At 39.0% G+C, this 72,089-nt stretch overlaps 2 protein-coding genes and 1 long non-coding RNA gene across 5 annotated transcripts; 1 reads left to right on the forward strand and 2 right to left on the reverse strand.

Moving 5' to 3' along the window:
* Nucleotides 1-10,976: 10,976 nt before the first annotated feature.
* On the reverse strand, nucleotides 10,977-32,162 carry LOC126457796 (uncharacterized). 2 transcript variants are annotated; one of them, XR_007585528.1, is made up of 2 exons: nucleotides 32,020-32,162; nucleotides 10,977-11,358 (listed from the first exon to the last, which is right to left on the reverse strand). It is a non-coding gene; the product is annotated as an uncharacterized LOC126457796 (long non-coding RNA). The 2 variants fall into 2 exon arrangements; XR_007585529.1 differs by having other exon boundaries at nucleotides 10,977-12,417.
* Nucleotides 32,163-32,247: 85 nt separating this feature from the next.
* On the forward strand, nucleotides 32,248-36,197 carry LOC126457795 (histone H3.3A). Of its 2 annotated transcripts, none has more exons than XM_050094392.1 (4): nucleotides 32,248-32,388; nucleotides 32,630-32,763; nucleotides 33,629-33,782; nucleotides 35,489-36,197. In XM_050094392.1, the coding sequence occupies exons 2-4, from the start codon at nucleotides 32,636-32,638 to the stop codon at nucleotides 35,615-35,617; spliced, it is 411 nt and encodes a 136-aa protein (XP_049950349.1). In that variant the 5' UTR covers nucleotides 32,248-32,388; nucleotides 32,630-32,635; the 3' UTR covers nucleotides 35,618-36,197. The 2 variants fall into 2 exon arrangements, with proteins under 2 accessions (XP_049950349.1, XP_049950350.1); XM_050094393.1 differs by having other exon boundaries at nucleotides 32,290-32,388; nucleotides 32,633-32,763.
* Nucleotides 36,198-42,950: 6,753 nt separating this feature from the next.
* On the reverse strand, nucleotides 42,951-56,470 carry LOC126457797 (uncharacterized). Its single transcript, XM_050094394.1, has 2 exons — nucleotides 56,275-56,470; nucleotides 42,951-44,266 (listed from the first exon to the last, which is right to left on the reverse strand). The coding sequence occupies exons 1-2, from the start codon at nucleotides 56,340-56,342 to the stop codon at nucleotides 43,876-43,878; spliced, it is 459 nt and encodes a 152-aa protein (XP_049950351.1). The 5' UTR covers nucleotides 56,343-56,470; the 3' UTR covers nucleotides 42,951-43,875.
* Between the last annotated feature and the right edge of the window lie 15,619 nt (nucleotides 56,471-72,089).

A 72,089-nucleotide genomic window follows, 5' to 3' on the forward strand; every position in this document is an offset into this window, starting at 1 on the left:
ATGCGGTCAGTTGTGTACTGCATTGCAAGCTACTGTGTGTTTCACAAGTTTATTTATTGTTTACAACTGAGCTATGCACAGTGTGAAGCATTGGGCTTGGAGTATCATTGTCTCTTGACATATAAAAGTAAAATTTTTCCTTGTTACAACCACTCATCTTATCGTTTACACATTTGACATATAAGAAAAAATACAAACAAAAATTGTCCTTATCAACTAATAACATAAATTCTGGAATGTGACTTTCCAGCATCCTAAATGTAATATTATTATACATATATACAAATTAGACAGTATACAGCCCTTCTTCAGTATATAAACTTTCTCAGGTCTTTGTGTGGCTAGCGGCCTTTATCTTTACCCTTGTTCTTGTGTGTCTATCTGTTTGCCAGTGGGTAGGGGATTTTGGTAATTATATATGGTCTGGTGTATAGTAATTGCCACTTACGGTTCAGTTTTCCAATTTTTGGGGATTTGGGATGTCTTCTAAGTAACACCTTTCGTCCTATATAAAATGGTGATGTATGTTTCAGCTTTCTGTCATAAATTCCTGTCCTATATTTAGCCCAGGTTTCAAGGTTGATTACTGCTTGTCATATTTTATCATCCAGTGATAATTCTGGTATCGGTATCTTGGGGAATGGTTTCTCCCACTTGTCTACTTGTTTGCAATTGAACATCAGCTCATTTGGTGTAAATCTAGTTGATGTATAGGAAAGGTTGTTAGAAACTTGCAAGAAGAAAGTAACATATTCAATCCGAACAGTAATACTTGAAATTCAAAGTTCCAGCCACCATATATAAAGGCAGTATACTTCTGACTTTCTTCATGTAGTTTTATTTGCCAATATGAAGACCTCAGGTCGATTGTAGTACGAAATTTAGCATCATGGAATTTCATATGCTGTTCCTCTAAATTGTCTGGATGTGTTCAGACTGGTACAATAATCATATTAATGTTACGTGTGTCAAGGACCAAGCACACCTTGCCATCTGGCTTTCTCATGGGCAAAATAGGACTACAATAAGGGGAAAAAGATGGTTGTATTATGCCCCATTCAATCATCCTGTTAAGCTCTTTTCTTACTGCTTCCCTCTTTGTCCATGGTACAGGGTATGAAGTAGAACAAAAAGCTTCAAGAGGATATAGTTCCATTTTGTACACAAAATCCTTAATGGTACCTGGTCTTTTATCAAATACATATATATAAGCAAGTATCAGTTCCCTAAGTTCCACTTGCTGTTCTTGAGACAAGCACTTTGATTCACTTACCTATGTGTGTTACTTTGCTGTCCGAATCCTGCTGTCAGTGGATTATTCGGCTGCCTGGTATTTTTTCGTGTTTGCCAAGCGATCAGCTGATTATTTCCGGTAGCTGGTGTCTGTACATATAGTACAGGCTGGCCATATGCTACATGCCCATTGTAGTTGCTTTTGTTAAATTTTTGCCCATTTCTTTTATATCTGCCCTTGAATTTACAACTTTCTCCATTGCCGTTGTGATTACCACTAACCAGTGAAAGTATTTAACTTCTCTAAAAGCATGCATTTGTTTTCTGTCAAATGTTGTTTTGGAATATCAGTAGTTTTAACAATACTGCCTTGTAACTTCTCCTATGCTTCCTTTAAACCTGAATCTCTTATAGAGCTTCTTCTACTGTATCTACATAAATTTTGCCCTCTGACACCCTTTTCAGCAAGGTGCTGCCTTTATCCAGCATCCCAGCTTCAGCTTTTTCAATTATTTCCTTGACATCTGCACATATCTTATCTCTCTGTTTTTTGGCAAATTTTGACTCTAAACTTAACTGTTCTACTCTTAGACTTAACTTTGTACTTCTGTAAGTAAGTTTTTGCATATGTCTTGCAGTTCACTGACTGCATTTGTCACATTTTTTACTGATGCATCCACTTGGGATTGCGTCTCCTGAATTTAAGAATATGCTTCACTAAGGTTTCATAGCTCACCTTATCATCTATGGATGATACTTTTTCTGTTAATGTATTTATATTGCGGGCTATGTTGGTAATTATTTCTTGTTTTAGTTGTTTACCTAGCTCTGTCAATTTCCTGGATAGTTCGTCGGGTAGTTCAATGCTTATTATCACCTTCTTAGTCACTCATAAAATGGTATTTGGTAAATATTAACTACAATACTTTTGTATCACAGTTCATGAGTATTTTCAGTGAGTGCTTATTCTTCACAATATGTAGAAAGTGTCTCATAGTCAGGAGATCATAAGATTGCCTAAGTATTAATATTTACTAGTTCATTTAATGTTGTGCAGAGTGCATGTGTAGACTTGTGCTACAGATGTGAATTACCTTTACACCTTGACAATAAACTTGCCAAAAGAAAACTCAACAGTCAGTTTGAAAACACTGCACTTGCTTGCAGTAAAAGACTGAAGTACCTGCGGGTAATACTTGATAGTCTTTCAGAGAGCATCTAACAAAAACAGCCACAAAACTGAGCAACAAACAGCATCATTCAAAAGAAATTTGGTGCAACATGGAGAGTATCCACACCCACCATATGTGGTTCTGCTCTGTGTCTTGTCTTCTCAGCTGTTAAATACTGTGCCCCAGTTGCGTTAAATAGACCATTAGCACTAAAGATAGATGCCTGACCAAAAGAAAGCCATTGAAATGATTATGGCATTATCAAATCAACACCTATGGAATGGCTGCCAGTACTATGCCACATTCCACCCCCTTAGCTATAAGGTATAAATGCTCTCTCGAATGAGTGCAAAAACATCATAGATAATAAAAAACTAAAATAAAAAATCTACCAATCTGGATTTGAATGTCTGTGTGGTTGTCTGTATGAAAGTATGTACTCTTACTAGAAAAAGACAGAGAGCTCAAAAGTTAGTGTTAACTGTTTTCTGTTATGTATTTCTGTGTGCCACACACCAGTCCTTTATATGTAGCTGATTGCCTTTCCCTTATTTTATGTATTTTATCAATCCATCAACATGTTGATAATGCAAACTGTTAGTGACTCTGCTCTAGATGAGCACCAACAATAACAGCAACGCTTGCTGGCGGAGATGAGTTCAATCTGTGAAGAATTCAACAGGTATTTTATAACTTCCAGTGAAATGGATGACTTCTCATATCACATAAATCCCATTATAATGCAACAAAGATCTGGAGAATTTAAATTTACTCATGTATAATACCCTGAAGTGGTTAGCATTATAAATTCCTTTATAAAATCTTAAATCTGAAGGCTGGGATGAAATTCTGTCAAAAATAATAAGAGCAGGTTGTCATAATATTGCACCCAAACTCGGCCTCATAATAAATCAGTCATTTGATGAGGGCTGCTTTTATAACAGGCAGGAATATGTGAGAGTCCACCCTATTCAGGAAAGGGGCAGACAAAACAAGACAGAAAATTTCTCCTGGTGTCAATATTATCAATTTTTTCTGAAATATTCGAGTGAACAATGAGTAATCAGTTAGAAAAGTATAACAAAAAACATAACATTATTCTAAATAATCAGTTTGTATTTAGGAAGGAGCAAAGTACTGTGCCTGTGCATGTGCATGCTATTAACAAAGCTATCACTGCAATTGGCAAATGCCTTGATATCAAGCTGTGTGTATCCAGTATATTTTGTGACCTCACTAATTTACTAAATATGGTAAACCACAAGCTGCTGCTTCACAGAATGGCTGTTCAGGTTTCCATGGAAAACCTTTAAGATGGTTCTCATTCTGTTTCAAAAATAGTGGATAGTTATACAACAAAAAGGCGAAAGACTGTGCTAGTTGGAAGGAGATACAAGTAGGTGCACCCCAAGGATCCATGCTAGGCCTGTTACTGTTCCTGTATTACGTAAAAAACATCTCATGCACTAGGTTGTTGCATGTCTACATCTACATGAATACTCTGCAAATCATATTTAAGTGCCTGGCAGAGGTTTCATTGAACCACCTTTACAATAATTCTCTATTATCCCACTCTTGAAGAGCACACAGAAAAAACGAACACCTGTGTCTTTCTGTGCAAGCTCTGGTTTCCCTTTTTTTATTATGACGATTGTTTCTCCCTGTGTAGATTAGATTAATACTTGTTCCATAGACCATGAATACCAACATTTCGTAATGATATGGAACGTGTCAGGTTAATAAAAGATGTCTGTACAAGGTATTACATTACACAAAATAGTGCATGACACTAATATTTAAGTTGTTCCCCCCCCCTTAATTTATATCTAAAAATTCAGCCAATGAGTAGAAGGAGTTGTCATCTAGAAATTCTTTTAATTTATTTTTAAATGTTAGTTGGCTATCTGTCAGGCTTTTGATGCTGTTTGGTAGATGACCAAAGACTTTTGTGGCAGCATAATTCACCCCTTTCTGTGCCAAAGTCAGATTTAACCCTGCATAGTGAATATCATCCTTTCTCCTGGTGTTATAGCTATGCACACTGCTATTACTTTTGAACTGGGTTGGATTATTAACAACAAATTTAATAAGTGAATATATATACTGTGAGGATCCCTAGATCCTTAAGTAGATGTCTGCAAGATGACCGTGGGTGGGCTCCAGCAATTATTCTGATTACACGTTTTTGAGCAATGAATACTTTACTACTCAATGATGAATTACCCCAGAATATGATGCCATATGAAAGCAGTGAATGAAAGTAGGCATAGTAAGCTAATTTACTGAGATTCTTATCACCAAAATTTGCAATAACCCTAATAGCGTACTAGCTGAACTGAGACGTTTCAGCAGACTATCAATGTGTTGCTTCCAGTTTAACCTGTCATCAATGGACACACCTAAAAAATTTTGAAAATTCTACCTTAGCTACAGACTTCTGTTCAAAGTCTTTATTTATTACTGGAGTTGTGCCATTTACTGTACGGAACTGTATATACTGTGTTTTATCAAAATTAAAGGGAGTCTGTTTGCTGAGAACCACTTAATAATTTTGTGAAAAACATCATTTACAATTACATCACTTAGTTCTTGGTTTTTGGATGTTATTACTATACTTGTATCATCAGCAAAAAGAATTCACTTTGCATCTTCATCAATGTGGAATGGTAAGTCATTAATGTACGAGGGTTATTCCAAAAGTAAGGTCCGGTTATAAAAAAAAAATCAAAACTAAAATGTTTTTTCAAAACAATTGTTTTATTTACATTCCTTACATCTTTATCTATTTTTCTACATAACTTCCATACTTATTTAAACATTTGTCACATCGTTCAACAAGCTTTTGAATGCCCATGTTATAGAAATCGGCCGCCTGTGACGATAACCAGTCCTTAACTGCTTCTTTCACTTCATCATCTGTGTCGAAGCGCTTGCCGCCGAGAAACTCCTTTAAGTAACGGAACAGGTGGAAATCACTTGGCGCCAGGTCCGGACTGTAAGGAGGATGGTCCATCTGTTCCCATCCAAATTTCTTGATCAGAGCTTGCGTTTCATTTGCAGTGTGGGGTCTGGCATTGTCATGCAACAACAAGATTCCAGACGACAAAAGACCACGTCGCTTATTCTGGATTGCACGTCGAAGTTTAGTCAGGGTAGCGCAGTAGGCGGCTTTATTAATCGTTGTTCCTCTCTCCATAAAGTCGACTAACAATACTCCACGTCTATCCCAGAACACAGTCGCCATAACCTTACGTGTTGAGATTGTCTGCTTTGCCTTGACCTTGACTGGCGATGACGTGTGACGCCATTGCATTGACTGACGTTTAGACTCTGGAGTGATGTGAGAAACCCATGTCTCATCCCCTGTGACAACATTGTCTAAAAGACTGTCACCTTCCTTATGATATCGCTCCAAAAAATCAAGAGCAAAAGCCATTCTTTTCATTCGTTGGGGCTCAGTAAGCAGCCTGGGAACCCAACGGGCACACAATTTGTGAAACTTCAAATGTTCAGACACAATTCTGTACAAAGTTGTTCTACTCACATTCGGAAAATGCATGTCTACGTCTGTAATAGTGAATCGGCGATCTTCACGAATTTTTTTGTCAACCGCATTGACCAAATCGTCTGAAATCACTGATGGTCGGCCACACCGTGGTTCATCGTGCACACTATCCCGTCCTTCATTAAAAGCTCGCACCCACTTGCGCACTTTACTGTCGCTCGTTATGTTAGGACCGTACACTTCAGTAATCTGCCGATGGATTTCCGCCGCTGAATTGTTTCTTGCAGACAAAAACCGTATCACTGCCCTTACTTCACAATCGGCGGGCTGATCAATTGTCTTAAACATTGTAAAGTGACACTGTGAACTACACTCAGCAACAGTAACAAAGCGAATGGCGGCGTTTGACGCGCAAGGCTTGCCGGGAGTCGGCGCGCATGCGTGTTTTGTCATTGGCGCCAAATTTCAATAGTTACGGCGAATCGGACCTTACTTTTGGAATAACCCTCGTATATCAAGAACAGTAAAGGACCTAAGACCGAACCCTGTGGGACCCCGTACTTGATAGCCCCCCAGTTTGAGGAATCAGCTGTTGTTTTAACATTACATGAACCACTTGTTTCAACTTTCTGCATTCTTCCAGTTAAATATGAATTAAACCATTTGTGCACTGCCCCACTCAAACCATAATGATTTAGCTTATCTAAAAGAATTCCATGATTTACACAATCAAAGGCCTTTGAGAGATCACAAAAAATACCAATGGGTGATGTCTGGTTATTCAGAGCATTTAATATTTGATCAGTGAAAGCGTATATAGCATTTTCTGTTGAAAAGCCTTTCTGAAAACCAAACTGACATTTTGTTAGTACTTTATTTTTACAAATATGTGGGGCTACTCTTGAATACATTACTTTCTCAAAAATTTTTGATAGAGCTGTCAGAAGAGAGATTGGGCGGTAGTTGTTGACATCCGACGAATCCCCCTTTTTATGCAATGCTTTTACAATGGCATATTTCAATCTATTGGGGAAAACACCCTGCTTCAAAGAGCTATTACATACGTGGCTGAGAATCCTACTTATCTGTGGGGAACAAGCTTTAAGTACCTTGCCGGAAATGCCATCAATTCCGTAAGAGCTTTTACTTTTCAGTGAGTTTATTATTTTACTGATTTCAGAAGGAGAGGTTGGTGGAATTACAGTTGTTTCAAATGGCACAGGTATGGCCTGTTCTATTAGTAGCCTTGCCTCTTCTAGTGAAGATCTAGATCCTATTTTCTCCACAACATTTAAAAAATGATTATTGAAAATATTTTCAATTTCTGATTGTTTGTTAGTACACTTGTCAGCATCAATAAAATATTTTAGCATTCAGAAATTTTGTGAAAAGATTCCGCCACAACAAAAAATGCCTTTATTTTAATGGAGTCCATCCCAAATTCTGTACCATGTCCATGACATTCTCTTCCTTATTTTGTCATAATACAAAATGTGCTGCTCTTTGAACTTTCTCAATGTACTCTGTTAATCCTATCTGATAAGGATCCCAGACAGTGCAGCAGCACTCCAAAAGAGGGTGGACAAGCAAAGTGTAGGCAGTCTCTTTAGTAGATCTGTTATATTTTCTATGTCTTCTGCCAGTAAAATGCTATCTTTTGTTTGTCTTCATAAACACAACAGGTACACATAATAGAGACTTTAGTCATCGATAATATATTCTCCTTCACAATTTACAACAGCCTGCCAATGCTGCAGTAACTTTTCAATTCCAGGACTGTAGAAATCATGTCATTTTGAGACGAAGAACTTGTTGAGCCATGTTTTGAGCACATTTTCATTCAAAAAGAAAGTTCCTTGAAGGTTGTTCAATAAAGAGCAGAGGCAGTGAAAATCTGAGGGTGCAAGTTCATGTGAACAAGGGGTTGCGGAGTGACATCCCAACACAGCTCTTGTATAGTGTCTTGTGTCAGTCTAGCAGAATCCTGGTGGGCATTCTTGTGGAGTAGCATCGCTTCACACAGTCTTCCTGGTTGTAGTTCTTGGATTGCATCTGCAAGACATCTCAGTTGTTGTCAATAAATGTCAGTAGGGATGGTTATACCACGGTGAACAACTCATAGTACACCACACCATTGCTGTTCCACCAGATGTGTAACATTACCTTTTGTGGATACATGCAGGTCTTTGTACGGGGAGTTGCTGCTTTGTTTGGTCTCAACCATTCCTTTGTTTTCCTCATGTGAGCATAAAGATAACATTTCTTGTCACCAGTAATAATGTAGGATAGGACTGGTTGGTGTTGTTTGCAAGCCAGTTGATGATGAGGAAGCGGACATGGCGATTTTTGTGATCTTGACTTGGAGCATACACCCAATTTTTGAACCTTCCCCACTGCATACAAATTTCACATGATAGTGCAGTGATTACATTTTGTCATATTTGCCAGTTTTTGAATACACGGATGTGAATCATTGTGGATTAATGCAATAAATGATCTTCCTCAAACCCTGAAGGTCTTTCTGAATATGGAGAATCTAAACAATCCTCCTTAAAATGAGAAAACCATATGCTTGGCATGCTCCATCTATACACGGTGCAAATGTTTCTGCTGCATTCGCTGGTTTCACGCCTCTACTGAACTGGAACAGAAGAATAGGTTAGACATGTTCCAATTTTTCACTTGGCACTCCATTTTCTAGCACCCTCAGCTCCACTCACTATCTCCAAATGACAAGATGTAAACTTAAACAGCAGCACTGAAATATGAATTAAACATGCTGTTGTTGTTGTGGTATTCAGTCCTGAGACTGGTTTGATGCAGCTCTCCATGCTACCCTATCCTGTGCAAGCTTCTTTATCTCCCAGTACTTGCTGCAACCCACATCCTTCTGAATCTGCTTAGTGTATTCATCTTTTGGTCTCCCTCTACGATTTTTACCCTCCACGCTGCCCTCCAATGCTAAATTTGTGATCCTTTGATGCCTCAGAACATGTCCTACTAACCGGTCCCTTCTTTTTGTCAAGTTGTGCCACATACTCCTCTTCTCCCCAATTCTATTCAATACTTCATCATTAGTTCTGTGATCTACCCATCTAATCTTCAGCATTCTTCTGTAGCACCACATTTCGAAAGCTTCTATTCTCTTCTTGTCCAAACTATTTATCGTCCATGTTTCACTTCCATACATGGCTACACTCCATACAAATACTTTCAGAAACAACTTCCTAACACTTAAATCTATACTCGATGTTAACAAATTTCTCTTCTTCAGAAATGCTTTCCTTGCCATTGCCAGTCTACATTTTATATCTTCTCTACTTCGACCATCATCAGTTATTTTGCTCCACCTTTACTACTTTAAGTGCCTCGTTTCCTAATCTAATTCCCTCAGCATCACCCGATTTAATTCGACTACATTCCATTATCCTCGTTTTGCTTTTGTTGATGTTCATCTTATATCCTCCTTTCATGACACTGTCCATTCCGTTCAACTGCTCTTCCAAGTCCTTTGCTGTTTCTGATAGAATTACTATGTCATCGGCGAACCTCAAAGTTTTTATTTCTTCTCCATGGATTTTAATACCTATTCCGAATTTTTCTTTTGTTTCCTTTACTGCTTGCTCAATATAGAGATTGAATAACATCGGAGAGAGGCTACAACCCTGTCTCACTCCCTTCCCAACCACTGCTTCCCTTTCATATCCCTCGACTCTTATAACTGCCATCTTGTTTCTGTACAAATTGTAAATAGCCTTTCGCTCCCTGTTTTTTGCACCTGCCACCTTTAGAATTTGAAAGAGAGTATTCCAGTCAACATTGTCAAAAGCTTTCTCTAAGTCTACAAATGCTAGAAATGTAGGTCTGCCTTTCCTTAATCTTTCTTCTAAGATAAGTCGTAAGGTCAGTATTGCCTCACGTGTTCCAATATTTCTATGGAATCCAAACTGATCTTCCCCAAGGTCGGCTTCTACTAGTTTTTCCATTCGTCTGTAAAGAGTTCGCGTTAGTATTTTGCAGCTGTGACTTATTAAACTGATAGTTCGGTAATTTTCACATCTGTCAACACCTGCTTTCTTTGGGATTGGAATTATTATATTCTTCTTGAAGTCTGAGGGTATTTCGCCTGTCTCATACATCTTGCTCACAAGATGGTAGAGTTTTGTCAGGACTGGCTCTCCCAAGGCCATCAGTGGTTCTAATGGAATGTTGTCTGCTCCCAGGGCCTTGTTTCGACTCAGGTCTTTCAGTGCTCTGTCAAACTCTTCACGCAGTATCATATCTCCCATTTCATCTTCATCTACATCCTTTTCCATTTCCGTAATATTGTCCTCAAGTACATCGCCCTTGTATAGACCCTCTATATACTCCTTCCACCTTTCTGCTTTCCCTTCTTTGCTTAGAACTGGGTTTCCATCCGAGCTCTCAATATTAATACAAACCTTTTTGAAACATGACAATTGATAAATAAACCCATAGGAAAAGGAGTAACAACATGCAAAACAGAAAGAATTAATGCATCAGTCTAATAAGATAACCTCAGAAACAGTTTTTATGCAAACAATTAAACAACAGTAGTTTGCAGTAAAAACAACAAAGAACTAGTACAGGATATAAAACAAACTCTTCACGCACTTGAAGCTTGAATAAGTAACGATGCTATGAAATTAGACCTTACAAAAGCACAAATTATACATTTCAGGTCCAAACAAACTGCTGAATATATGTTGCAGTTAAATTATGAGGCTAAAAACTGATCACTGCAAAAACTTGCTGTGGGCTCACAACATGGATTGCTTGGTGAAGCAATTACACTGTTTTGTTTATGCTGTTAGATGACCCTGGGATTGTCACCCATGGAGAGTGACATGGAATGCAAGAACGACAGTAAACTTCTTCTAATAATTTCCGGGTATGCAGCCGGATCCCGTCGACATTCTGCCACGATATTTCGGCCCAGAGACGTCCGGCCATCATCAGGTGTGTCGATGGGATCCAGCTGCATACCCGGAAATTATTAGAAGAAGAAATACGCCGGGAAAATTTCAGAAGTCACAACAGTAAACTTGTTTAATTAACCTCTTTATTCCAGCCCTTGGCCATAGTACAGCAGGAACAGCTTGGTGGAAGTGTACAGTTGCCTAATGCAAAACAATAGATGTCTGGCATTACTGATGGTGCAAAGGGCAGGGCTGAGCATGGTGTCACTTGAATGCAGCTATTAGTGATGTCTCTGGCTGCAACCATGATGACAGCATGGCAGCACAGCTGACAATTCCATGGAAGCAGCCTTGGCCTCCCTCCAGCAAGCGGGCGGCTCTCTTCTCCAGCGGCGGCTGCTTTCATGACTCAGGGCAGGCTGCCCTGTCCCGTGGTCGAACAGCGCACCCTGTACTTCATTCTAGGATGTTGATCTGGGCATCACAGACTTGTTTGTAGCCTGTGAAACTGAGAAGAGAATATTTTAGTACATAAATGGCTGAGTACTTATATGCTCCAGACTATGTTCATTTAAGGCTTAAGGCAAGTGAGGAAAGGCTTCTGTTGTTCCACTAGTGTGTTGTAGCATTGGCTGTTGTTATACCATGCTGGCTCTCTTCGTGATGCCTGTCAGCTGTGTTTTGCTTCGTAATGCATAACACTCCTGCCTGCCTGCAGCTAGCTCTGTTGCAAAAATCAAATGGCTCTGAGCACTATGGGACTTAACATCTATGGTCATCAGTCCCCTAGAGCTTAGAACTACTTAAACCTAACTAACCTAAGGACATCACACAACACCCAGTCATCACGAGGCAGAGAAAATCGCTGACCCCACTGGGAATTGAACCCAGGAACCCGGGCGCGGGAAGCGAGAACGCTACCGCATGACCACGAGCTGCTGACAGCTCTGTTGCAGCTCACTTCCAGTTTGGTGTTCTATTTGTGACTGAACATGGTTGATACTCTATATTGCCCTCTTGTTTATCAAGACCTGGCTCCTTGGATCGACCAAACTAGATTATCCTTTACACTATAGTTAGTGGCAACCACCCCTTCTGGCTCTGTTTTGCCTCTTAATTATTATTCGGGTTCTCCTTAAACCTGTCACTTAATCTTAGACATAGGACCGATGACCGTCGCAGTCTGGTCCCTTTAATCCCCCAAACCAACCAACCAATCTTAGACATATCTACAGGTCGCCTTGCTCTGCTCCTTAATTCAAAACACTGTGGAATTTATTTCATTTCTAGTCTTCTTATGCAATAACTTCTAATTCTCTATTCTAAACTTACAAGCTAAAATGAATCAATTGTCCTTAATACCACTCACCTGTGGGTTCATCTTCCTTCTGCTGTTTTTATGCTTAGAGTATCCAGTAGATTGGAATCTGAACCATGGCTGGGTACATACTCAGTCTTGTGGTTTGTCTTCTTCATACAAAACAAGGACTGTGCTTAGCAGAACAAGTGCTGCTGTGATGGTTGGTATGTCAATAGTCAGTGTTGTCTCTTTCCAGTACGGATTTTCCTGATATAAATTTACAAACTGCAATAAGGTTTCCAGGGAGACTCATCCCTCCTGCTAGCTCAGAATTGTGTTTATAGACTGCATTAATTCTGGCCATAGAGTTTGATTTAAGCTGGTTAGATTTGCAACAGGTAGCACTTCCATGGGCTCCTCTGGCCAATATAAGCAAGGCTGCCAAGTATTAAGGTGAGTTATCCCTGAAATTCCCCCCCATGAACCATGGACCTTGCCGTTGGTGGGGAGGCTTGCGTGCCTCAGCGATACAGATAGCCGTACCGTAGGTGCAACCACAACGGAGGGGTATCTGTTGAGAGGCCAGACAAACGTGTGGTTCCTGAAGAGGGGCAGCAGCCTTTTCAGTAGTTGCAAGGGCAACAGTCTGGATGATTGACTGATGTGGCCTTGTAACAATAACCAAAACGGCCTTGCTGTGCTGGTACTGCGAACGGCTGAAAGCAAGGGGAAACTACAGCCGTAATTTTTCCCAAGGGCATGCAGCTTTACTGTATGATTACATGATGATGGCGTCCTCTTGGGTAAAATATTCCGGAGGTAAAATAGTCCCCCATTCGGATCTCCGGGCGGGGACTACTCAAGAGGATGTCGTTATCAGGAGAAAGAAAACTGGCGTTCTACGGATTGGAGCGTGGAATGTCAGATCCCTTAATCGGGCAGGTAGGTTAGAAAATTTAAAAAGGGAAATGGATAGGTTGAAGTTAGATATAGTGGGAATTAGTGAAGTTTGGTGGCAGGAGGAACAAGACTTCTGGTCAGGTGACTACAGGGTTATAAACACAAAATCAAATAGGGGTAATGCAGGAGTAGGTTTAATAATGAATAGGAAAATAGGAATGCGGGTAAGCTACTACAAACAGCATAGTGAGCGCATTATTGTGGCCAAGATAGATACGAAGCCCACGCCTACTACGGTAGTACAAGTTTATATGCCAACTAGCTCTGCAGATGACGAAGAAATTGATGAAATGTATGATGAAATAAAAGAAATTACTCAGATTGTGAAGGGAGAAGAAAATTTAATAGTCATGGGTGACTGGAATTCGAGTGTAGGAAAAGGGAGAGAAGGAAACATAGTTGGTGAATATGGATTGGGGGACAGAAATGAAAGAGGAAGCCGCCTGGTCGAATTTTGCACAGAGCACAACATAATCATAACTAACACTTGGTTTAAGAATCATGAAAGAATGTTGTATACATGGAAGAACCCTGGAGATACTAAAAGGTATCAGATAGATTATATAATGGTAAGACAGAGATTTAGGAACCAGATTTTAAATTGTAAGACATTTCCAGGGGCAGATGTGGACTCTGACCACAATCCATTGGTTATGACCTGTAGATTAAAACTGAAGAAACTGCAAAAAGGTGGGAATTTAAGGAGATGGGACCTGGATAAACTAAAAGAACCAGAGGTTGTACAGAGATTCAGGGAGAGCATAAGGGAGCAATTGACAGGAATGGGGGAAATAAATACAGTAGAAGAAGAATGGGTAGGCTAGTAGAAATCCTTGGGTAACAGAAGGAATATTGAATTTAATTGATGAAAGGAGAAAATATAAAAATGCAGTAAATGAAGCAGGCAAAAAGGAATACAAACGTCTCAAAAATGAGATCGACAGGAAGTGCAAAATGGCTAAGCAGGGATGGCTAGAGGACAAATGTAAGGATGTAGAGGCCTATCTCACTAGGGGTAAGATAGATACTGCCTACAGGAAAATTAAAGAGACCTTTGGAGATAAGAGAACGACTTGTATGAATATCAAGAGCTCAGATGGAAACCCAGTTCTAAGCAAAGAAGGGAAAGCAGAAAGGTGGAAGGAGTATATAGAGGGTCTATACAAGGGCGATGTACTTGAGGACAATATTATGGAAATGGAAGAGGATGTAGATGAAGATGAAATGGGAGATATGATACTGCGTGAAGAGTTTGACAGAGCACTGAAAGACCTGAGTCGAAACAAGGCCCCCGGAGTAGACAATATTCCATTGGAACTACTGACGGCCGTGGGAGAGCCAGTCCTGACAAAACTCTACCATCTGGTGAGCAAGATGTATGAAACAGGCGAAATACCCTCAGACTTCAAGAAGAATATAATAATTCCAATCCCAAAGAAAGCAGGTGTTGACAGATGTGTAAATTACCGAACTATCAGCTTAATAAGTCACAGCTGCAAAATACTAACACGAATTCTTTACAGACGAATGGAAAAACTAGTAGAAGCCAACCTCGGGGAAGATCAGTTTGGATTCCGTAGAAACACTGGAACACGTGAGGCAATACTGACCCTACGACTTATCTTAGAAGAAAGATTAAGGAAAGGCAAACCTACGTTTCTAGCATTTGTAGACTTAGAGAAAGCTTTTGACAATGTTGACTGGAATACTCTCTTTCAAATTCTAAAGGTGGCAGGGGTAAAATACAGGGAGCGAAAGGCTATTTACAATTTGTACAGAAACCAGATGGCAGTTATAAGAGTCGAGGGACATGAAAGGGAAGCAGGGGTTGGGAAGGGAGTAAGACAGGGTTGTAGCCTCTCCCCGATGTTGTTCAATCTGTATATTGAGCAAGCAGTAAAGGAAACAAAAGAAAAATTCGGAGTAGGTATTAAAATTCATGGAGAAGAAATAAAAACTTCGAGGTTCGCCGATGACATTGTAATTCTGTCAGAGACAGCAAAGGACTTGGAAGAGCAGTTGAACGGAATGGATGGCGTTTTGAAGGGAGGATATAAGATGAACATTAACAAAGGCAAAACGAGGATAATGGAATGTAGTCTAATTAAGTCGGGTGATGCTGAGGGAATTAGATTAGGAAATGAGGCACTTAAAGTAGTAAAGGAGTTTTGCTATTTGGGGAGCAAAATAACTGATGATGGTCGAAGTAGAGAGGATATAAAATGTAGGCTGGCAATGGCAAGGAAAGCGTTTCTGAAGAAGAGAAATTTGTTAACATCCAGTATTGATTTAAGTGTCAGGAAGTCATTTCTGAAAGTATTCGTATGGAGTGTAGCCATGTATGGAAGTGAAACATGGACGATAAATAGTTTGGACAAGAAGAGAATAGAAGCTTTCGAAATGTGGTGCTACAGAAGAATGCTGAAGATTAGATGGGTAGATCACATAACTAATGAGGAAGTATTGAATAGGATTGGGGAGAAGAGAAGTTTGTGGCACAACTTGACCAGAAGAAGGGATCGGTTGGTAGGACATGTTCTGAGGCATCAAGGGATCACCAATTTAGTATTGGAGGGCAGCGTGGAGGGTAAAAATCGTAGAGGGAGACCAAGAGATGAATACACTAAGCAGATTCAGAAGGATGTAGGTTGCAGTAGGTACTGGGAGATGAAAAAGCTTGCACAGGATAGAGTAGCATGGAGAGCTGCATCAAACCAGTCTCAGGACTGAAGACAACAACAACAACAAGAAATTGTGGCGGGCACATGGAAAGTATGCCTGACTGCATTGCAGGCTGTTCCATTTAATAACAAACCATGCCCATTTAATTCTAGCATCTTTGCTGATGTAAGCTTCTCCTGCTCAGAAAAACTAACTATTGCTACCATCTTGTCAAAGGTAGAGTACAACAAATATGCCTTGACCTGCTGAAAGTGCAGTTCTGACTCGATCACTTATTTATTGCATTTTCTTACCTCGTCCTGTCTATTAGCAATTTCACTGTGCAGGAATCCTGCCCCTCTCGTATTACCATATTTGGACAGACTGTGATTTCCCCTAGGTAGCATTTTTGTAACTTTGTTTCCTGCATTTCTACATATCTTCCCTTATCTTTTGCAATTAATAATCACTGTGTTTTTGATTTTACAAATTACTTCAATATCCCTCACTTGACAGGATATGGATGAATTCTGTAGTGCTCGTGACATGTTTGTTTCCCTGCCACTGGTAGAGAAAGGGAAATGCAAACTTCCGCTCCATCAGTTCTCACAGGTACTGTGGCTACCTTGAAATGAAAAGGTAAGTTTTTGTACTCAGGTTCTAAAACCAACCCCAGCTCCCATGGTAGTTCCTTCTGTACTTTCCTTAGACCATTTAAATACTGCTCTGATGACATCACAACATCGCTACACTGGCAGTGGCTTCACCTAACAGAAACATTTTTTTTTTTTCATCACGTTGTCCTTTGTTGCCAAAAATCAATTATGGCACAATGCTGATAAAAGAAATCTAACCCTAAAATCATGTCATAGCCCTCACTCACATGTGGCACAATCTGTACACATTGTTTAAATTGAACCTGATCCAGGCAATAGTCTGTTTCCACCGATCCTAGTGCTGTGACATCTTTATCCCCCACTCCAGGCAGTTTGTATCATGGTGGATCCCATTGCTTATGTTTCCCACCACTACTGGCAACTGACACATGCACCCCTGTTTCCAATAATAACTTGCAATCCTTATTTCCTACTATTCCTTTTATGGCACAGTCCACCTCTGCATAGATGCATAGCATCTAATCTTACTGGGAATGATCGTAGGTGAACCTGGGGTTTCCATTGGTGTTTAACAGCTTATTCTTCCCCGATCCTCTCCCTCTAAGATTATTACTTCCTCTTACTTCATCCATATTACCCTGAGGCTGGTGACACTGCTGCCTCACATGCCCCATTTGTCCACACCTTAAACATTTTATATTTGCTACAAACACTGTCTGTTTACCCTGCATTCTAGTCAACAAATCGATCTCCTCATACTCTATAGCTAGCCAAACTGTTGCGCACAAATCCATCAGACACTCTGTCCACATGTGTCTTGACATTTCTGTTTGCAACCCTCTTAAAAAAGCATTAAGCGCCCTCTGCTTAACTTCTTGTAAAACAATTTCACTAACTGCAGCATCCTGTCCTCATTCATAAGTGTAGCTATTAATTTTCCTTATCCTATCTGCAAATTGTTCCACAGTTTCCATATTTCTCTTAATTATTACCTGTAATTGTTTCTTATAGTGTCTTGCACTATTTCATTTTGTGTACCTCTGAACTAATGCTTCTTTAAGTTTTTTCAATGTTGTGGCTCCGTTAAGAGCTCCTGTATTCCCTACATAAGTTTCTGCTTCCCCTGTTACTCCATTTTTCAACACTCAATAATTCTGTATCAGACCAACCTTCTGTCTTGGCAAGATTTCCAAGATCTCTCACAAAGGCCTGCACATCTTGGTGCCTTACCAGAAATAGCAACAAATAAACTTGTGACTGACATATCTCCACCCCATTGTGACAATTGTGATTCTACCAGTCTATTTGAGAACTAACACTCACAAGACAAGAAAACAAAATACATTAACTTAATTCTTACATCTAATCATGAGCCATCTCAACTCCTGGCATTGCCTAGTCATATGTTCCCAACAATTACATGTGCTAATTTAACAATGAAACCAATCAAGTTTTGACAAAATAATTTAACTGGATAGATAAGAAATCTACTCATCAAGTGACACCAGAACACACACATAAAGATAGGGTTGTAATTAGGCAAGACTTCAGAGCCAGTGGCTCTTTCTTCAAGCAGAAGGGTTGAAGGGAACAAAGAGGCGCGAAGGAAAGGGACTGGAGAGGTCTAGGAAAGGGGGTAGATTTTGGGAAAGTCTCCCAGAACTGCAGGTCAGGGGAGACTTACCGCACAGGTTGAGAAGGAGAGACCGATTGTTGGGGACTACATAAGATGAGATTTGAAAACCTGAGATCTTAAAGATTGAAGGCAGGGCAATACACAAAACAGAGATTACTGTTTAAACAACATGCATGAATTGATAAGAGTGAAGAGGTAAGATCATTGTATGTAACAGAGGTGGGAGGGGGCAGTGAAACATAGACAGGTAAGACAATGAAACATGTAGAAAACAAAAGCGGAGTGAAGAAATGAGTAATTACTGTGACAAAATGCTGACATGGAAGAAATTAATGTAAAGTAAGGCCAGGTGGTTGTCAAGAACCAAGGACATGTTGTACCACTAGTTCCCACCTGGGGATTTCTGAGAAACTGGTGTCTGAGGGAAGAGAATCCAGATGGCATGTGTGGTGAAACAGGCACTCAGGTCATGATTGTAATGTTGTAGAGCATTCTCTGCAACAGGATATTGAGTGTTGCCCTCTGCCTATCCCATTTCATCCTAATTGATAATTTGATGGTAGTCATGCCAATGTAAAAGGCCAAACAGTGTTTACATAACAGCTGGTATATGATGTTTTGTTTCACAGGTGGCTCTTCTTTTGATTGTATATGTTTTGCAAGTTACAGAGTTGCTATAGGTAATGGTAGAGGGTGCATAGGACAAGTCTTTCAGTGGGACAGTCACATGGGTAGGAGCCATAGGGCAGGGAGCTAGGGGAAGAAGGAGCATAGGGTCTGACAAGAATTTGCAAAGATTGGGAGGGCAAAGAAAAGCTATTCTAGGTATGGTGGGCACGATTTAAGACAAAATGGCTCTCAATTCAGGGCACAATTTTAGGAAGTCATGGCCCTCGAAGTAGCTGATTAATACATTTCAGACCAGGATAATACCGAGTCACCAGTGGTATGCTTTGAAGTTGTTTTTGGAGGGATCAGCGGTGCCAGGATTGGATGTGATGGCCTGGGAAATTTGCTTTTGAGCTAGGCATGGTCAGGTAATTATGTACAGTGAAGGCTGAGGTGAGAATGATGGTGTAATTGCTGTAAAGAGTCTGCATCCGATCAAATATGCTTGCCTTGAATGCCAAGGCTGTATGGGATGGAAAGGATACAGCCATAGAGCATTAGAAATGAGGAAGACAAGTAGCAAATCTATATTTTTTTTACATTATAATCCCTGCTGATTATTATAGTGTTAACAATTTAAGAAAGAGGAAGACATGTAACACCTATTTATGTTTTTATGTTGTAACATGCATGTGTGTGCATGTACATACTTTCTTTTAACATGTGTGTGTATTGCTTTATTATATCTCTGTGTAGGCATAAAGCTGTATTCATTGATAAGTCACCAATGATTCAATCAAATGATTGTAAATGATATGCCAAGTGACAATAAAAATTATTTTCTATTCATGAAATATCATCTGATGTAGAAAATGATGAGTCTAGTTCCTACATGGAGAACAGGCTAGTGTGAACTTAATTATTTGTGTAACTGAAGTCCCAAACACCACTCTCTGTAATCATGGTAGTGACAGGTAGAGGATCTGATGATTCATGCAAAATGCTCTGTTATGTTGTAGCTAACATCTTGTCTGATCACAAGACTCATTGCTTATTAGATCATTAACAGAGCATCTCTGATGTCTACCTGAAATCCATTTGTTGGCCACCCATACAACTGTTGGTATCACAGAAAGATTGACACAATTCAGTAACTGAAACTTCCTGGCAGATTAAAACTGTGTGCCGGACCGAGACTTGAACTTGGTAGAGCACTTGCCCGCGAAAGGCAATGGTCCCGAGTTCGAGTCTTAGTCCGGCACACAGTTTTAATCTGCCAGGAAGTTTCATATCAGCTCACACTCCGCTGTAGAGTGAAAATTTCATTCTAGAGACAATTCAGTAACTGTTGTCTTTATCTCATCTTCCTCACCTGAAGAATATTTTTACCTTAGCCACCCAAAATAATCCGAGATTCTCTGTGGATAGTCCGTATGTGTACTTCCCACACTGGCCCCTGATTACAGAATAAACTCCTCATTGGACTAGAGAAAAGCTTCCTTTTAAACTGTCCTCAAGTCTTTGTTGGGGAGGCTAAGATCATGTGGATCATGTGATCCATCCTATCCTAGATACTGCCTCTACAATAAAACATAGCACAGTGTCTGTGCAGCATTTAGTTTTACTTAGTGCATCCATTTGGGCAGTATCCTTTGAAAACTGTTCTGCCCCTAAAGTATATCCAGACTCATGTTGTCACTGAAGTGCAGGTCATGGAGAACTTCCTACAGAGTAGGAAGCCCTTACACACGAAAAGGGCTGGAGAGCATAATGAAATATTGATGATAGGGTATGGATCAGTAGAGTGTTGAAGTGTGTGCAATGTCACACTTTTCTGACAAGAACCTGTCAACATTTCATCTCTGAAAACAGAGCAGCAAAGGATTAGAGTTCACTGAAAAACCCACAGAAGGGGAAGGGATACAGATCTCTGACTAGGTTAGTGAGAGCTTCCTGGTCTACTAATTCATGAGGTGGCTGATAGAGAGAACATTTAGTGCCGCTAAAACAGTTACAGCAACTATCTGCAAGTTGACAGTGAATGGTAGAAGCAAAAGTAAGGGATATGAGGAATAATCTGGCAGGGTCAAGGATTATTATGTAGCATATACAAACCTTACTACTCTGCCTTTAGCTCACTTCCCAATGATGTTATCCTCTCTAGAAACTATGAAATGTGTCACATGTAAATACGAGCAAATGGGCATACCCTGTTGTGTATCCTGTAACCATTTATGTTCCCCTGTAGGATGGTAGTCATCTTAACTGTAAGAGTTTGTGCTAATCTAGTACCTATTGTCTATCCTTTGAAGTGGGCAAATGCCAACACACTGGGGGCTCATGGACTTCTCAGTTTCCTAGAGTGAGCTTTAATCTAGTGTTGATCTTTTAATGACAGTAAGAAATTCCTTGTATAATGCACATAATCTAAAAGTAAAAGAGATCACTCACCAAATAGCAGAAGCATTGAGTCATCAACAGGCACGCACAATAGAAAAAGAAAACTAGGTAGCTTTCAGAGTAAATCCTTTGTCAATCTAGAGTACAAATACACACACACACACACACACACACACACACACACACACACACACACACACACACACACACACACACGAACACATGCTGGTACCCCTATATGGTGTAAACTGTATATGCATTGCAGTTCAGCATGTGGACTAGGGTGGGGTAGGGATTTGTCAGGTGGGATGGTAGAGCACGAGAGAAGCAGGAGGCAGGAAGCATGATTGAGAGTGGGAAGCCAGCAGCTTAGAGGGACCAGCCAATTTGCTGGCTAGGAATATGGGAGGGAGGGCTGGCAGTTGGATGGGCTAGACATGTGACACACGGGTACCAGAGCCAGTGGGGAGCAGTACATGATGAAGATGACATGGCAACATGGATTAGGAGGGGGTGACAAGATGGAGAAAAGGGAAACTGTTGGGTGGAGGGTGTGTGGACTGAGGCCAGGAGGGTTGCAGGAGCAAAGAATGTGTGGCGAGGATAACTATCATCTGCATGGTTTAGAAAAGCTGGTGGGGCAGTACCTGCATTTCAACAGTTGTCACCGCTTTCACATAAACAATTGCTCCCACCATGCAGCCTGGCCACCTGTCATGGTGTATCTGCAGTGACAAGAACTCCCTTGCCCAGTAAACTGAAAATCTCACGAGAGCCCTTACAGATAAGAATTACCAATCAAACCTAGTCTGCAAATGGATTTCCCATGCCATATCCTCACACACCCCTAATCCTCCAACCAACCAGCTACAATGAGTGCCCTACTCACTACCCATTAACACCCTGAACTGGAACAACTTGTAGAACCATATCCTTCGCCAAGGCTTTGATTATCCATCCTCAAGCCCTGAAATAACATGCATCGCACACTATCCCTGTGGAAGGCCCAGTGCAAGACCTGTGAAATCCACCTATCCAGCACTTCCTACTCCAGCCTTGTCGCAGGGTTATCCTAATCCATCAGAGGCAGGGCCATTTGTCAAAGCAGCCATATCATATACCAACTCTGCTGCAACCACTGCACAACTTTTTATGTTGCTATGACAACAAACCAGCTATCCACCAGAATGAATGGGCATCGCCAACCCTTGGCCAAGAACAAAGTTGACCACCCAGTGCCACAACTTGCAGCTGAGCACAGTATGATCAATTTCAATAGCAGCTTCACAACCTGGGTCATTTTGATCTTTTCCTCTACCACCAGCTTTTCTGAACCACTCACACAGGAGTTATCCTTGCAATAGATCCTTCACACTCGTAACCCTCCTGACTTCATTCTCCATTAACCCACTGCCCCACAACCTCTATGCAACGGTTTCCCTTTCCTCTGTCTCGTCACACCCCCTCAATCCATGCCACCTTCATCAAGTGCCACTCCACTCACTCCAGTACCTGTGCATCATATGCCCAGCCTGTGCACCAGCCACCCCTCCCTCCTACACACCTAGCCTCAAAACTGGTTGCTTCTTTCCGAGCTGCTAGCTACCCACCTCTCACCCCGCTTCCTGTCTCCCGCTTCTCTCTCCCTGTACCCATCTCACCTGACACAATCCACATCCCACCCTAGTACCTAGTTCACCTACTGAACTGCAGTCCCAGTGCCGTGCATTCAGACAGCACGGTGCAGGGGCACAGGTGTGTGTGTGTGTGTGTGTGTGTGTGTGTGTGTGTGTGTGTGTGTGTGTGTGTGTGTGTGTGTGTACTCTAGCTCAGTGAAGGATATATTCCAAAAGCTAGTAAGTTTTCTTTCTTTACGTGTGTGCTTGGCAACTACCCAATACTTCTGCTCTTTGGTGACTGATCTTGTATTGACTGAGACAAGGTAAGTGAAACATGGTCAGGTGACCTTGACCAGATGGTTTGACATTCTGTTGCTTTCTATAGCATTTATTTTCTTTTTTGGTAATGTTGACATATATGTTGGTGGGATGAATCTATTTCTCACTTTCTGTATGCATGTGTAGCTTAAATGTTAAGCCTTGTTGAACCACTGACGCTAATTGTTGTGGCCGGCCGGTGTGGCTGAGTGGTTCTAGGCGCTTCAGTCTGGAACCGCGCGACCGCTACGGTCGCAGGTTCGAATCCTGCCTCGGGCATGCATGTGTGTGATGTTCTTAGGTTAGTTAGGTTTAAGTAGTTCCCATAGTGCTCAGAGCCATTTGAACCGTTTTCAAATTGTTGTGTCTAGGAAGCCTGCATACTTGATTTGATAGACAAATAATCAGATGACTCGTATTAATGAGTTTTATCACAATAAGATAAGATACTTCACTTTGATATATATCGCAAGCAAAGGGCGATATGCAATATCATCAGTCTTCTTCAGAATGGACAAATAAAAGCCTGTGCTACATACAGATTCCTAACAAAGTCGCTAACGCTGATGCTGCTATTGAAGTGGCTAACACTGAAGCTGCAATCTAAGTGGCCGTCACCAGTCGGGTGTGGCACTTATGTCCTCTTCATGTAGGGGCCGCTGCTGTCGTGTTGTTGTCCAGGAAAGGAGGTTGGTCAGCGTGTGATTGGCTGACTTCTTCTCATGGCCTTCTCTTCCCTGGCATTCCTGATTGGCATGCTGGCGCAGACTTTACGCTGTAATATTGCTACCCCCCAAAGGGACAGAATCGTTGTTGCATATGGATCACGACAATGGGGGTGAAGGCAGGAGCAAGGGTATGCATCCACCTCCTGAGGCCCATAGCAAGATGTAGAAGGTGTCGGCTGCTGCAGTCTGGGTGGGTCCATCTCCATCGGTAGGAGGACAGGAGGTGGAGGAGGTGTGGGTGGGTTCAGCTCCATTGGTAGGACGAGAGGAGGTAGAGGTTCTGTCTCCATGTGATCTCCCGCAGTGTCATGATATGCTCTCTGGTGGCTGCATTGTCCTTGGGATCCATGAATTGGGGCGGGGAGGGGGGGGGGGGGGGGAGGGAAGAGATACAGAAGGATCACTGTGCACGCGACAATGAAACTGGTCCATAGTTTTTAATGCTTTCTGCATTAGCTTCATTTAGCAAGGGCACCTCTCATGCATGCTTTAGGTATTCTGGATGAACACTTGAACTAATAGATTCATTTATTATGTTTGTTGACAGGAACCTAATCAATGCCTGCTGACTTCTTATTTTTTAATTATTGAACTGTCTTACTAACTTAAAGCTCTGTTGTGGGAAACATATCATTGTGCTTGTCATGTAAGTCTTTGTGGGTTCTATATGTGTTTATCCTCTGTGGACCTACTTAGCGATCAAAGTGTGACACACAAACCAAATGCAAAGGTGGGAGATGAGATACTGGTGGAAGCAAAGCTGTGAGAGCAGGTCATGAGATGAGCTTGGATTGCATAGTCGATCAGCATTTGCCCACGCAAGGCAAAGGTCCCAGGTATGAGTCCTGGTCTGGCATCTGCCAGGAAGCTACGTATCAGTGCACACTATACTACAGAGTCAAAATTCATTCTGGATGCATAAAATTACAGAGCAGGGAGATACTAACTGAAATGTACCTTTCTATCAAATGAGCAATGTGTGAAGCTCTCACTGACTAACATAGTTGAATTTTAATATTATGAGAAGGAAAGTTGATACTCAACCATACAGCGGAGATGCTGAGTCGCAGATAGGCACAACAAAAAGACTCTCACAATCATCATTTGCCTGTACAGAAGTCCAAACTCAAACATAAAAATATTCTTTAACCAACTTGAAGATAGTCTTGACAGTATCAGGGACCTAAACAAAACATTTATAATATGTGGAGACTTTAACAAAGTTTCAAAAGATAGAGATGATCTTATGGCTATTTGTGCAACATACAACCTGTTCCCAATTATAGATTCCCCTACCAGAGTTACAAGTGTATCCAGCACCACTATTAATATGATACTGATAAACAAGGAAAGCCATGAATATGCAGCTAGAAACTTCAACACAGGTTTCAGTGACCATTGTGCACAGCTTCTTGAATTATCTTCAATGCTGAACTTATGTAAACAAACAGAAACAATAAAAATAGGAAGAACCTTCAGCCATCAAAACATTGAATACTTAGGAATTTACTAAAGAAGGAAATATGGACTGAAATATGCAGATACGAAAACAGAGATGAGAAGTTCAACATATTTATGGATATATTTACACATTATTATAATGTCATTTCCAGCTAAAACTCAGAAAATCAAGTGTAGTAGGCTTAACAGAAAAAATTGCTGGTTGACAACAGGTATAAAAAAGTCATGCTGAAAAACAAAGATTATATGAGATCTCCAAGTCTTGCATATATCCAATGAATTCATTGCATATTTCAAGAATTATAAAATGAAACTTAAAAAAGTTATCAAAGAAGCTAAAGTAAAATGGCAAATGACTGCTATATAAATAACTCCAACAACAAAATGGAGTAAAATGATACAGCAAACTGACAATGTTTCTCCTCAAAATTCCAATATTAAATTGAATTGCAATGGCAAATAAATTAATAATCCTAAAGAAATAGGAAATGTGTTCAATACTTATTTTAACAATATAAGTGAGCAATTAATTACTGAAATCAAACCTTGCAATACAAACTGCCCAGTATCATCTGTAAATACCAACATAAATCCTACTTCACTGTTTCAACCCAGAAAAAAGTCCTGTCATTTTTCAGAACTTTGAAAGTGAATCATTTCACTGGAATAGATGGCATCCCAGACAGCCTTGTTAAAAAAATGTGGAGATCATATTATTGAATCATTAGCTCACCTTTTGTAATAGTTCCTTTCAAACCGGAATTTTCCCATCACGTATAAAAACAGCTAAGCTCAAACCACTATTCAAAAATTGTAAAAAGGATGAAGTGGCTAACTACAGGCCCATTGCTCTACTATCTGTATTCTTAAAAATCATAGAAAAAAATTTTCAAACAAGAGTAATAGATTTTCTGGAAGAGCACAAAATACTATCTACAGCACAACATCGTTTCAGGAAAGGCCGATCAACTGATACAGCAATTTTTGAACTATTAAGTGAAGTACTTCAGAAACTAGATAATGGCGAAAATGTCATTGGAATATGTCTAGATGTCTTTAAGGCTTTTGATATCATAGATCACACAAAACTATTGCCTAAGCTTGACAGCATGGGGATTAGAGGAACATCTGACAACTGGATAAAGTCATACCAAAGTGGTCGAAAACAAGTAGTTGAAGTGCAACATCAAAATTTCATCAAACTTATCTATTTCTGTTATATGTGCATGACCTAAACAAATTCTGCGAGAACATCATCCAGTTTGCTGACAATACAAGTGTCCAAGTGAGTGGGAAAGAAATGGAAATGCTTCAGAAGTCTACAACAGAGACATTGAACAATATTGAAAACTGGTTCAGTCACAACAAATTGGTAATAAATGCAAGTAAGACAGTGACACTAATTTTTAATAATGTGATAAAAGGTGAGCAAACTGTTGAGATTCAGATATCTGACAAAGACCTTCAGAATGTAGACAACATTAAATTCTTGGGAGTATGGCTTCAAGATCTTAAATGGGGGACGCATATTAAAAAAAGTCTGTAAGAAATTAAGCACTACATGCTACTTAATGAGAATATTAGAGAGATTCTGCAACAAGGATTCTCTGAAAACTGTGTATTATGCCTATATATACTCACAACTGAAATGTGGAATTATTTTCTGGGCTAACTCTTCTCTTAGCCAAAAGCTCTTTAGGCAACAAAAAAGAATTATAAGGATAATGGAAGGTGTAAAATGGAACAAAACATGTAGATCACTCTTCAATAGCTAGAAATCCTCCCACTTCCATGTATATATATGTATGAGATAACTGTGTTTGTGAAAAAGTATTCAATGGAAAATAAAACTCTCTTCCATAAAAATGAAAATATGTGCTCCTACAACACCAGGCAAGAAGGGAACTTTCATTTGGAGCCCACCAACACCACCCTGAATAAAAAAGGAACCCTGTATTATAGGAAAGTTATTTATAATAAACTTCCTCCACAAATTAAATCAATAAATGACCTGGCAAATTTCAAGTCAACTGCTAAGGCATATCTGACTCATCGCTGCTTCTATAGCCTCCACAAGTTCCTTCAGTAAGTTTACTAATGATTTTGTCTTTGCCTTAGTGATTTATCGTATAAATCTTACTAGAACTTTAATGATTTACCATGTAAATGTTGCTGCAATACAGATATTAATCTGCCAGTACACTACATGCTCTTTCTCCTTTAAAATATCTACTCTTTATTTTTGTACAATATTTGCTCGGAATATTATAACTCAGTGATAATTTAATGTAGAAATAATGAAATTAATGCAAATTTAATATTATATTTTGCTACACATTGACTTGTCCTACATCAGAATGTACTATTTGTGTACTATATGATTACCAGAGGGTCTATACAAGGGCGATGTACTTGAGGACAATATTATGGAAATGGAAGAGGATGTAGATGAAGATGAAATGGGAGATACGATACTGCGTGAAGAATTTGACAGAGCACTGAAAGACCTGAGTCGAAACAAGGCCCCCGGAGTAGACAATATTCCATTGGAACTACTGACGGCCGTGGGAGAGCCAGTCCTGACAAAACTCTACCATCTGGTGAGCAAGATGTATGAAACAGGCGAAATACCCTCAGACTTCAAGAAGAATATAATAATTCCAATCCCAAAGAAAGCAGGTGTTGACAGATGTGAAAATTACCGAACTATCAGCTTAATAAGTCACAGCTGCAAAATACTAACACGAATTCTTTACAGACGAATGGAAAAACTAGTAGAAGCCAACCTCGGGGAAGATCAGTTTGGATTCCGTAGAAACACTGGAACACGTGAGGCAATACTGTCCTTACGACTTATCTTAGAAGAAAGATTAAGGAAAGGCAAACCTACGTTTCTAGCATTTGTAGACTTAGAGAAAGCTTTTGACAATGTTGACTGGAATACTCTCTTTCAAATTCTAAAGGTGGCAGGGGTAAAATACAGGGAGCGAAAGGCTATTTACAATTTGTACAGAAACCAGATGGCAGTTATAAGAGTCGAGGGACATGAAAGGGAAGCAGTGGTTGGGAAGGGAGTAAGACAGGGTTGTAGCCTCTCCCCGATGTTGTTCAGTCTGTATATTGAGCAAGCAGTAAAGGAAACAAAAGAAAAATTCGGAGTAGGTATTAAAATTCATGGAGAAGAAATAAAAACTTTGAGGTTCGCCGATGACATTGTAATTCTGTCAGAGACAGCAAAGGACTTGGAAGAGCAGTTGAATGGAATGGACAGTGTCTTGAAAGGAGGATATAAGATGAACATCAACAAAAGCAAAACAAGGATAATGGAGTGTAGTCTAATTAAGTCGGGTGATGCTGACGGAATTAGATTAGGAAATGAGGCACTTAAAGTAGTAAAGGAGTTTTGCTATTTGGGGAGCAAAATAACTGATGATGGTCGAAGTAGAGAGGATATAAAATGTAGGCTGGCAATGGCGAGGAAAGCGTTTCTGAAGAAGAGAAATTTGTTAACATCCAGTATTGATTTAAGTGTCAGGAAGTCATTTCTGAAAGTATTCGTATGGAGTGTGGCCATGTATGGAAGTGAAACATGGACGATAAATAGTTTGGACAAGAAGAGAATAGAAGCTTTCGAAATGTGGTGCTACAGAAGAATGCTGAAGATTAGATGGGTAGATCACATAACTAATGAGGAAGTATTGAATAGGATTGGGGAGAAGAGAAGTTTGTGGCACAACTTGACCAGAAGGGATCGGTTGGTAGGACATGTTCTGAGGCATCAAGGGATCACCAATTTAGTATTGGAGGGCAGCGTGGAGGGTAAAAATCGTAGGGGGAGACCAAGAGATGAATACACTAAGCAGATTCAGAAGGATGTAGGTTGCAGTAGGTACTGGGAGATGAAAAAGCTTGCACAGGATAGAGTAGCATGGAGAGCTGCATCAAACCAGTCTCAGGACTGAAGACCACAACAACAACAACATGATTACCAGGACCAATAAAACTCTACTCTACTCTAAAGCTTTCGGCCATTAGGCCTTTGTCAACAAAACACACACACACACACACACACACACACACACACACACGACTGCAGTCTCTGCCAACTGAAACTTGAATAGTATTGCATGATATCTCCTGAAATTGGAAAAATTTTGATCACGTGAAGTCTACCAGGAATAAAAAAACTGTGGTAAGACATTTATCGATAAGAAGTGGATTGAAACAAATATAGCAAAATAAAAGCCAAAATGATGAATTCTATCTTCAAATAATCTATCAGAAAGGTAAATGAAGGAAAGTTGTTTCCATTTATCTGCTGTACGATAGCAAAGACAACTGATGTAGTAACTTATATCAGTGATACTCAATAGTTGCTGAAATCACCAAAAATCAACATATGAATTAGCTTCACTCTTGATCATAATTTATTGGAGATCAGTTGACCAAAGAAACATGTCCTGTGATTGGAAAAGAGCACAGATCACACACATCTATGGAAAAAAAGCCACGTAACTGATACACATACTGCAACTTTTTTTTAATATCCTACATCAGCCATGCTTATTAATGTTATTATTCTATAACTTTTTTTTGCAAGTTGAAAATAATGACTTGTCTTAAACAAACATGGATCATCAAAACACTGATTGTGCCAAATCCAGTGTTCGTAAATAGCGTGATACCTCTCCAACAGACTAATGATGGAGACTAGAGCCTCCAGAAATGACCAACAGATGACATCATTAATAACACTAACAAAACAAACACTGGATAACTAACCAGAACTCCATGGGAACTCGGAGTTTTGGATGTGGACGATTTCATTACTAATGCCTTGGAAACTTGACTATATGAGATACAAATGTAACATACAATGTACAATGTACTTGTTTGCTTTGGCAACTCACATTTAAACAGTTGCCTTCCAACCTAACAAAAGCCTTAGGCTAAGGTACAGATCAGTTTTTCATCAATGTCTACATTAAAAAAAAAAAAAAAAGAATAGCTTTCTAGCATGACACATTGGTTGCCTTTGTTAAATCACAACTGAACTATCACCTTCCAACATAACCCATACCTCAAGCAACAGTTCAGACCAGCCTCTCACCACAAACACACTTCCAAAAGTGCAACACAGAACAGCAGTATTGTGATCTTTGGTACACCACCATCTCCAGTAGACCTTTATAAGATTTAAGTGACTGCCCACAATAACTAAATAATATACTGATAAAGAACATGAATGGCATTCCAACTGAAAGGAGAATTACATCATATATGAGGCCACATTAAAAGAATACATAAAGGGCTTGCACAGTTCAGTGGATCTCAAAATCTAATATGTGCCCTTCACAGAAAATGCTCTTTATGCCTCAGAATGAGATACCCAGAGGGTTTCAGCAGTTCTATACTAACAAAAAAGCTTTTGATTCAGTGCCACCCTGATTCCTATTAAGGAAAATACAATCATATAGGAAAGTTGTTGCTTAAAATCCATAAAATATTGGAGGAACAGGGGGGGGGGGGGGGGGGGGGTCATTGAGCATAGCCTACAGAAAAAACAGCATGAATAATCAGACTTGTTGGGCAGTGTAACAGAAATTCTGAAAAATGTTATGATTCCAGGCACTGGCTTTCAGGCAGTAACTTATGAATATTCTACAACCCTCTAAGGTTTGACCCCCACCGGCGTTGTATGGTAAATATACAGTTAAGAGTACAAACTAAATACACAGAGACAAGAAAACATTCCTCCACATTTAACTTGTCGACAGAATTAGCAGAAACCTTAATATATGGTACAATAAAATGTACTCTGCATCACACTCTTCATGGTCATTTAATGAGCATAACTGGAGATATTGATATAGTTTCCAAATGTTTTCGGATTGATAACAGGCAGTTAGAAAAACAAATAACTCTGTTCGAAAAGGCCTTGGAACGCTCAATGGGACCGACCGGCCGCCATGTCATCCTCAAAAACACGTCGGTGGATGGGGATATGAAGGGGCATGTGGTCAGCACACCACTCTCTCGGCCGTATGTCAGTTTACGAGACCGAAATAACCCATATGCTATCTATAAAGGAGACATGGTGTCGATATCAGTTATGATAGATACAGGTCATTTGAGTGAGAAAAATGATGTACGTTAGAAAATTAATTTCTTGGCGGGATTCATTCTTTGTGTGTGGACCTAAAACTGCAACAATATGCTGACAATCTAGTTACTTCAGTTAGATACAGGCCCACTACAAGGTTTTCATTATTGTTGTGGTTAAACACACCATTTTAATTACAGCAAAATATCCATGACCGGCATTTTAATTCTGCACATACTGAAACACTATAAGTTCAGAAAATAATACCCGGGACAGTTTTTAGTCTTAACTGTCCTAGCTAATAGTCCGACCATATTACAGTCGTCTAATAATTGTTCCCACTATTTTTATTGATTTATTTTCATTTTTGGCCTGAGGACCATACAGCCAATGATTCTCACTACGTAACATAGGTGATATAAAATATTTAAAATAAAATTTTCCACTACTGCAACTTTGAAATATCGTTAAAGCCAATAATGTACAGTAGTTATTTTAAATGTTATGGATGTCTTACACAAATATCGAATATGTATCGGAACAGCGTGCGTAAAACATGTGCCGTTTATATGGCGTTGCCAACACGGAATTCGTGACATGATTATGTATTTGTACTTTATAAATTGTTATATTGTAGTCTAGATACTCAGTTCAAAAAAGTGGCGTGAAAAAGTTACTTTTTCTTGCATAACAGGCATCTTTATTTTGATGGGAAATATCATCCAAATAGTAAATTTGAAAAGCCTCTTTTACACACCGCATTTAATACATGCAGTCAAGTGCAAACTATGGTAATTCACTGACTGATGAAGAACGTTACTGTTACTAGTCACAAACGCTAAATAAAAACCAGTTATTTCCGACACAAATTTGAAGTCCCACGCTTTACAGTAACTTCTATTTGACCAATCAAGAACAACGTTATTCTGACCAATAACAGTTCGTCCTTTGGAGGGGCACAACCAATGACGATGTGCCTTATTTTGACCAATAGCGAACAGACCTCGAGATGACGCTGTCCAATAAGACGTCATCGTTCCCATAGCGTCGGTTAGTCTTGCTGAGTAAGTAGTGTGTGTTCGTTAGTCGTGAGTGTTGGATATTGGTGCTGGTGTTGAGAGAATAGGTATGACACAATATTGTGTGTATTTTTCAATTCTTGGCGTTTTTCACGTTATGTAAAGTGGATGTGGACATTGGTAGTGCTTATACTGTTTGAATAGTGTGAAATCGTGATTATTTTCAACTTGTATTATTTATCAACTGACGCCATTGTTTTCCATTTTGCGACATAATTCATTTTTCCGTATTATATGGAATTCACAGATGGCTTGTTTATAGCATTAATGTGATAAAAAATTTTGCAGTAGAAAATGGCACGTACGAAGCAAACCGCGCGTAAGTCTACTGGTGGAAAAGCGCCAAGGAAGCAGTTGGCGACAAAAGCAGCTCGTAAAAGTGCACCTTCAACTGGAGGTGTGAAGAAACCTCATCGTTACAGGTATGTGATGCAGACCATATAATTTCAATTTCCACTTGTGCAAGTGCAATGAGGATGTGGGAGTGTTCTGGAATGTGACAGTACAGTTGTTGCTAGTTGGTGTTAAGGGGTGTGGGGATGTAGCATCATTGGCACTCGTTTTACTTTTGTTTAATAAAGTAATATGCAACTGCAAAGGAATGGTCACGGTTACGTTTTTTGGTGTTTATTCATCTCGTTCTGACACTTGAGTATGGAGTCGTATTTGCAATTAGAACCGAATTAACTTTGTGCTGAACGTAGTGTATATGAAACTTTAATTTATTGGGCTGTAGGAATTTTACGTCAAACTAAAGTCGGACGTCACATTGACATTTGTGGTTGTTTGCTTGGGTTCACAACCTTTTAAATAGTTCTGTTTCTTGAGAATTGTATTGTTCATAGTCGGCCATTTTGTGGGTGCACCTTTGATTTTGTAGGATGCCATGTTGTAAATGACGAAATCATTCCTAGGAATTTTAGTTCACTGTCATTCGAAGAAATTTTCATTTTGACAGTACACTTGACATCTACGTATTTAGAATCTAAAAGTGCTTGTAAGGTCCTATTTGCTGCATACGAAACAGTTCCTGCTCCTTTCCTACGACGGAAGAGGTCGGTTCGTGACAGGTTGTAGAGGTGGTTTTTGGCGGGAGATCGTTCATGTTTTTCTTTTGGACATTTGATTACAACTAAGTGCTTTTAATGTATAGAGTAATTTCTAGAAGTATGTTAATCTTCAATACACATTCGCTAGTATAGAGTACATGTGTTGCTGAGATATAACTGCGTGGTGTCTCTTACTTTTAGTATAGTAGACATTAGTATAGTAGACTGTTTTTCGCAGGCCTGGAACTGTGGCATTGCGAGAAATCAGACGTTATCAGAAGTCAACTGAGTTGCTGATCCGCAAATTGCCATTCCAGCGTTTGGTGAGAGAAATTGCTCAGGATTTCAAGACGGACTTGCGCTTTCAGAGCGCTGCAATTGGAGCTCTTCAGGTATGCATTGTTGATGCCAGCTGTGATTGTCTAGCATTTGCTTTGGAAGTTGAAGTCCCGATTTGTAAAATTGCCTCTCGTGTGAATCAATTATATGTTCATCTGTGTTATAACATGGGAGACTTATAAAATTTTCGTAATTTTAGCTAGCTTTACTCGGGCGACTGGTAAAAAAGTTAGGCTTGTAGCATATCTGCCGGCATTATGTCAAATGTAATGTGGAAATGCTTTCTCTGATTTGCCCCTATTAGATTGTGGGCTTATTTAAGTCTTGTCACAATGTTTATTGCAATCCTGTTAAATATTCTAATTGCAATCGTGTTTTTGTATTAACTGATGATTGCAGTAACTTGACTTTTGGCATTAGTGAAAATAGGTGATCAATCAGCTGTAATATTGCTTAGTCTATATTCGAGCATAGAGATCCCCCACTTGCCTGTCTTATATGAACTGGACATGGGTTTTGGAAGTGTCTAGAAATTTGGAAGTGTGTGTGGGGGGGGGGGGGGGAGTATATATAGTGTGAATTTGTCATTTTTTTGCTAGTGACAAGGGCAGTAAGTATATTGACTAGTGATGCCATTGTTGGCACCAGTTGAAATATCTTGAATTAGGACCTGCTAGTGATTAAAGTCTGAGAGATCAAATGGTACATATTTGTACTTGTGTATGTGTTAGGTATTTGCTTTACACTCTTCATTGCAGTTTCTACATTTTGATTTGTACTTGTGTATGTGTTGGGTATTTGCTTTACACTCTTCATTGCAGTTTCTTCATTTTGTATACTAGATTAGATAGGGAAATCGAAACATTTCGTGCAAGGTAAGATTGACTGATTCATTCAATAGTTGTAGATAATAAAATAAACTAAAACCAGTGAGTTGGAAGTGTGACATACATGATGTAAAGGGTACATTAGAAAAGGAGATGTAGTGTTTTCTGAAAGGCAAGTCTTCAGAATGATTAAGCTTTCCACGAATCCCACTTGTCATTATAGTTCATTTTCCATGATGCTATTATGGAGATGGTTTCCATGGTATTAATTAGAACATTTCATTTTGGTGCCAAGATAAAATCAAATGTAGTGTAATACTTCATATAAAGATGAGATGATTCACAATCTTGGTTGGGTTATGTATACCCACAAGTGTTAGTGCAATATACAGTAATACTGGAGTAGTACTGAGCAAGCTTGACAAGTAGTTGCCAGTGTTGTGCAGAACATTTTGGGGCTGTGCCATAAGTGTTCTTGTCATATTCAACCTGTTTCTCATATGCAAGTGCTGTTGTGAGGTAAATGTCGAGAAATCATTCCTACAGTGGGCAAGTGAGAGTTTCATACATAGACATGTTAAGAGCTATGGAATGTCACGGACACAAGATCACAGCCAGTCATACTGCAGTGAACTGTAACTGTACTCTGCATCTTGCATTACTTCTCATAAAAATTGCATTTTTTGTTCATAGTGGATATGATGTGAAATGGCTTCACTTAAGTTCAAGACTTTCGCAAAGTATTGCCAAGTTGTGGAACTGAGGGAATTTTGATTGTGCTGAAGTGGTACAGCCAATTTTTGAATGTATTACCAGTAGCAATAAAATAGTAGTCTGGTTGTAACTTGTATACAATTATTAAAATTGGAGTTGCTTTAATTTGTTGTAAAATATTAAGATGAGATGAACATAAACGTACTTTGTGTTCACAGGAAGCAAGTGAAGCCTACCTGGTGGGTCTCTTTGAAGATACAAACCTTTGTGCCATCCATGCAAAACGTGTGACCATTATGCCTAAAGATATTCAGCTTGCTCGGCGCATCCGTGGTGAACGTGCTTAAATGAAGCATGATGGCATTGTGGAAGTGCCACATTCCAACCCTGGCAAATTACATTACCAGCTGGTTTTGACTGTCCTAATGTTGAACATAAACCCTTATAACACTGCCAAGTTTGAAGACATTTTACTGTGCACTTCATTTAAAGCTGTAGTGGCTGAAGTTAATGTATTGCTGCAAGTGAAGAAGCCACTATATTTTGTGTCCATTTAGGGTGTTTTGTAAAATGGTCTTGCTGAAGTGCATAAAAGTTCTCTAGAACATGTAATTTCACTAATTGTTAAAGCACAATTTGTGTGTAGTTCTATTTAAGTGACATTGTGTAGTTTGTGGTCTAAACTGTGACTTGTGTAGTAGATGTTAGAATTAAGGCATTTAAGTTTTCTTGTAGTTATTATGGTCTTGTGGAGATCTAACTAGATGTAGACGAGGAGTTTGTCTGAGCTCGAGTATATGCATATGTATTTTGAATCTTTATGATCTTTTTACTTTCATATTTTTCTCCAAAATAGTATGTGGTTTACATGTTGACAGTTTGGCTTATTTTTCAGCAGTTTGGAATAAAGCATTAGTATGTACTGAACTCTTTGTTTTATTGACATGACAGTTGGTACTTAAAATTATTTTTCAAAATATAATCTAATAAGGCGGATAACAATCAACATGACACCAATGTGTTCTGCTCCTGCTTTTTGAGTGGATTGTCTATACAATTTGTACTTCTGTTACTTAGACAATGTACAACGTTACTTAGACAATGTACAACATGTTATTTATTGAACAAAATATTCTCCAATACGTACTATAAAATATTCCTACTATGCTTGATAAAAATGCATGGGGATTAATTTCCCAAACATTCACAGAATGCTTGTATTGCATTCAGTGAACTTTATACACACTTCATGTGTGGATATAAGTGGAATAAAGAACTGAAGTATATACATTTAAAAACTGGGTTAAAGGCTTTGTAAATAAGTCTTTGTGGCTACTGTGACAGTCTTCACATGTAAACTCAGAATATTGGTAGGCTGCATTTATAAAACGGAAGTAAATTGGTAGTGATGAAACTTCTCTAAGCAGCAGCAAAAGGTCATGCTTCTAGTGGCATTTTCTTGCAGACACAGCTTCTAGCAAGACTTTGTTAAAATATGGGGAGAATAAGCAGACTTGGGCTTAATAGTTGGATGGTAAGAAAGGGAGGCAGTAATGGATTGTTTGAAAATCACCCAAAGCAATAAACTAAAGTGCAAGGGAATTAGTTAAGAAACAAGGTACACTTATCAGAGTGGAGCTCTCAAATTTGGTGAGAGAACTGGTTAGGAAATGATGAAAAGTACTGCAAAAGGTTTGCTGCTTTTGCTTTAAAAATCAATAGCAGTGTAGACTTCAATAGCATGTCTACACTTTGGGAAAAGGTTTTAACATAAGGCTGCCAGTAACCACAATTCTCATGGCCTGGTGGTGAAACATCACTATACAAAAGACCAAGCATGTTGTCTGTCCTGAAATTGTTTAGGGTGTTTGTTTTTAAGGGAGTGAAGCAGTTTCACAGCTTAAGATTCAGAGTGGTTATAATCAGATGGTTAGATTGACCAAGCTGAATTGACTTGGGGGAGAGAGAATAGTAATATATGAAATGAGCACTGCACATGACCAGCAGCAAGTATGCTGTTGTTTGTCTTTTCCCAGACAAAATTTTGAGATGGCAATAAGTGTTCCTTCAGATGCAGGGTTAGGCATTTAGAGGAAAAGTTCTTCAGAGGTAGGTATACTACTTCGTATACATATTGCTGAATTTACATAATGTAAGATTTAATACTGCAGCCTGATTTGGCATATGGCCATAGGATGAGATGTGCATGTAGTGTTGAATAACTGGATAGTTTACAAAACCTTTACTTCAAATCCTATTTTGAGATAAGTTTTTTTACAGAATGACTCATTGAAGGGAAGGTTTTGGTGGTAAAGTGCTATCCCACAAGACCACTCTCATATTGTAGGCTTCAATTAAAATTGGTCAAAAGCATTAAATGCAATTTATGTAGTCCATATTTCTAAAGGTATATAGTGTACTTTACTGGCATGTGTATGTGGGATTAAGTTTTCCAAACCTTGTCAGTTTTGTTTGAAAAACTGATTAAAGTTCAAAGAAATCTTCATGGGCTTAATTGCTAAGAGAATTTGGGGTAAGGCTGGTTTGGACTATGTTTAACATTACACCCTGTAATTGCACTTTCTTAAAGTCCTGTTACCAATATCAAGACTTATTACAGGCAGGTGTCCAGCGATAGGTGGTAGCTTCATGGCATTGGGTTCCCAATTTATCCAGATAAGTTTTCTTGAAATGAGAGTTTTGTTCAGCAGAAACTAATAGTGCCAGCGTCAATGACCCAGAACACAGGAAGATACAAGCCTATTGAAAAAATGGAGTATGTGTACAACCATGTTTATTTGCTGGCCTTGCAATTTGTAAGCACTTTACCCAGTTTTCCATTATATACTTGGCTGTAGTGCTGTCTTGTACAGAATTGAAACATGAATAGGCAGTCGATGCCCCCCCCACCACCACACAGCATCATTTTATGAGCTGACAACACATGGACACAGTTTTCACACCCAGAACTAGTTTATTTCCTGTTGATGCTGAGTGCTTTAAATAAAAGTTCCATCACTGTTGATGCATTTGCCCTGGTTTTCTCCATGTGTTTGGTTGTTTGTTATAGTGAGCTTAAATGGGAATTGGCGTGCCATATCTTGCCATTGTTAAATTTACTGCCTTTATGTAGCTTTTACTCTGAAGCTTTACACATAGGATGCTGAAATTTGACAACTATTTTCAGTGTGTGTTTTAACTCATTGAACTAGAATCAATGTTCATTTTTTGTTAGTATATTGATGAATTTTTATCCTTGAGAATTTTTTAATTAGGGAAAATTTCATGTAAATTTGTTTCAGAGAATAAACCATTAGGTCATGGTTCTGTTCTAGTTCAGTGGCATCTTGAAACTATTTTTATAGCACTGAATTTATCAAATCCCAGGAAGTGTGATTAGTCATGATAAAATTCAAATATTTTCTCAAAAATGTCTGGCAGAGTAAACAGAATCATATTCTTGTTGTCCTTGCTTTATTTGTATTGAATTCAGTTGCATACTGAGTAATGCTTACTCACAATTTGTCTAGAAGCTGAAGACTTCTGTTCGTGTTAACATCATGAATAATGTTGAAACTTTCCACGACCTTTAATCCGCCCGTATGGCCTTTATTGAATGAAATAATAAATCACTAACTCCCAATTTGTTTTCATCCCAACAAATACATTCTCAGGAACACTAGATCATGTGAGGTGGTTGAATGACATTTGATTCTTAGTATAACAAAGATGACATGTAAGATGAGCAGGATGCCCCAGGGCTCTAGATATTGGTTTAATTGCTACCATAACAGCCACTGGAACAGAATTCTTATGGTAAGGAACTCCACTGGGCAGCTATTATGAGGGCTTGTCTGTACTGTGACCAATAATAAATTCCAAGTCACTGATGTGAAAAGTGTAAATTGAATGCTGCAGAAAGTATTTAAAAAAATCATGCACTGCTAGGTGTTGTAAAAACATGTACAAAAAAAAGACGAACTAACAAACCACAACAAAACTACTCACAGATTGAAAACTGAACTGTAGCTACAGCTGTGTAATGATACCAACTGAAAGATCAGTATCAACAACTGTGAAATCCAGAGCCTTCCATATGTCTTTCGATATGCGAAAGTTTGATTATGAACACAAGTTACTCACAAACCACAAATTACCCATGGGTTGTGTGATCACAAGGAAAATGTTCAGTACTTTAAGGTTTATTATAAAAATGGAATCAAATACTATTTTTAAGCTCGATGTGATTGCACTTTGACATTTTAGAGAAATTTTTGGTATGCAGGAAGTAGATGAGCTGAAGGAACACGCTAAGAATTGTAAGACAAGTGCACTTCTCATAATAAAAAGTAAATTACTAATATTCAAAATTATAAACCTGGGAACAAAATATTTATGAAACACTTCTTGAAGCATAACTCTGTACAGATGCAAAACATGGGCAATGGGAAGGGAGAAATGCTTTGAAAAGTGTTACAGGAGCTTGTCTCCAAAGATAAGTCTAATAAAGAACAAAATGAAGCAAAGAGAGATACTGCTGGTAACTAATTGAAATGATTGTGGAGGGGATTATCATAGGGGCAGATCACCATGTGATTACATGATGCTGATTCTTGTGGAATCCAGGAGTAGGGTTGACAATGCTCCCTTTCACATGTGACAAACAGGGTGGGGCCTAAAATCAACTTTCAGGTTTATATCCAAAATGAACAAGATATCTATGAATGAACTGTGAATTTGCAAAATGACTTAGGTCCATATTTTCATGATTTTGAGTTATGGGCACAGTAATGTTCTAATACCTAACACACATCAATACCAAAGAGACTTTAGTTCTTAACTAATGTACATTATTCCTAGTAACAACATTCACGTTTTCTGGCAAAATAGCCTTAGTCAAGGACTTAAGTTATTTTGCTTGTCAGGTAATGATAATTGTTAAGATTCATGTATAGCTTTAAGTTGGCAAAATGTCTATATTACTTTTGTTTGTGTGGTAGGCCTGCAATGTGTTTGTTGAAAAAAAAAATGGTGTCTTAACAGCAGTCCTTTATGTATTGGTGTTGAAACTAAAGAGAATAATGACCAAAAAAGGAAAGGAATGAAAAGGGCTGCAGAATACAGGAGAGCTACAATAAAGTGTGCTAAGGTTAAAGGTTTGGAGCACTTAAATCATGTGGGGAAGTTAGTTTCAGCTAGACAAATGGGACCTGTTTGCGGGTAAGCAACTTGGATTTAATTTTGTTTCACAATATTCTTGTACACGTCATTGTAGCTTACTGCGGCTGGTAATTACTAGTATTGCAGACTCTTGTTTATAAAAAATTGTCATATTTCAGATGCAGGAAACAATGTCTGAACTTGATTTCCTAAAATGCATTGTTAGAAGCAGTTAATTGCATGATGGATTTTGACACTAAGAATGAAAAAGATGTGTTCTTACAGGTACAAACTGAAAGTATTGCCATAAAAAGACGAAGAGGAAGGAAAGAAGAATCTCGTACTAGAGCAGTATTATGTTACAGATTCACAAGCAGATAGAGGTGTTTAAGAAAGCCTACCTCAGTGTTTATTGTGTTACTGAATCCAGGGTGAAGATATTGTGTAAGTTGCTGCTTCCTGGCAAGTCTCCTAAAGACTAACGTGGAAGAACGAAACCAGGGAACGCAAAAGAGGCTGATACACTTGCTTCTATTCATGCACATATTGCGTCATTTCCAACTAAGCAAACCCTCTATGGAAAAAACAGATATTTTGTACTTAAACAGTGAAAGCTACACATGAAGTGTTTCTTGTCAAATATCCTGATAGTGTGTCTTTCCACTATTATCACAGATATTTCTGTTTGAGATTTGGTAGGCCCAGTGTAGACACATGCATTAGGTGAGAAGAACTGAATGTTAAAGTGAAAAGCAGTGCACTTAATGATTGTGCTAAACGTGTAGCTGCAGCAGAACTAGTTCACAAACGTTGCAGCAAAAAGTTCTATAAAACGCTAGAAGATGCAACCAAGTTACGCACAGAGAGGATTTTCTTGCTTTAACAGTTGACTACATGCGAAATTTATGCTTACCTCAGATACCAGTTCAGGACATGTATTATTATCGTCAACTGACAATTCCAGTTTTCTCCACGCATAACATGAAAACTAATTCAGTATCCTTCTATATCTACCATGAGGGGCAAGCTGAGAGAAGTCCAAAAGAGGTATGCAGTTTTCTCCTCCATTATTTCAATACCTGTGTCTCATCTAGTGTTAAAGAACTCTGGTTGTTTTGTGACAGCTGTCCAGGCCAGAATACGAACAACACTCTCACCACATGGCTATAAGTGCTCAGAGGCGCCTTTTGAACATCAGACTTCTTTTCCCTATCAGACACTCCTTTCCGCCAAATGATAGGGACTTCACAGTAGTGAAAAGACGACCGTGTGAACAGACTCTGCACAATGAAGGACGTGCGTCAACAGTCAGCTCTAGTGCTAAAGCAAATTTACAGTTACAATCGTTGAAAGTGAGGGTGTTTATGATTACAACAAATGGTGGCGACATTATTACAAAAGAAATGCCAATTCCATAGAGACGTCTGTTAAGGACATTCCTGGAGATAAAAAGGTGTCATTCACTGTTTCAACTTTTATGGAATTCTGCTTTTCTGCAGAACAGATTGGAATAGTTGTGGCAAAACCATTCATAGGAGGAATAATTCAACATTCCTTCATCCTTGGCCAACATATCCACACGTCCCTGAACTACCACAGAAACATGCTTATCCAAATGATGTGTGTCCAATCAATGAAAATAAAATTAAAGGTATATGCAAAATGCTCAAGTACATTCCCGACTGTAATGAATCCAAAGCATTTTATGAGAAAATTGCAGCTTAGGAAACAAAGACAATTGGAAACTGCTATTTCATTTTGTCCTGTACGTTTATTTCCCTGGATGATTTACTATTCCATGTATTCTGAATATGTTTTTCAATAAAGAAAATACATTATTGTGTGTTTATATGCTAGAATTTTATTACATAAGAAGCAAAACTGAAGTTAATTTGAAGAACTACTCAAAGTCCTTTTTTAAACCAAAATTTTAACTTAAGGAATACAAGATCATACTTGTGTAATGACAGTCTTATGTAGTTTCGATGTATGTAACATATAATGCAATAATTTAGTGCAATATTTGCTTCAGTAAGGTAATAGACAGGTTTTGGTTGTTTCTGAAAGTGTACCTCTAGGGACTTAAGTAGTTCTGCAAATTCACGATTCAAATATGGTAACCAGTGCCAGGCTGTGGGTGTCAAAAGCCAAATTAAACTTGTTCAGAGTTTCATTAAAGTTTGCGGTCATGTTAAAGATGGAAATGCTATGTGCTTTATATTGAGCATTTTTCTTGTTTTGTGGAACCTGTCTCAAAATGAGAATGGCTTGTAAAAATCTCATGTGCTGTGACATCCAATATATCTGTCGCTAGGTAAACCTAAGAAAAGCATAAGTTTTTCTGCAGTGTGAAATAACATTTGTAATTACAGGTACCTAGCAAATTGAACTGTGGGTATGCGGAGCGATATCCAAATAGTACGCTAAGATTCCCTCTCTACTTTTGAGCTGATGATTGTAGTTGGTTAATGATTCTGGAACTGTGGGGTGACAAAAACATACAATGAGACTGAAAGCCAATTTTGTTTGATATTTTATTTATTGGTGAAATTCTTCTCAATCAAATAAACCACCAATGGGTAATGATGCTTGTAGCACAAGGTAACAACTTTTCCAAGCTATGTTTATTACTATTGAAATGTGACTTACACGCGCATAGCCACAGTGACATCTTGAAGACCGAAACATTTGTGGTGCTGCACCTACATACTCAACAGTCACTGTAATTGGGGTGCACTTTACAGAAAGGTAATATGTGAAAAGTGTTTGACCTTAATCATCAGCACACTGCGATTATTATTCTATTACTGCATAAGTAGATCATATTTTATCATAACAAAGAATGTATGACATTTGGTTTCATTACATTGATATGTGTGCCTTTCAAGAACTCTGAATTCAGAAAAAAATGTATTTTGTATTAATCAACCGCATTCCGCATGATTAAAATTTGCATTTCTGCTTGTCTTCCATATTTTGTGGAACTCATTCTTCTCTTCTCATTTTTCTATAGTGGCTGTTTCTTCAGGTGCATTGCTATTCTTATATTTTCCTGTCCTATTTTATATTATCAGAAAACTTGCCACACTTAATTAACACAATGATTGCTGTGTGGTTGCTGGCAGCCATTCCGGGCTGCACTGCCAGTGGCCTCATGGCAGTCAATTCGTTCAGCACTACACAGGTGCAGTCTTTTCTGGCAACCAAGTTAGGGTCAAGTTAGCTTTCCATAAAATATTGGTCTTTCGACTGCTTAAAACCATTACATGTGTTTGAATATGAGTCTTCACGCAGCTGCGAAGTATACCACTGTTGCAGTCAATGACGTACAAAATTCTCTCTACGTAATGAATTACAGCAGCAGCACCACCAAAAAACAAGCAACAATTCACAGAAAAACATGTTCCTTAATACTGCAGAAATCCATTTGTATTGGAAGTTCTATCTATTCATCATGTGAATTCACCTGATTCTTCAGCTGGTTTAGTCTGGTTTCGATCTCTCTTGTATCCATTCCTCTTTCCTTGTAGTATTTTAGTGTTACATTGAGTTGCTGTTCCTCTAGGCCTGGAACACGATCATACAAAGACTTTCCAAGCTCTTCATCCATGTCATTTTCCTCTCTCAGGATGCAGAAGTATATGAGGAAAATTCCCAAACTTGCTGAAATGACTATGCCTTGATACCATGGTCTATCATCTTCCTCTCCTCCCCTAGCCTGCACTGCTTTCCACGCTGCCGCTTCACTTGACGTGTATTTTATTGGGTGGTCTTCTGGATTTCTGCTTGAGTTATGATGAGATGAGTACTGTGCGAGTTGCTGAACTGCTGATAACCTGAAACACACCCAAGTTTTATAGATTACGTAGTACAGCGGGTACTGAGCTCCCAGAATCAAACAGTAATCCCCTGGAAGACAATACACTGTGAATAGTACACTGTCGCATTAGTTACCTCAAATTTTATGTGTACTTCCTGAGAGCCGGTAGATGCAGCTTACAAGTTCAAATGTGTTGATCAATCACATGACAACTGCTACGAGTTATTCAGATGAATCGGCTGAAGATGCAATGATAATGATGTCTTAAACACACCCTTGAAAATACGCTGGGATAAAAAACAAGAATGCGTGTATGTGGAAAAAGTCTTAACACAATGTGATCCCTGTAAATGTGCAACACTAAGAATGTTTACATTCATATCTGTCCAAAGGCTTTTGAAGAATCTGAAGATGAATATCATCAAACAGCTATTATTCACAATGTTTGAGCAATTAACCTACTTTTAAGCAACTGTGTGTCACATACTTTCATTTGCTATAAATGAGAAAGACTAACCGCACTGTGGTGGCAAACATGTTTATGTTCAAGGCCCAGCTCACTACAGCTGTCTATTCCTCTTGGAGGAAGAAGCATGTCCAAATGACACCATCTTACTCAACTTGTCACATACTAGGATTACGACACTTATTTATTTCCTCTACAGCATATCATTTTGACTTCTGATTGAGTTTAAGTTATTCTCTTCTTTAACAGTACAGTAACTTATTTGTAACAATTTTCTCCTGCAACAAATCTATGTTAGTTACATGCTCCATGGATCATTTTCCAAGATAGATCATAATGATGTGGAATGATGCATTTTACATTCACAACTCAAATTAATTTGTACATATGGTTAAATCATTCTTAAGAATATATATGAGTTAGTAATTCCCACCCACCAACCATGACACGTTACAGTAATAACAATTCCTCTACAGAACAGGAGTTGTCAAGGAGAAACTTTCTCAAGTTTGTTTCCAAATTGTGCTTTGCTGTCTGTCAGACATTTTATATCACTGGGTAAGTGATCAACAATTTTTGTTGCAACATTGTGCACCCCTTTCTGTGCTAAAGGTAACCTTAATGTAGAGTAATGGATGTCATTTTTCCTTCTGGTATCATAATTAAGTTAACTGTGGTTCCTTTTGAACTGCAGTGGATTATTTACAACAAACTTCATGAAGGAATAAAAATACTGCGATGTGGTCAGAATAGCAGACTCCTTAAACAGATGTCTACAAGACAATCGTAAATCAGCACCACATAATATTCTTATAGCACTTTTTGCCCAATGAAGACTTAATTTCTTAAAGATGAGTTACCCCTGAACGTTACGCCATAATGACATCACTGAATGGAAATATGTCAATTTCCTGATTTGTCTCTCTCAAATTTCAATATTCTAAGTGTAAATATGGCCGGACTCAGAAGTTTTAGGATCCAAAATGGTGCTTTTTCCCATTTAAATTCTCATCAATATGGACATCTAAGACGGAAATACGGAAGCGTCCGATCCCGCCCGTCTGCTTTGACCCATGACGTCACAAATATGGCGCAAACAAAAACAAACACACACACTTTCCACAAGAAGCCTAATGACACTAACGGGACAAGTGCGGGAAATGGGGTGTTTTGGGTGGGGGGGCAAACGAAATATAAACAAATTTAGACGCCTTGCGTAGCTACAACGTGTAAGTGAAGATAGCCATGCATGAATACCCACCCACCTCCCCAGGGGTCGTAACCCCTGTAACCCATAGAAGATAAAGATGCTTCAGTAGCTGATTAGTGTTTTTGTCTTTTTTAAAAAAAAAATCTCACGGGATAGAACGAACAGATCAGAAAGATAAATATAATAAACTAAAACAGAAATTGGAGGAAACAGATAATTAAAATTAGTAATAAGTGTTTTTAAATTAAAAAAAAAAAAAACCCTCACGAGATAGAACGAACAGATCAGAAAAGTAAATAAAATAAGAAAAAACAGAACTGGAGACAGCCACACTCAAACCAAACTCCGTGCCGTCATGACGTCACACACGACAACGCCCTTACGTCACGGGTCAAAGCTAACGCGTGGTATCGGACGATTCTGTCGACCCTCTATGACTTTTGAAGTTTCCACCCTATTTATTATTTCACCATCTGCTACACTTATCACTAATGTAGTACCCCTAGATGTGCAGAACTGAATACGTTATGTCTTTTTTTTAAAGTTGAAGGTGAGACCATTTGCCGAAAGCCAGTTAGTGATTCTTTCAACACCTCTGTACCATTTTTTCTGTTTCTGTAGGTATACTTGGATTGATTACAATACCAATGTCATCTACAAAAAGGACTAATTCTTTGCACATCTTCTGCAAAAAATATTGATCTGGAGTTAACTAATTAGTGTCATAGTGTACTGTAGGTGTAAACAGAGATTATAGTAACTTATGGCTTTCAGCTGTTCTATAACTTCTAATACACACTTAGGCTCATATCAACTGAATTGTATGGTAATAAAACAAAACACAGAAAAATTATGAACGTACAGGTCAGAAGAGGACTAGGCATAGATTTGGACCACTTTTTAACAGAAATAAAAGCCAAATTTCAACCCAAAAAAACCAAACCCCAAAATTAAAGAAGCTCCAAAATTTCTGCCAGACAACAGGGACAAACTTGTTAACAAGCATCAGGAGGTGTGAAATAGGAATGAAATCAGAGAAGCAATGACAGAAACAGTGAAAGAACTAGAACAACCAAGAAGGGGACGAAGCAATAGGGCATAGACTAATAGCTTAGAAGAAATGGAACTCCAGTAAAAAGCAAAGAGACAGGGAGCAGTAAAGAGGCATCAAAACTTATTTAAACACAGAAATGGAAATACGAAAAAAATAGAAGAAATAGGTACAGATTTCAGACAGAACAACGCATGGGACTTGTACAAAGTTTTCAAAGAAGAAATAACATGGTACAAGCCGATGAGCCTACACTGCACAGATTTAACAAGCAAACTAATTACCAACAACAAGTCAACTGAAAATACATTGGGAAGCTGAAAAATGACAGAACACCACATGAAGGCAGGATATTAGCAGAGATGTACAAACTGGGAGGAAAGCAGGTAGCTGGAACCATTTATGAGGTTATTACATATTGCTGGGAGAAAGGAAGAACGCATGAAGACTGGAAACGAATCCTAATCCGTCCACTACTTAAGACTGGTGACAGGACAAGTACCAACAATTACTGAGTCATATCTCTTCCAGTCACCAACAAAATTATATCCAAAGCTCTACTGAATGAGACAGAAGATAAAGCAGAGCACACAATTGGTGAGTACCAAGTGGAGTTCAGAAAAAATAGATTTTGCCCAGAGCCAATTTTTAACTTGAAATCTATCTTCAGGATCAGGAATATGCAGAACCTTAACACAGTTCTTACATTCTTTGATTTTTTTAAAAAAAGTTTACAATTCTGTAGACAGGTAGTATTCCTAGCACTGGAAGAAGCAGGTAACGACAAAACCACGAGACAATTAGACGAACAGACAATCTCGGAGAAAACTTCAAAATTTAAGTTCCTAGGGGAAGTTTCTGAACCCTACAAAATTAACACAGGTTAATGGGCATGACAATGGGCTCTCACCGATTCTCTTCAATGTGGTCTTAGAAAAACTGTTGAGAGAGTGAGATGCAAAATTTCGAGAGAAAAATGTTGAAGGAATCCATCTAGGATGAGGATCTGTGGTGAAATGTGTTGGTTTTGCTGACAATATTACAGCAATTTCTAAGGACAAACAAGATGTAAAGATAATGATAGAAACACTTCATGAAATTTCTTCTAAAACCGGATTGCATTGGACATAAAATCAACAGAGAGAAACATATACAAACGCAACACAGAAACATGAAAAGAGTTGATAAGTTTAAGTATTTGGGAGATTGGATACAGTCACATAGGTTAGATAACACCAAGATTAAAGGAAGATCAAATAAAATGCAATTAGCATACAAACTCACTCAAAACCAATACAATAAATATCAGTATCATTTCAGGCAAAAATTAAGCACTACGCAATAGTAATTAAACTGGAAGCACTTTACAGGTCTGAATGCCTAACACTAAATAAAATGGGTGGTCAAGAAGAACGGGATAAAAGGAAAGGACCACAACAGAACAAATATAGCAAATGGACAAACAGGAGAAATGATCTATACAGAAACATCAAAACAATCACAGACACAATAAGAAAGAGGAGATTAAAGTTTTATGGTCATATTTACACAATGAATGACAATATGCAAATGATGAAAATTTTTAATTTCATTTCAGCATTAAAAAACACCATGGGATGGCAGGAAGAGACAAGAAGGAACTTTGGAGAACTTGACATCATAGAAGACACCATACAGGACGGGAACGTTTCAGGCTACTGATTAATACTGCACAATTTCCTCTCCAACAACAAAATTCACAATCTAGGAGAGTGATGTCAAAAGAATAAAGGCAGGCCATCAGTCAACTCTACTCTAAATAATAAGTTCTGGGAGGATAAGAAGGAAAAAATAGTACCTTTGTCTTAGGTTCTAAGTGATATATACTTAGTCAAATTTATTGGACATCTTAAATCCCATTCATACCATAACAATGAGTTAGTAATGGGCGTGCTCATCAGAACTTATTTTGTAGCAAACACAGAACAAGGTATGTGTGTGTCTATAAAATGGAAGGGGGGGGGGGGGGGGGGTGGAGGATGACCATGCATACATTTGATCATTTAATTCTGCCCTGAGTTTAGCCTGGAGGGGGGGAGAAAAAATATACCTCATCTCATATCTTGTCAAAAGATTTAAACACTACAAGTTTTGAGGTTAAACAATGTGTTTTGTCTGATTCTATCCACTTAGGACATTTGCATGTCTTTCATACTAATGGTCACTTTATCTAAATGCGAATAAAAATGCTAATCTTGGAACTGAAGTAAAATTCCGTCAAATAATGTTCACTCCACTGATATTGTTATAGAAATAAAGGGTCGACAGAAGCGTCCGATCCCACGCGTCGGCTTTGACCCGTGATGTAAAAATGTTGTCGTTTGTGACATCATGGCGGCGCAGAGTTTGGTTTGTGAGTTTAGCGTGTTTGTGGATGTCGTCGTGTTGTGGTCTCTTGTGCTCTCCGGTGGTATGTTCAGGGTTTTCGTTTGTGTGCTGTAATGGGCTCAGTTTGCATTTGCTCATTATCCAGAGTTTTTCGATTGTCGGCTGTGTTTGTAGTGGAATTCGTTTCAGTGAGTTAACGATTTTGTGTGAAGGTTAATTTAATGCTGTTCACTGTACATCGTATGGTAATTTTAGTAAAATTAATCGGTTGTTGTTTTTGTTCAGGAATGGATATGGCGGATAAAATTAACAGTGCACAAGTCAAGGGAAGTGTTTGATCCCGATGTGTGGCTGTGTATGTTGATATCGGTATCGGGAGATGTTTTTGAGCTATATAGGCCAAGGGAAGTGTTTGATCCTAATTTATGGGATCGAGAGCTGCTGTTGAGCTATATAGGTCAAGGGAAGTGTCTGATTCCAGATGATATTGTTTATTGGTATTTTGGGAGTTTTGTGATGTCGGTTTTTTTCGTCATTTTGTATGGGGGTGGGTGTCTAAATTTGTTTATATTTAGTTTGCCCTCACCCAAAAACACCCAATTTCCCGCACTTGTCTCGTTAGTGTCATTAGGCTTTTTGTGGAAAGTGTGTGTGTTTGTTTTTCGATGTATTTTTGTCCTCATAATGTGTACGTACCGACTTTATATGCGCCATACTGGAATCGTGGTTTATGGTCGTTTCCGCTATATTTGTGACGTCATGGGTCAAAGCAGATGGGCGGGATCGGATGCTTCAGTATTTCCGAAATAAAGCAAAACGAGGATACTGGAATGTAGTCGAATTAAGTCGGGTGATGCTGAGGGTATTAGATTAGGAAATGAGACACTTAAAGTAGTAAAGGAGTTTTGCTATTTGGGGAGCAAAATAACTGATGATGGTCGAAGTGGAGAGGATATAAAATGTAGACTGGCAATGGGAAGGAAAGCGTTTCTGAAGAAGAGAAATTTGTTAACATCGAGTATAGATTTAAGTGTCAGGAAGTCGTTTCTGCAACTATTTGTATGGAGTGTAGCCATGTATGGAAGTGAAACATGGACGATAAATAGTTTAGACAAGGAGAGAATAGAAGGTTTCGAAATGTGGTGCTACAGAAGAATGTTGAAGATTAGATGGGTAGATCACATAACTAATGAGGAGGTGTTGAAGAGGATTGGGGAGAAGAGACGTTTGTGGCACAACTTGACTAGAAGAAGGGACCGGTTGGTAGGACATGTTCTGAGACATCAAGGGATCACAAATTTAGCATTGGAGGGCAGTGTGGAGGGTAAAAATTGTAGAGGGAGACCAAGAGATGAATACACTAAGCAGATTCAGAGGGATGTAGGTTGCAGTAGGTACTGGGAGATGATGAAGCTTGCACAGGATAGAGTAGCATGGAGAGCTGCATCAAACCAGTCTCAGGACTGAAGACCACAACAACAACAACTGCAAATTTATGCTGAGGTCACTTATACAGTAGTTTCCAAGTCAAATGAGTAAGTTTTCATCTTCCAGTGAGTAAGTTCTCATCTCCTAATGAAGACTAGTGCATAGAATTACGATGATTCTGATAATATGCCTTACTTGGATCTAATATAGCAATAAATTCATGCTTTGGTAATAGTCAAAATTGAAGGGTTGATTGCAAGCAATACAAGTATGTGCAACAGAATGATTTATATTGGATTATTTTCTTTCTGGTTATGTTACATTCATTACTTAAAATAAAATTTCACTGTTACATTCAAATATGGAGAAAAACGAGAATGTTTTTACTCTCTGTAATGTTCTGCTACAGATAATGCTGACACAGCAATAAGTAGTCGTTTCTAACACAGTAAGGCGGAATACCACACTTCCTGTGAAATTAGCTAGTAAAGTAGTACACTGGTTGAGGAGCAGAAATCTTTATGGAGAACAGCGACATTCAATTCCTCGTCTGCCCATTGTGAATTAGGTTTTCCTAGGTTTCTGTAAATCACTTCAGTTTATTGTGGGGGAGTTTCCTTTACAAAGACTTTCCTCCATCTATGTCTAAACAACCTCGCAGTCCATTCTGCATCTGGGAAGCGTTAAATGTTGCCTTATTGTTAGCGGAAGGGCACACACTTCTCAAAATGTAAACTGATTTCTGGTGAAAATCTTTCTCCCAGGTTACAACAATTTTCAAGTAGGAAAAGTAGAAACCAAGGGTGTAAACAATAGTTTCAAAATAGGTGACGACTTTAGATAAAGGACAAGCTAATTGACTCTGCTATGTAACCAAAGAATATTGTCATTATTTCATCCTGGATTTTCCATTTTTTGAATGTTGTAATAAGGCATTTTTTACTCTGGAAATCAACAAATGCCCCCATAAGATACATTCAGATTATCATGCAGAGTTATTAGTTATAGCAAACAGAAGCATCTGCTTTGACACATGACATAATGGTGTTGTGGAGCGTGACGCTGCTATGGTGCGAAGTTTTTGAGTTTGTTGTGTTTGTAGGCATCATGTTGTGTTTGATGGTGCCCTCTGCTGCTGGATTTGGACATGCCGAGTCTAACATGTGGTATTGGGGTTCACCTGAGTGGTTTTGAATGTAGGTAGTTGGTGTGGTACCATTGATTGTGGAAGTGTCTCCAGTGAGTCATTAAGGTCTTTTTGTTTGTGTGTTTGGTGTTTTTAAAAGGTCTGATTAGTATGGTGTTAATCATGCAGAAATAAGTCAATTTTGTTATCGCTTTTTTGTTAGGTACAGATATGACAGTGTAGTTAACAAGTGTGTATATTATGTTCTGAGATGGCTGATGATATGATGTCTGTCATGCAGCTTCTGCAGATGTTCAGTCTTACTGCTGAATATGCCATGTTTGACGAGAGTTTCAGCAGCTTGGACTAGGGACATGTATCTCTCTCTCTCTCTCTCTCTCTCTCTCTCTCTCTCTCTCTCCGTGTGTGTCTGTTTTTTGGCCACCTAGGTGGTATTGCCACAGGCTTTTGTTTGTAAGTAATTTTTGTTTTGGTTTAATTCTATAGTGATTGTGATGTTTTGTGCATTGTATATTTATGGCAGGTTGGTTGTGTTACAATTGATGTAGTAAATATGGGGTATTTGGGTTTTTGAGTTGTTGGGGTTTTCGTCCCACATTTTGGAGTTGTAGGTGTTGGTATTTTGGTATTGATAGCTGTGATTGAGCTATATAGGTCAAGGGAAATGTTTTAAATAAGTGGAATATTTCACTTTTTGGTGTTGTAGGCATTGGTTTTTTGGTATCAATAGCTGTGACTGAACCACATAGGTTAAAGGAAATATCCGATTCCTATCGTTTTGTTGGTGTAATGGAATGTTGTAATGTAAAATTGTTTTGGATATTATTTGTTTTGGGATGGTTTGGTGTTTTTTTATTGTTGCATATTTAGCTCATCCCTGCCCTAAACCCCCCCAATTTTCTGTGACCGTCCCATTAGTTTCTTTATTTTTGGAGTGAGACGTTATTGTCGTTTTTATTTTTGTTCGCATTTGGTGGCATGTGTATGTAGTGACGTCATTGTCGTCTTTTTGTATATTCTGGTAGTAGCCATTTCCACCATACTGACGATGTCATGGGTCAAAGCAGGCAGGTGGAATCAGATGCTTCTGTAATGCCTAAGTGTTGATGGGCACTGTTTACAACCTAATGCGGACCTTTTATCATTCTTTGTAGAAAAGTGAAACCAAATGTTTTAAGTACCTGTGAGTACTGATTGACTGAGGGAGAAGGTGATTATTACAGATATGTTGAAAATCTAGATATGGTAAATGCATGATGTTGAACTATTACAACTCATGGTGGCGTAATTGTGTAAACAAACAAAATCATTGTGCACAGGAAACTGGTTTACAAAACATTTGTACAGACCTGGATCTTGGACTGGCTAAAAAAAAACACTGTTTACAAGTACTGACCTCATTGTTACCTATGTATACCATTCACCAGAAAGTAACGTTGTAAACTTCATTACGCAGATGGAGAACTGTTTGTCTTACTTTGTATGACTTATACCTAAAATTGCACTGTGTGGAGGCATCAACATGTGTATAGGTGGTGGAATTACTAAAGACAGGAAATTCTTGAGCTTAATAAACAGCTATGGGCTGTTTGTGGCAAACCAACTCTGAACAAAGGGTGATGCCTGTCTAGACATTGTTATCACTAACCTCCTCAATACTTGAGATAATAATATCAGTGTAGCTAAACGAATGATTGCAGATCAAAGTACATTACAAATGGAACTCAATATGGGCAGCAGGAATGAACTGCAACCAAGCACACAGCATTCACATTACAGATTCAGCAGAAATACTATTAAAGAAGAGAGACTACATGACCTCAAAGCAGCTCTGTCTGGTTGTAAACTAGCAGCAGAAAATTACACAAAAGCAGGCAAGTGAGTCATTTGTCTGCTCCAAACCTTGAGAACAAAATTTCATGACATGTTCCTGATAATACCCAAAAAGAATCTTCTAGGTGAAGCACAAGGAAGGGGAAAACCTATTAAAGGGAAAATGCGGTATACTCTTGAGCTACTTAGATTAAAATGCATTTCCATAATGTTCAGGGACCGGATGAAAATGGGTAAGATCTTGCAACTAAAGAACTACTTCATTGTAATTACTTAAGAGCCAAGAGAATTTACAGAAAGGTAGTGAATGATGCAAAAAAAATAAAAAAATAGATAAATAATAATAATAATAATAATAATGACAGGTTTATCAAAGTAGTTCATGATCAATGTAAAGTAGTTCGGAATCTGACAGGCCCTAAATGATCATAGGAAGAAGTCTATCTCTGCCTTAAATTCATGTAGCCCTGATGTCTTCAATTACTTTGTTAGAGTAGTAAAAAATACTGTAAGCGAAATACGAAGCTCAGGTTTAGATCCTATAGCTCATATAAAAAGTGTAAGCTGTTTCACTATTACAAACTGAAATGAAGTGCACCCTAAGGACATTGTAAAATAGTCACTTCACACAAGCATTCAGAGAGTGCAGATATCTATGGTAAGCCTTGTACAGTCCTGAGAAAATTATTTTGGAGGCTGTAGTAATCAACAAATGTTTATCCTACAGTGTCTTCGTAGAATTCCTGCAATGGGCTTGGGCAGTCTACAGAAATCATGTGAAGTTCCAGTATTAGACCAATTTCGATAATCTCAATTATGGCTAAACTTATGGAGTCTGTGATGAAACATCAGATATTAAGTTACTTTGAACACGATAAACTCTTCCAGGACACCCAGCACAGTTCTTGTAAAAGAAAGCTAACGGTTACAGCAGCACTGAATTCAATTACAAAGATAATGCAGGAGTGTAAGGGCAGATAAAGTGTGGCATTTGATATCTCACACAAGATACTGCACCCCAAACTGAAGTGTTATGGAAGTGGAGGCGCTGTTCTTGCAACTCTTCAATAGTATCTCGAAAGCCAAAGGAAGGTAGTATGGTCCAGAACATATAATGTGGCATGTCATGCATGCCTCTAGGATCCTTCATAGTACATCTCCTGTTTCTTATTTATGTCAATGATATAGGTTGTAACAACCACATTTCACAGTTTGCTGATGACACCACTCCTTTTGCCAAAGAAAAAGCTGGCCCACACACTCTAGAAGCAATGCACATGCTCTTTGAAAACATTAACAAGTGGTAACTGTGTTGTGTGTGTGTGTGTGTGTGTGTGTGTGTGTGTGTGTGAACTGACCAGCTCCTAATAATACTGTATTATGCACGATTTTATCCACATTAATTGTGACCTGCTGTTATGAAGACACACTTCAGGTTGTAAGGACAAGTCACTGCTACCAAAAAGCAGTCAAGAAAAAGACTGGAACACTGCAAGCCCAGTTAGTAGCAACAACCATTTTCAGCCAGGATCTGTTATTGCGCCTCATCAGTGTAAAAGAAAACCAAATGACTTTCAGCACATAGCAAGACATACATAATCATAGTAGCCATAACAAGAGGAACACTGAGATAGCAAGATCTCCAGAGCATAAGACAGGTTTCCAATGGTTGCTCTAAACATGCTCAACATAATGCCTTGCAAAATGCAAATGCTTGGTGCCATGGGCTTTCAAAAGAATAATGGCACAAGACTTGAAACAGCACCCTTTATACTCGGAGAATTTTTCCACCAGTGACCAAAGTGAATGGACGAGATAATACTGTCTTCATCTGTTATGTGTCCTTATTGCAAACAATATTTTTTATATGTTCAATGAAAAATTGTACATACTTGAATGTACATGTATGTAATCTTGAAGCAGTCCGTCCAGTTCTGACTGGTAAACGACGCAGATCAGTAATAAATTTTCTACTGTCGAAACCAAGTTTATCCTACCTCGTATTTGCCTAGTACTGAAGATCAGAAATTAATATGGTAGTTTATCGCAATGTGAAATGCGGTCATATTTTGTTACGTCCTTTTTAATTACATTATTTTCGTTACACTTTCCTTATTTGAAGTCTAATGTCTTTATAACTCGTAACTTTGAGGTTTCAGTTATCGGTGACTGCAATTGCATCATGTGATTGTTTCATGGTTATTGTAGTGTTAGGAATTGTGATATGAACATGTCCGCAAGTAAGAAGACAATCTGAGTTTACTGTCAGCACGTAGAAAACGCATGTAAATAGCCAACTGCCAAGGATTCAGATATATTTAAATTTCTGTTATATAATATTCTGAGTACCGTACAGAAATATTCTGTACTGTGTTTTGTTTTTTTCACTAAAATTATATCGCACTGCAGCTCGGCTTAAATGGGCACCAATAACTATACATTTTACTTCAGTAAGAAGAGAGTTACGAGGTTTTTTTAATTGTTTAATGTGTTAAGGCAAGAAACTCTTAGCATATAATCACCTCCATCGCTGTTTCACACAACGAATTAAATTTAATTCCAATGCTGTTAACACAACTTTACTCGCCATTCTTCATTTGTTACTAGTCCAGACACAACTTTACTCCACAGTCTGAAAATACTGTGCGACTGTGAAATAGTTTACACTTTACTTAGAGTGTTGATGTTATGAAGTCGACAACACAAGTCAAAGCTACCGTCAGGTATCGACATGTGGTGAGACCGACCAGTTTCTTTTTAAAAAAAAAAAAAAAAAAAAAAAAAAAATTATCACTGTGCTATAGAGATGGGCAAACTGAAACACGTAACTGTTTCGAAACAAATGAAACAGTACAATGTAGTGTTCCGATACGTTGTTTCGAAACAGTGAAACAGTTTGTGTTTTGTATTCCAATAAACCTACACATTTTATCATCTTGAATGTCTACTGTATAAGTATGTCCATATAAACACAAATGAGGTGCGAGAACGCTAATCATGTCGCAGAAAGTATGAAACTATCACTTAGGCGTCTTAGCAGTTTCGTATTTCCTGCAGCAAATGCGCTGCTTTCGTGTCGCGTGACTTTCATTCTTTTCAATTGGCTGAGGACAGCCATAGCCGAAGACAGAAGAACCACCACGAACGGAACTGGAGGTGGGAGGAAACTGCAGAAACACACATTCCGTTAGTGTGGGTAATATACCCATCCTGCTAATTTCCATCTACACAAGGGGAATCATTGTGGATAATAGGCACAGTGACTATAGACTCACAAATAACGTCAAATAATTCGAATAAATAACAAAATATAACAGAAAATTTTTTTGTCTTTCAAGGTGTTTCGAACCGTTACTATAAATTCACCATGCTTCCCACCCCTACCTGTACACCATTACACTATCAGTGATTTGTCAAACAGATTGCTTGCAATTATACCTACATCAAATTATGTATATGTCTAATAACTGTTACTCTACGCCTTTTTTATTCAAAATGTTGTAGGCTTACTTGCGTTTCTTAATATGATTACTGTGCATGAACAGAGAAGCGTATGTTATAAAAAAAAGTGTAATTTAACTGAATGATTTTCACATATTTATTATTTTGAATGTGAATAGTATGCGTTGTTTTGTTGTTTGGTTAGTGTTTATAAAGCAGATGTTACGCCATTTCGAAACAGGACAGTCAGCTAGAAACGAAGCTTTATTTTCGGATATCTTAAGCTTCATGCTATTGCTTGTCAAAAAGATTTCGACACTCTTGAAAGAGTTTCATGAAGTGGTATGTTGTGTTTCAGTACCTGTGCCGAGCCCGAATCTCGTCCGACACAGAGTGGAATGAAACATCACAGTTTCGATACAATTAGTCCGTTCCAGGCACAGGTGGACTGAAACAGCCTTATTTTGAAACAACGATACAGTTTCTGTGTCTGGCTCGAGATCGAATCTGGTCCAAGACTAGGGCGGAAAGAAACACCACTGTTTCGAAACAGTGAACCACAACCGTTCCGAAACACTGAAACAGTTCCACGTATCGATACACTGTATCGAAACATAGAAACAGTGGCCAAGTCTACTGTGCTATTACCATAGCTACATCTTTCGTCAATCACCAGTCAAGACTGGATAGACTACTTCAATTTCACATATCTAAAATTACACAAGCATTTCAATACAAGAGCAAATTAGCATAAGTATGCATAATAACGCAAGAACTATGTGGCATAATACTGAATGACATATAGAGTGAGAACTTTAGAACAAGTACATGTTCACTTCATTTCATATAGTGGTGCATTGTTTATGCTGTCCAATTTCCTGTTTCATTGTGAATGAAACTGTACAATGGTTTCTCACATAGATTTTTCGATGCCTTTCCTCAAAATTTCACCAGTTGCATGGACTTCATTTTAATAATTAGACGGTTGAACATTTTAATAGCTAATGTCGGAAAATTGCCCCGTGTCATGGAGAGTCGAGAGAGACTGCGATGTTTATGTTTTCCTTATTGTGTGTGTTATAATTATGGACGTCAGTTCAGTGGTGAATGTTTCATAATGTTCCTTGACATACACGAGTCAGGTGAAGGCATACTGACTGAAAATTGTCATACTTCCTGTACATGCGAAGTTGGTTTTGGACTTGTCCAGTTTTCTGATTGATGTTATGATTATTATTGCATCTTTTGTAATAGTAGTATTTTCTTGCAGCCTTTAGAGTGACCCCATAGTAACAGACCATGGCTGATCAGCAGACACTGATCAGTTACCACATGCTTCAGTTTCTTCAAGAGGTATTTGACTGGTGAGAGTTTGTCACACATACATGCAGTGTGTTCATGACAAGTGAGTTTGCTATGAACCCCAGGATTTTCACAATACCTGCACTGTTTAGGTATCCTTTGTCACTGACTCTATATACAAATTTTTGCGTTTTTTTCTTTTCATTTACTTTCATTTTGTTTATAACAAACTATCACTTTGTAGCATTGAACAAAACATGTACTTTGTCCTGAGTCTTGGTGGCAGCAATTCCTTTCGAGCACGGTGTTGTTTCATCTCTGAATTGCAATTACTGTTCATGAGAGCTTAAATAATTTACAATAGTTAGTAATCGGAAGGGGCCCTTTAGCAATTCCTATGGCATGCTGTGTTCTAACTTATGTTGACATGGTAGTACTCCTTGAACTGATACAATTTTCCTTCTGTTTCCCAAGTAAGATTTGAGGGTTGCCACAACAGTTCCTTCAATTTCATTCTTATTGATGTTGTTTAGGAGTACCTTATGAGGAATGCACTCATACACGTTACTAAGGTCACAGAGTGTCAGTGCTACATGTTCTTTTTTCTCAAAACTGTGTTTTGCCTTGGTAACCAGATATATTGCTGCTGTTGTAGATGTGCCTTTCCTGAAACCATGCTGAGCCTCGTAGAAGAGTTCATTAATCTCAATGTAATTTGATGTTTGGTCTTTCATTGCAGTTTCAATCACTTTACTGCAGACTGGAATTATTGAGATTGATCTGAAGTTTGTTATCATGGCTGGACCATTTTTATAACCTGACACTGTCCATGTAAGTTTCAGAAAGTCTGGAAATGCACAGCAGTGAAACATTAATTACCATAGGTAATGATTCAGAAATTTCATAGATAATTTCCTTGAGGACATTAGTGGATATCCTGTATATATCCTATCGGAAGGTTTATAAGATTTTACAGCCCCTGTCATTTCATCTTTTGGATTTCCCTTGCAATCACATGGTGCATCTTTCGTCATTTATTACAGCAGCTGCAGGATCTATATTGAGGCCTGGGATTGTCCTTACAGTGTTTTCCATAATGTCAATCAAATAACTATTAAAGTCATCTGGACTACACAAATTTAAGGGAGAAGTGATTTTCTTATTGTGTTCATTGATCAGGACCCATACTGCCCTTTTCATTGGTTGTGAGCTCCTTCAGTGAACCTATAATTGCTTTACTTTTTGACGTCTTCTACATCCTTTATATAATGTCTTTTTGCTTGTAAATGTGTGCTGTAGAGCACTTCCTTTGCACTGGGAGCTGTAACTGTTTAGTAATGATTATGTAATAACAGTACTATGCATTTTCATTTTTTCAGTTCATCAGTATACCACTTTTTTTTTTCTTTCAACACTTGGCTGTTTTGTGATATGCTTGCAGGACATTTTTTGGTCTTCTGTGGATAAATATAGTCAAATTTGGCCTCTTTGAATGCATAAGTTGCTGCCACTTCATGCAATCCAGGCACCACTTTACTGCAGACAATGCTGTCTGAAAAGCATTGTATGTTTCCTTTTTTATGACCCTATTTTTGAATACATAAGTAGAATGCCAGGTAACAGTTTGTTGATTTTTATATCTCCATAACTAATGCACTGTGGGTGGAGATCATTGGGTCGACTAAATTCATCTCATAACTACAGTCATGCTCCCAAGTATTTTGATTTGTGATAACATCATCAAGGCTGGCATCACCTCTAATTGGTAGATGGGTTACTACAAATAGCCCATTACTGGCTATGAGGTTCATAAATTCTTTCTCCTTACTGTAAACTAGAATCACCACACAATGCAATTTTCGGTAGCACAAGCAAGATTCCATTTGGCTGAGAAAATTTTAAGAGTTCCCATTTGGAGAGAATGGAATGCTGAGACAACAATTATATTAAGATTTAATAACTCCAAAACAGCTTACTCTGAATCTAGGTCCATGAAGTAGATTTTTAAATCAGTTTATTAATATTGAATTTTCTGCTAGCATATGGTATGACAAACAAGTATTTGACTGAAAGGACACAAGGTCTACTCTGTGCTGCAGTCTAAAATTGGTCTGTCGCCCCATAACTATAAAAGAGTCACTTGTGATGACGGCATTGAAACTCTCCCATACTCACTCTGTTCACTTGTAGTGAAGGAATGGGTGGGAGACTCTGATTAAGTGACAGGGAGAAAATGATGGAGAGACAGACAGAGAGAGATGGAGAGAGGGAGGGAGAGTCTCTCCTGAGTAGTAGTAGTAGTATGTCCCTTTTACCATAGTATAGGTAATTTTGTGTGTGTGTGTGTGTGTGTGTGTGTGTGTGTGTGTGTGCTGTAAAAGAAGAAGTAAAGGAAGTTTAAAAAACGTTAAAAAGCTTAAACAAATATGTGTGATCTAGATATTTATTTATTCAAACACGGCATAAGTGTACAAGGTACAAATATGTGAATATATCTATGCACCATGTGCATCATGTAAATAGAATAGTTTTTTAGTTTCATCTGCCAGTAGCTGCCCAAGACTGATTAGTTTTTAAGTGTAAATAGTTCACATCCACCAGAATTACTGTTCAACCTATTGGGACTGTGGAATTTAGCTGTAGCAAAAAAGTATTTCTGCATTGGTTTTCAGCGTAGATTTATAAAAATTCTAAAATAATCTCATTCAGTGGTACCGGAAAAAATTGTAGAAACATTCTCAACCAGTGTTGCTGTTGGGAGTTTGTTTATCTAGCTATTAGTAACAGGGTGTAAGTTAAAAGTATTTGTGGACTGAAATATCAGGGTCAAATTGTATCTCAAGAACTGAACTGCACCTCAAGAACTGATTTGTGCCTCATGAAATAAATTGTGATATCAAGAACTATATTGTACTTCAAGAACTGATCTGTAACTCAATAACTGAATTGTATCTCAGGAACTGAACTGTATCTCAAAAATCAAATGGTATCTGTGTGAATTGATTAAAAGAAAAAATTCGTTGCATTACGTCTTTGTTTTTGTTGTTTACAAAAAAACCTATCCTATTTTGCATTGTGCATATAAAGGATGTACAGGGCACAAATTACATTAGTTTTGAATATGAAGGTGAAGTTTAAAATGGAAAATAAGAAAATATATAGTACGGTTGCATGGGATTACACCCACTGTGTTGCACATATTGGCTTGACAGTGCCCACTTCCAAAGACATATAACAAACATGTCTAAAATTATATCACAGTACTTGAAGAAAACCACAGACATAGTCTCTGGTAAAACTGTATACTGCCAAAGTGAGAAAAGGATGAAGAGAAATCATACAAAAATTGTAAGGTAAAAAAATCATTTATTTTTCATTCAACTTAAAAGTAATTTTACATGTTCATAAGCAGACTCGACAACACTATTTTCACACATTTTCTTCTTTGTCTTGAGTCTATGGCAAACAGGACACCAGTAGCATCCCAGATCTTGAATAGCAGCATACTTGAAGATTCGATGCATCCATGTGGTCGAATAATTGAAGTGATATCACAATATATTTGTTGGGTATGCATGGATCATTCCAGTGAATTCCATAGTAGAAGTGTGTTATCCAGTTTGCACTCCTCCGTTTTTTTTTTGCACACTTCACATCCTTGAAAGATGTCAGTGATGCAATGTATTCACCTGAATGTCTCTATTATACCAGCCTCTTTTGTGTACACTATGAATGCAATGTCTTTAAATATGAACTGTCTACGTTTATAATTATAGAAATCTCAAGCATCAGCAGTAATGTTCACACCTAGAGATACCATTGTGGGATGCTCTGGGTATCGTGCAGAACCTGTTCATTTATACTGCTCATTGTGCAACACCAGTGAGAAGGCAGTAGTTAATCACATGGTCACATAGAACTAAAGCATAGGCTGCATTGCATTCTGGGAAATTTGCCAAAGATTCATATTCAATTTATACCTTTATAGGTCCAGATTTAATTATCTCATTCTGTTTTGAGCAGTCTGTTACAATGATTAGTGCCAGCTCATTGAATATCCGTGGACTGAGTAGGCATCTATCCTCTTCATAGTACGAAGCACAGAACCTCGCATACATGTCACTGCTAGACTGTATACATTTTCGTCCCACTGCAGGTGAAAATTATCATACAGGTAGACTCTAGCATTAGTTAACTTGCAGTTGTCTAATTTGGTGGAATTATTTATTATATTTCCTCTTCTATTGGTTTGACCTACTGATTTAAGAAAATCGTAGTTTGCAATGTTATCGTCTTGCTGTTCTGTTGTGAAGTGTCTCGCTGAGTGTTGTGCAGCTTGACAATACGGGACTGTTGCAATCTCTGACTGGTTGAAGCTCGCTGCTGACGCTTTCGGTGTTGTGAGTTAAAGGTCGCTGCTTCTACCTCCAACAAGTCCTGGGTGGTTGGAGGCCACCGCCGCTCTAGGTGTCTACGTGTTCAAGGTCACTGCTGGTTCTGCTTTAGATGCAGATTTACAATGATTTCCTCACTGCGAAAATCGACAAGTTGATTATCCTAGTCCACAATACACAGCTCCACATAGCCCAAAGCCTGAACTGTTACTGGGAAGTAAATAGTCTTGGTAGGAATCTCGGAGATCTTATACAGTATGTGATCAAAAGTATACGGACACCTGTCTGAAAACGACTTAGAAGTACTTGGCGCCATCCATCGGTAATGCTGGAATTCAATACTGTACTGGCCCACCCTTAGCCTTGATGACAGCTCCCACTCTCGCAGGCATACATTCAATCAGGTTATGGAAGGTTTCTTGGGGAATGGCAGCCAATTCTTCACGGAATGCTACTCTGAGGAGAGGTATCAATGTTGGTCGGTGAGGCCTGGCACGAAGTCGGCATTCCAAGACATCCCAAAGGTGTTCTTCAGGATCAAGGTCAGGACTCTGTGCAGGCCAGTCTATTACAGGGATGTTATTGCCATGTAACCACTCCGTCACAGGCCGCGCATTATGAACACGTGCTCGATCGTGTTGAAAGACGTAGTCGACATCCCCGAATTGCTCTTCAACAGTGGGAAGCAAGAAGGTGCTTAAAACATCGATGTAGGCCTGTGCCGTGATAGTGCTACGCAAAACAACAATGGGTGCAAGTCCCCTCCATGAAAAACACGTCCACACCATAACAATACCGTCTCCGAATTTTACTGTTGGCACTACACACGCTGGCAGATGACGTTGACTGGGCATTTGTCATACCAACATCCTGCCATCGCATCGCCCATTGTGTAGCGTGATTCGTCACTCCTCACAACGTTTTTCCACTGTTCAATCGTCCAATGTTTATACTCCTTATGCCAAGCGAGGCGTCGTTTGGCATTTACCGGAGTGATGTGTGGCTTGTAAGCAGCTGATCGACCATGAAATCCAAGTTTTCTCACCTTCCACCTAACTGTCATAGTACTTGCAGTGGATCCTGATGCAGTTTAGACATCCTGTGTGATGGTCTGGATGGATGTCTGCCTATTATACATTACGACCCTCTTCAAGTGTCAGTCAACAGACGAGGTCGGCCAGTACGCTTATGTGCTGTACGTATCCCTTCATGTTTCCACTTCACTGTCACGTCGAAAACAGTGGACCTAGGGATGTTTAGGAATGTAGAAATCTCGTGTACAGACGTATGACACAAGTGACACCCAATCACCTGACCAAGTTCGAAGTCCTTGAATTCTGCGGAGCGCCCCATTCTGCTCTATCACGATGTCTAATGACTACTGAGGTCGCTGATATGGAGTACCTGGCAGTAGGTGGCAGTACACTGCACCTAATATGAAAAACGTGTTTTGGCTGTGTCCGGATACTTTTGATCAAATAGTGTACCTTGTCCTCACTGATGAGAAGAATCCGTAAATTCTATGAATCAATATGTTGTTGAGATGAGAGTTTGTTGCAATGTTACAATCGACATGGATTGTACTGACGGGGAGTATATTCACTGACTGGTAGGATCTCCAGAATTTATTAGAGTCCTTCTTCAAAACTTGTTCTTTTGTGAAACCTACTAACCGCTCTATTGAATCTTTCTGGTTAAAGTAAAGCATTGAATCGGTACTCGTTGTCTTTACTGCAGATGGATTGACGGAGTACATCGAGAAAGTTCAAAGAAGAGCAGTACGTTTTGTATTATCGCGAAATAGGTAAGAGAGTGTCTCTGAAATGATACAGGATTTGGGATGGACATCATTAAAAGAAAGGCGTTTATCGTTGTGGAGTAATCTTCTCATGAAATTACAATCACCGACTTTCTCCACCGAACGTGAAAATAATTTGTTGACGCCGACCTACAAAGGGAGAAACAATCACCATGATAAAATAAGGGAAATCAGAGGTCATACGGAAAGATCTATCAGCCTCGATTGCGGTAATGAAACCAACCTTCAACTGACTTGTGGATGCTTAATGTATATCCTTATACATATATATGCTTCTTCCTAAATGTTAGGAGGAACATAATGCACAGATCCCCGCATAAGTAGGTGTTATAGTCTTGGTAGCGGTGAAAATTGTAGAACACACGTCTTCTGTCGGTGAAATAGCGTTGTAACTCTTCTGGCGACAGCAAGTCTCCAAATGAGTCGAAATGGTGGACGTTATTTCTATTTTTCTTAACTTATGCTTCCCAGCAACGTCTAAATTCATGATTCCACATTCTCCAGATTTCCACATAGTCTTCAGTAACGTATCTCACATAAACACAACACGCAATCTTGGAATGCTGAATTTTTTCCTAGCAAACTTAAACAGATCTGTATCTGTAAGCGGTCTATCCAGCAGGATAACAAATGGACTTTTTTAGTTTATGAAGAGATTTAGTTCTTTCTTGTTTGGTTTAGGCATAGTTCTTTTCTGATTGCTGCTCCTTCTATCATGCAGTTATGTCTTCTTGCTTCCTCTAGCTGCTCCTGAGAGATCTGTGCGTTCTTCACTCTTCTTGCAATAACTGCAGCACCACCAGCCAGTGAACCCATCGCTGAGAGGCCTGTGAGGGCAGGATTGAGGAATTCCGCCTGATATCTTGAGTATCGGCAGAACCCTGGATACTTTAACGGGTCCTTTGTGCTCCAGGCCACTTTTAGCGCCGTACATTACTGTCAGGATATAGTTTTTTTTAAACACCCCTGCCCTGACTTCTTCTTCTTCTTCAGTGCATCATGTGCAGTGTACATAACTTGCTTGGAAGTCACACCCACACCCAGCTTAATTTTACCATGCATCGTTTCATCAACTACAAATACTGCAAAGCGCTGTCCTTTACCAGTATTCTATCTCACAGGTATTGCCTTGTCTTTATCAGCTAAAAGCGTCCTCAAATTTCAGTGTCACTGCTATTCTGTAAGATGTGAATTCTGGGATTTGTTCTCTGCACTTTGGAAATTATGAGTATCTTACTCGACCAGTTTGGGAGCCGCCTACATTGAATTTCTGTTTACTTGGATCCAGCATTTTAATACAATAGCACACAATATCCATGAGTCCATTGTGACAAACATCGATTGATCTCATTTTTATTGTGCTATGTTTGGTTCGATTATGTTGTAGAATTATTTCTGGGAGGATATCTGTCCATTTATATGAGAGATGAAGATAAAAATGCCTCTACATTTGAACTTCTATTGCTCTGTTCAGACATTCCACTACACTCACCTTCAGCTGGGTGAGTGTTGAACAGTGATTAATTCCATACCGCTGCATCTCTGTCTTGAAATGCCTATTGTAAAATTATCCACTGTGATCTGTTTGGAGGCTATCAGGGCATCGATCTGACCCCATCTGCAACAAATTCTCGGAACACATCTGCGACATTTCTCCCTGTTCTTGCTTTAATAGATAATGCCCAGCAAGTTTGGAGTATGTATCAATAACCATTAAAATATATTTGAATCCATTATTCTCATGTGACTATTCCCTCATATATACAAGATCAGTTTGCCATAAGTATACCAATACTCATTCGATTATGCCTCTCTCTGTAAACTCTGAAATTATTGACAGAACCTTATTCGAATGAGCGATAATGCCTGCAGTAGCTGATGCCATGAGCAGCTGTAGTCAATCTATTATCTCATTAGGATTGTTGTAGTTGCTCACGTGGGCACCAATGATGCCTGTCGCTTGGGTTCTGAGGCAATCCTCAGTTCGTACAGGCGGCTGGCGGATTTGGTGAAGACCGCTGGCCTCGCACGCGGGGTGCAAGCAGAGAAGCGTCTCGCGGGCCCCGAGGAATCATGACGTCATATCATGAGACATGACGTCGTCTCTCATGCTAGGCAATATCGCTGGTAGTTTTCGAACCGTAGATATTCTTTCAACCAAGGCATTCTTTGCTGATACGTTGCTTAAAAAGGCGGGTTTGAATACGTGTTTTGTTTGCGATAAAACATTTCAGTTACGAAAAACTTTATACGCACACATAAGGAAAGTACATGATATAGAACCGAATACGGACGGTACAGTGAAATGCCCACAGGACGATTGTAGTTTTTCGTTTAACGATTTGGCTAAGTTGAGAGCACATTTCCAACAGAGAAAGAAAATCTTATATTTCAGTCAATGGACGGTAAGCAGAGCTCTCTATTTGCAGCAGCGTTCCCAGGGTGGATCGGGGTCCTTTGGTTTGGAGCCGAGTGGAGGGTCTCAACCAGAGGCTTCGTCGACTCTGTGACGGTCTTGGCTGCAGATTTCTAGACTTGCGCTATTGGGTGGGGAATTGTAGGACGCCCCTAGATAGGTCAGGGGTGCACTGTAGAAGGGAAGCGGATACTCAGGTAGCAGAGTACTTGTGGCGTGCACATGGGTTTTTTTTTAGGCTAGGCAGTAGTGCGAGGTGTCTTAATGAACACTCACCAGTCGACGTGCAGGCAGGGAAATCAGGACGCGCTTAGTGTAAAGACACTTCAGCTATCAAGATATTAGCAGTAAATTTTCAGAGTGTTTGGAACAAAGTTCCTGGATTTATTGTCCTTTAGGAAGCGTGTGGCGCGCAAATTATTCTCGGGACTGAGACCTGGCCGAAACCCGAGATAGGAACTTCTGAAATATTTAGTGAGGGTTGGAACGTGTATCGGAAAGACAGATTAGACACTGTAGGAGGTGGTGTCTTCATTGCAGTTGACAAAAATATTGTGTCTACTGAGGTCGAAGTAGAGTGTGATTGTGAAGTTATCTGGACACGTTTAACAGGGCTACGAGAAATAAAGTTAACTGTTGGGTGTTATTACGGCCACCAGATTCCACCGTGACAGTTCTAGAATCATTCAAAGGGAGTCTACACTCTGTATCGCAGAAGTACCCGGATCATGCTCTATTAGACGGAGGCGACTTCAACCTTGTATAGACTGGGATGTCTATGGATTCATTACAGGTGGTACAGACAAGCCGTCGTGTGAATTACTTTCGAACACATTATCCGAAAACTGTCTTGAGCAACTAAATCGACAGCCAACGCGTAATGGAAATATTTTAGATCTGGTAGCCACGAACAGACCAGACCTCATCGACGGTGCCAGTGTTGAGACAAGGATTAGTGATAATGACCTTGTCATTACGACTATGGTTACGAAAGTTAAAAAGTCGATCAATAAGGCTAGGAGAGTATTCTTACTAGAAAGAGCAGACAAGCAGTTGTTAGCATCCCACTTAGTAAATGAATCGACTTCATTTACTTCCGGTACGATGGACGTGGAAGAATTATGGGCAAATTTTAAACACATTGTGAATCACGCATTGGAGAAGTATGTGCTGAAAAAGTGGGTTACGGACGGAAAAGACCCACCGTGGTTTAACAGCGCAATTCGGAGAATGCTCAGGAAGCAAAGCCAGTTGCACTCGCGGTACAAGAAAGATCGGGAGAATGAGGACAGGCAAAAGTTAGTAGAGATTCGTGCTGCTGTAAAAAGAGCGATGCGCGAAGCATACAACCACTACCACCGTCATACCGTACCAAAAGGTCTTGTTGAAAACCCAAGGAAACTCTGGTCTTATGTAAAATTGGTAAGCGGGTCGAAGGCTTCCATCCAGTCACTCACTGATCAGTCTGGCCTGGCAATGGAAGACAATAAAACGAAAGCTGAAATTTTAAATTTAGCATTTGAGAAATCTTTCACACAGGAGGATCGTACAAACATACCGCCGTTTGAGTCTCGTACAGATTCCCGTATGGAGGACATAGTGATAGACATCCCTGGGGTTGTGAAGCAGCTGAATGGGTTGAAAATAAATAAATCACCATGTCCTGATGGGATTCCAATTCGGTTTTACAGAGAGTACTCTACTGCTTTGGCTCCTTACTTAGCTTGCATTTATCGCGAATCTCTTGCCCAACGTAAAGTCCCGAGCGACGGGAAAAAAGCGTAGGTAACGCCTGTATATAAGAAGGGTAGGATGACGGATCCTCAAAATTACAGACCAATATCCTTAACATCGGTTTGTTGCAGGATTCTCGAACATATTCTCACTTCGAATATAATGAATTTCCTTGAGACAGAGAAGTTGCTGTCCATGCACCACCACGGCTTTAGAAAGCATCGCTCCTGCGAAACGCAACTCGCCCTTTTTTCACATGATATCTTGCGAACCATGGATGAAGGGAAGGGTATCAGACGGATGCCATATTCCTTGACTTCCGGAAAGCGTTTGACTCCGTGCCCCACTGCAGACTCCTAACTATGGTACGAGCATATGGGATTGGTTCCCAAATATGTGGGTGGCTCGAAGACTTCTTAAGTAATAGAACCCAGTACGTTGTCCTCGATGGTGAGGGTTCATCGGAGGTGAGGGTATCATCTGAAATGCCCCAGGCAAGTGTGGTAGGTCCGCTGTTGTTTTCTATCTACATAAATGATCTTTTGGTTAGGGTGGATAGCAATGTGCGGCTGTTTGCTGATGCTGTGGTGTACGGGAAGGTGTTCGTCGTTGAGTGACTGTAGGAGGATACAAGATGACTTGGACAGGATTTGTGATTGGTGCAAAGAATGGCAGCTAACTCTAAATATAGATAAATGTAAATTAACGCAGATGAATAGGAAAAAGAATCCCGTAATGTTTGAATACTCCATTAGTAGTGTAGCGCTGGACACAGTCACATCGATTAAATATTTGGGCGTAACATTGCAGAGCGATATGAAGCGGGATAAGCATGTAATGGCAGTTGTGGGGAAGGCGGATAGTCGTCTTCGGATCATTGGTAGAATTTTGGGAAGATGTGGTTCATCTGTAATCGAGACCGTTTATAAAACGCTAATACGACCTATTCTTGCGTACTGCTCGAGCATTTGGGATCCCTATCATGCCGGATTGAGGGAGGACATAGAGCAATTCAGAGGCGGGCTGCTAGATTTGATCATCACGCGAGTGTCACGGAAATGCTTCAGGAACTCGGGTGGGAGTCTCTGGAGGAAAGGAGGTGTTCTTTTCGTGAATAGCTACTGAGGAAATTTAGAGAACCATCATTTGAGGCTGACTGCAGTACAATTTTACTGCCGCCAACTTATATTTCGCGGAAAGACCACAAAGATAAGATAAGAGAGATTAGGGCTCGTATAGAGGCATATAGGCAGTCATTTTTCCCTCATTCTGTTTCGTAGTGGAACAGGGAGAGAAGATGCTAGTTGTGGTACGAGGTACCCTCCAGCATGCACCGTATGGTGGATTGCGGAGTATGTATGTAGATGTACATGTTGTAGTATATTTACTGAAGGGACTGACTGCTGACTGTTTTATGCTGAATGCCAGTACCATCACCACTGCTATACCGACCGTCTGATAATAATGGTTTTATAATGTCTCTGTATTTCGCATTGCATTGATTTCCTGCTTTCCTCCATATACCGGTCAGTTGCATTATTTCACCATACATCTCAAATCTTTGGATGAAAAATTTTCTGTTTTTGAGGGTTTTAGGTAAATGAGGTTCAATAGACCTGATGTTCTTTGAAAGTCCCTATCCTCTATCTGTATTGTTTTTTCATTTGAACATATAGGCTTCATGCCCAATATGTACGGTTTTTCACCACTCAAACCGAAATGTCTTATCTATCCTAACGTCACTGTGACAGTTTATGAAACAGGCAATAGTATCATTGTTGTCGTTGTGTAAATTCACTAAGAATTCATCACAAGATTCAGTAACAGGTTTAAACGTTGCTCTCAGTGTGTGCTCTTGATCCAAACGTCCCACCTTTAGCAACCATAACTTCTCTCGAACAGCCTTCTGTGCAGTGATGACCTTATGCTTAGTTGACATGTTACTGTGTACTAAGTGGGCTGCTTCACAGACTGCACCTTATATACATTTCGCTCAACCTTTACAGTTACGTCATGTACATTTTTTTCATAACCATCAACCTGTACTGCAAAGTCATCTAATTTCTTTCTCAGAATGATGTGGGTGAACATCTCTAGTTCCTTAACCCTAGAGTCTAATTCATTGATCATCTCATAATGGTCTGGGCATACATTTCTAGCTCCTTTACTTTACATTCGAGGGACTGAAATTTTCCATCTATTTACAGAAATGTTCTCTATCTATGCAAATCTATACTCTTGACCAGAGTGTCTAATGTACATGCAAGCTTGTCCAGGTGCAGTCTATACTAACATACTCATCATTTATTTCATAGATATATGTATATAGAAACTCCTGTAATTTCCATCACTATGTACTGTCATTCAGTTTTCTTGATTTATTGGTGATGAGAAACCCATACTGCGTGTGATTCCAGCAATCTGCACATATCTTTACAAAATCATTGAATGACATGTTGGTACCTACATGCACCTGGTAAATGTATTTTAAATTCAAATTGTCTTCTTTGAAAGCTATAATGGGATTTGCATTATCCCTCACCGACTGTTTTGGGATTCTGGAATATGTCTGACTCAAATAAAATACGTCAACACCCAAATGACGACCAAAATGGAAATATCGTAGGATTTAATCCTGATTTTCCACAGCAACAGCGTCAAATACAAACACTGTGTTTGGCTTCACTTTATCTGGCCATGGAGGGGGGGGGGGGAGGAGGATTTGACTGAATGTTAGTATGTTACACCTTCAGTACCCCGCCAGTATCTTTTGCAGTGGCTGGTACTTACACTGACACGTTGTTTTTGAAAGAACACATACATGCACAAAATGGACTCCATGTGGGTGTGTTAGTAGTGACATGAGAACATTTGTCTTCCCGCAGCTGGATGGAACTACAATTGTCGCTCGTATACAATCAGATAGGAGTATCCCATTTTTCTTCTTCTTTTACTTCTTCCGGTCTTCCGGTCTGCAACATCACAGGACCAGTCACTTATAACAAAGTCCTGATGCTTCACCCACCCTGCCTTTGACGCCAACTACATCAGATTTTGGTGTGTAATGGGCTTTTATAGAAAAATGAATGCTTGTAATAATAAAATATGTAGCCACTGTAGTGCAATCATCTTACTGACTCAGCTACAAGGGCTACAGCTTACATTATACATGGTGGAGAAAAACTGTGTCGATATATTTTAATCCTGGATAGCTGAAGCCAGTAGGAACCA

The sequence above is a fragment of the Schistocerca serialis genome, chromosome 2 (genome assembly GCF_023864345.2).
Source record: "Schistocerca serialis cubense isolate TAMUIC-IGC-003099 chromosome 2, iqSchSeri2.2, whole genome shotgun sequence".
In the NCBI taxonomy this organism is placed as follows: domain Eukaryota; kingdom Metazoa; phylum Arthropoda; class Insecta; order Orthoptera; family Acrididae; genus Schistocerca; species Schistocerca serialis.

Excerpts from the sequence above, each read along its gene's own strand:
- LOC126457795 (XM_050094392.1), top strand. The coding sequence starts at position 32,636 with ATGGCACGTACGAAGCAAACCGCGCGTAAGTCTACTGGTGGAAAAGCG. Across the intron at positions 32,764-33,628 it reads AAGAAACCTCATCGTTACAG|GCCTGGAACTGTGGCATTGC; the intron begins GTATGTGATGCA and ends TGTTTTTCGCAG. Across the intron at positions 33,783-35,488 it reads CTGCAATTGGAGCTCTTCAG|GAAGCAAGTGAAGCCTACCT; the intron begins GTATGCATTGTT and ends TTGTGTTCACAG.
- LOC126457797 (XM_050094394.1), bottom strand. The coding sequence starts at position 56,342 with ATGGCGAGTAAAGTTGTGTTAACAGCATTGGAATTAAATTTAATTCGT. Across the intron at positions 44,267-56,274 it reads TGTGTGAAACAGCGATGGAG|GTTATCAGCAGTTCAGCAAC; the intron begins GTGATTATATGC and ends GGTGTGTTTCAG.